The sequence below is a fragment of the Lygodium microphyllum genome, chromosome 28 (genome assembly GCF_053477565.2).
Source record: "Lygodium microphyllum isolate KBCC chromosome 28, Lygodium_microphyllum_v1.1.10, whole genome shotgun sequence".
NCBI classification, from domain to species: Eukaryota; Viridiplantae; Streptophyta; class Polypodiopsida; order Schizaeales; family Lygodiaceae; genus Lygodium; species Lygodium microphyllum.
In genome coordinates this window covers 83918622-83990710 of record NC_141162.1, presented here as the reverse complement: position 1 = coordinate 83990710, position 72089 = coordinate 83918622, and the positions used below count along the sequence as shown (strand labels likewise).

Here is a 72089-nt window from a genome sequence, read left to right as displayed (position 1 = left end):
TCTTTTCAGGTACAAACAAACATCTCAACCACCAACTCTAGAGACCCCATCATCCATGCAATGTACTCGTCTTATGCGACATGTCACCATGCCAGCACAACAAAGCAGACGCAACAACCCCAATCAAAAAGTGAATGAAGAAGCTCATTTAGAACAATGCCGGAGGAGGCAACCACGCAGAGGCAACCAACGGAACTGTCGAACTTTATCTTCAATTTCAAGTTCCATAAATCCCTCCAACACCAAGGCTCATTCCAACTCAACAGCCTTCCCATTCCATAAATCCCTCCCACACGCCGTCCAACATGGCTTGTATACAAACTCAAAAGGCCACTTAGCTTCCCCAGCAACACTGTCCAACTCGCCACCTAACAAGTGCCATGGGACTGGCACTCGGCTAGGAGGGGGGTAATGAACAAGGTGGAAATTTGAGAAAATCTAAAGCAGAAGACAAGGCCAAGGCAAAATTAAAATAGAAGACGAAAGGATGCCAATAAAAATATGAAAACACAAGAAGTGCAGAAAAGTCCTAAATCAAGGAGAAATGTGCACAAGAAAAAGTGCAAATCAATACTTTTGTAAAAGAGCACAAGGCACACCATGATTTATTTTAAGAGTGCCAGCTCTTACCTTGCAAATTGTAAAGGTAGATAGGCGGTAGGAAGGAAGCTAGAAAGACAGGAGGACAATGGAAAAAAGAGCCTAGGCTATGGTCGGGCATGTAAAAAGGGGATGATAGTCCAAATGGGATTTAGGGCTTTGTATATAAAGTTCAAAAGATGAATGAGATCTCATTCTTTGGTGTGTGGCAAAGTGGACTCTTTCCCTTCTCTTCTCTTTGCTTGCTTGTATGTGCTTGAGGGAGGGAGTGTAAGAGTATAAGGGAGTGAGTGTGTGAGGGTGAGGGATCAAGGAGGTGAAGCTCTCCACCATCTCCTCTTTTCTTCTTCTCTCCTCTTCTCCTATCTTCTTTTGTCTCGCGTGCGGCTATGGAGGATGGAGCTTGGAGGTGGGGGCTTGAAGATGATTGAGCTTGCATCAAGAATCGTGGAGCTACCAGAGTGCTTAAGAGAGGAAGCAACTCGTGGAGCTACCAGAGTGCTTGAGAGAGGAAGCAACTTGATCGGGCATCAAGATAACTTCACTACATCTGTAGAGAGGTATGGCACGTCGGCCATATGAGAGGTAGCCATTAGTACTCGCTTGAAATGCTTAAAGCAATAAGTGGTCCATGAGTCTTGGTGGTTTCATCTCTACAACCACTTTAAACCACTGCACATTGAATAGGATCATGGAGAAGCTCCAATAATCCACCATGAGAATACTTTGCAAGTTTCCAAAATACTCCATCTCTTGTATAACTGAGTTTGGATCCGTGGCTTGCCGTCGGCTCTCTTGCTCGAACTTTGCCATGATATCACAATCCGTTGTGAAGCGTATTTTGTCGATACGCTCCACATGGAAATGTCGTTCGTGCAACCACGCCACACTATATATTTTGTATTGTACATTGAAATGGTTAATTAGTTGTCACATATAAAATCATGATACGATAGCTTATAAAACATGTAGTCACATTTGGACTACATCCCCTCAAGAATTCCCACTCCTCAGTTGAGACCTCTACCCCTTTGTGAGAGGCTGCGATCAAAGCTCCATGCAACCATCGCATTGATATAAACCGTGGCATCTCCTCCATGCCCTCCGGATATCAAAGTGGTTGATGGCACGTAGTGTGTCGAAATCAGATCACGCTTCTTCCTGATCTTTCATGGCTTGCTCATACCTAGCGAGCCATATCTCCATGGAGGCATGGTGCAACATATAAAAACAATTCACTTTCTCTCCCATTGCAGCATCCATCCTTTTTTCTATCCCATTTCCAACCACCACATCTCCGGTCAGTCTATCATCGTCCTTCAGCAACCATAGCATACCGTTGGTAGCCACTGTGAGATATGCACTAACGCCTCGAACACCAACCAACATTCAACCATGCTACCTTTTGGCTGAGCTCATTGTCGCACAAAGTCGTTCAGGGTTTTCATGAAGTGCTCCAAGCAGAACATCCATTGTGTATGGGTAGATGCCGCAATCTCCACTTCATCTACAAGATGCACCATGAGGTGGGTTTGTATCGTGAGTATGTTGGTGAGCAAGTACTTCTCAAAGAGACAGACCATCTCCACTACTCCCGGCCTTGTGGATTCAATAGAGGATGTCTTGACCTCCTTTTGTGAGATCCATTGCACTAAATTTTGACAACCTATAAATCACCCCATATATTTATGGAGTAAGGCATTCTGCAATCGCGATCGGCAGTACAAACTGCCACAAATGAAAAAGCATTATGAACAATGACTAGACTCCAAATAACAAAACAAACATGGCACTTACAATCCATTCATAGTACAAACCTGACATATCTTATGCCAATCATGGGATTTTAGCCATGTTAATTGGTCGTCTTTAAAAAATGCAGATCTGAGAGAACGCATCATGCCTGTTAGAGTGTGGATAGACCCGATAATTTGCTTCACAAAGCGCTCTTCTTTAGTTGACAAAACCCAAGGAGTGCAAGGTAGTTGCAAGTGACCATCAGTACTCGATTACGGCCAAAGCGCCTCCATCTTGCCTACCTCCTTCAAATCCATTCGTGCCCCTACAGTGTCTCTCTTTCCTATGATATGGTTCCATAGTAGCTACCCGCGTTCTTGAAAATATGCATGGGATCCAACAAGTAGTTGATCTGTAAGTGGGTCCAATATGGCAACTCATAGAATATTGAGAACCGTCGCATTCCGTTTGGATGCGACTCCGTGTGGACCATTTTCAACTTGTACAAACTTTGGGCATTCATCCATGCTGGAGGTCGTCCAAGAAAACCTTTTCTCAGTTCATGACCCTCCGACAAGAAAGCGATGTGTCCTTAATATACCATCTTCTTCATGGTTCGTAACCTTCGGGAGTCTAACTGTGGCCCACACAATGGACATGCATGATAACCTAAGGTAACCAGACGTATCCCAAAACCTTTATCCCTGTGAATATAAACTTGAATGAGCTATGATAGATATTACCAATGAGAATAGAAGTCTACTTACATAAGCACTCCCCAAATCCCGAAAAGTCATGCATGGTCCACATGAGAATGACCAGTATATTGGCAAACCGTCGACTATCGTGCTTCCTCATGTCTTCCATAATGACCCCCTCCTTCCACAAAATATTAAGCTCATTGACTAATGGATAGAGATAGACATCCATATTCTTGACTTTGTAGCGGCCAGGAATGAGTAAGCTAAGGATCAAATATCCTTTCTTCATAGAAATCCATGGTGGGATGTTGTAGCTAACAAGGACTACATGCCACACACTATAAGAAGTTGAGCGGAGACCGAATGGGTTTACGCCATCCATAGCAAGATCGAGTCGAAGATTCCTTAGCTCTCATATATAATACTTTAGCAACCTGAAAAGAAATCATAAAACACCTTGAAAAAGCACAATTGTTTTTTATAATGGTGCCGAAAAGAAATCAACAAAGCGTATGTAAAAAGGTATCTAAACAACTCGGTCACACTCGCATCGCTCAACCCGTATTTTGCTTGCACACTTAGGAGTGCAAGTAGTATCTTCAAGCGAGATACTCAACACCCATCAAATAGTGGTATGGATACTTCCTCTCTAAGAAGATCGGATGTCTCAACATCCATGGGCATCAATGCATCGATCATTGCCTCCATCTCAGGCTCCAAGATTGTAGGAAAGTGTGAAAGGCTATATGTCTCCTCTGGTATTGATGGTATAGACTGGGTAGTGCCTTCCAAGTGGTGGATTGGCTCAGGCACTCCATCCATCACACGCCCACAAACTCTTCTAACTAGCCACAATAGGTGCACTCCTCCTTGGGATGAGATGTCATCTCCCTATAATAAAATTTACAGCCACATCCAATGTTTTTGTATATGATATTCAATTAGTTTGCAAGTACAATGCATGATTGATATACACTTTTCGTACCGTTTGCTCAAGGTTTGAGATCGTCTAATTAATGATCTCCAATTGAAACTTGTCGAAGTGTCGTACGTGTTCTATAGACAATCGATGTTTTCATCTAATTGCTAGCTTGCATTGAGAGCAAGGACAAGGGACGTGCTGATTAAGATACACCTCGCGATCTTAAACATCACGGCCTTCATCATTTTCCATTTGGTCTACATTACGACAAACAATTTGTTTTGTTATCATTCTCTTTTTCTTTCTTAAATTGTTTGAGAAGGGATTTATTCTCTTGTTTATGTTCTCTCCCCTTTGTCTTTCATGTTTATTCTCTCTTTCTCGTTCTCTCTTCCTCTTCCTTTATTCTTCTCCCTCTCTTATTTTCTATCTTTCTTTCTCTCTCTCTCTCTCTTTGTTGCCCCTCTCTTTGTTTCTCTCCACCCCCTATGAGCGGGTCTACAATAGGTAAAGTCTAGTATGCTATGCATGGGGGCAAGGGACTAGCTACCCTACATCACCCGTCCCGTGGTATTGCATCGGACCTCATCACATTTTTTCCTTTGTGTGTGACTCAATATTGGCATAGCGTTGGAGGAGGTAGCACAAAGCATGTCAAGAAAACCATCGATTTACCTCCAAGTCTAATCTCTCTTTCGCTTTACTGGGTCTGGAGACACAAGCCTTTCGCATCTTCCCAAAGCGTCGAACACACCTAAGGTGCAACTCTAATAAAACCTCTCTCTCTCTCTCTCTACTACTACTACTAGTACTACTGCTGCTGCTGCTGCTGCTACTACTGCTACTACAAAAAAAAAAAACAAGAAAATAAGAAATTAAAGAACAAGAACAAACTCTCTCTTTGTTTTTCTCTACCACCTCGTGTTTTTTCATTCATTCTCCTTTCTCTCTCCCTCTCTCTCTCTCTCTCTCTCTCTCTCTCTCTCTCTCTCTCTCTCTCTCTCTCTTTAATATGTTTCATGTTTATTTCATCTCTCTCTCATTCTTTCTTCACTTTTCTTTCTTCTTCATCATCTCTCATTTCCTCTCTTTCTCCATCAGTGCACCTATTATGAACAAAAACAAACAAAAGAAAAGGATAAAGAACAAGAACAAACCAAGAGGGAGCAATGCACTCATCGCAAAGGCCTAAGGATGGATTCTTCGCCTCTTTTTCACAATGGTTGCTCCTCTTTGCGATGGCGGCTCATATTCACCCTTCATGTACTTCTTCCTCTTCTTCCCAAATAGCGACAGCGGCGATGACGGTGAGAAGCTCTCCTTCTCTCTCTTTCTCTCCCTCTCCCTCTCCCAAATGTAGAATGTAGTTCTCTCTCTCTTTCACTTGACGCGAAATAATGCAGCGCCTGGGCTTCGACCCCTTTTTTTTTCGTCTAAGTACCGTTGCTATTGGCATCGCTATTTGCATCGCATTTCAATAGCAATGGAAAATGCGATGCAAATAGCAACGCCAATAGCGACGGTAATAGCGACTCCACTAATTTTAGTCGGAACTGTCCGTCGCTATTCACCTATATCCTTATAGTGAATTGGATCTAATCATGATGCAACTTCAAGAAGAGCGAAGAGCATGTCAAATTTTACAAGCACAATTGGCTACACTTCAACGATCCACTATCGATCAAGATAGAGTGTAACCTGAAGATGTTATTCAATGTACAATTGATGCGATACTCGATGCATAGGCTCTTAGAAAAGAAACTGAGATAAGTAAAATAAATTTCAAATTCCATATTTTTAATGGGCAACATGATGTCAAAATTGTTCTTGCTTTCATTAGTCAATTTGATGACTATTTTCATAATGAGCAATATGCTAAAAAAGATAAACTTAAATGTGTCACTAACCATCTAGCAGACAGAGCATCATTATGGTGGACTGTTGTTTGCAAGAGTGTTTATTGTCCCTCTACTTGGGAAGCCTTTAAAAAGAAAATTTTCCAGAATTTCCTTCCACATAAATTCCATGAAAAAGCTATCAAACTGTGGGATCTCCTACAACAAAGAGATCGTGAATCCATCCCGCAATACATTGAGCGTTTCTGGAGTGCCTTACTTCAACTTCAAATGCTTGAAGAAATTCTTGAGGCGATCCACAAGCGCAAGTATATAACCAGTTTACTTCGTCACTTCTATGCAAAAGTGAATATGTTCAAGCCAAAGACATCGAAGGATGCAATTTCTTTAGAGCATGATGCGGAGGATAAAATTTGTAGACAAGAAAAGCAACCGCAATAATTTTCAATTAATGATAACTTTGGTACAAAGCAATTCAATTCTAACTTCCGGTGATTCAATCAAAATCACTTTATTTCTTCTTCTTTCCATAAACCTTGGACTCGACCTCCTACTTTACCATCAATTGCTAATTCAAACCCTAAGCCTTCTCTCTAGTCAAATCCCAATATACCCAAACTTCCAGCCCTTACTAATAATGTCTCCAAAGCAAAACCTATGGTTTGCTACAAGTGTCATCAACTTGGACACTTAGCAGTGCTATCAATCCAAGAAGCGAGCTGTTCAAATCAATCACTTGGGAGCAATTGATGACGAGGACCATGAAGATATGCGAGACTTGACTAAAGATAATGATGATATCGACGATGCTTCACATACTTTACCAGGTATGCCAAATCCTCATTCATTATTAGCAATGAAATGTTTTGTGCATGGTCAAGAAATGATTGTTTTGCATGATGATGGAAGCATGCATGACTTTATTTTCGCAAAGTTAGTAAAGAAATTGAACTTACCTACTGTTCCAACTCATTATCGCATAAAGGGCTGCATTCTTAGGCATTAGATACAATGGAACACAAGAAGTTCATGATTTAGAGATTAAAATTGGTGATTATGTTGAGTGTAAAAATTTCTTGGTTGTGCCTTTGCAAGCTAGTGATATTATTTTAGGAATGCCTTTGCGGCACAAATATAATCCTGACATAGATTACTCCACATATTCCATGAAAATTTATTTTAAAGGGGACCAAATCACATTATATGGATTTTACACCTTTGATAATATTCCACTGCTTAGACACACACATGCTAAATGTGCATTGATAAAATGTAGTAAATCATATTTAATATAGGTGAAGAAATTGAAGCTAAGGAAAATCATATGCATCCTGGGCATGCACAATTTCTTTCACAATTTAAAGATTGTTTTGCTGCTGATTTACCACCCGGTTTACCACCTACACATCCTGAAGACTATAAAATAGATTTAATCCCAGGTTCTCAACCACCATGTAAAGCACCTTATAGACACAATCAGATTGAACAGAAAGAAATCCAAGCACAAGTTGAAGAACTGTTGAACCGAGGACTCATTAAGCCCAATAGTTATTCTTTTGGTGCACCTGTTCTATTAGTCAAGAAGAAAAATAATACCTATAGGATGTGCATTGACTATCGCATCCTAAACAAAATCACAGTTAAGAATAGATATACGATTCCTAGGGTAGACGATCTCATGGATAAACTACAAGGAGCCACTATTTTTAGCAAGATAGATCTCAACTCTAGATATCATCAAGAATGATTAGATACACCTGACATTTTCAAGATTGCATTTAGAACTCACTTTGGTCATCGTGAATTTCTTGTTATGCCTTTCATTTTGGCCAATGCACCAGCTACATTTAGTCGTATGATGAATCGTATATTTTTGAAATATCATAATTATGTGATTATTTTCTTTGATGATATATTGAATTTTAGTACGAGTAAGAATGAGCATTGTGAACATCTATCTTTAGTTTTCAAATTATTGAAAGAGAATCAATTATATGCTAACCCTGATAAGAGTGAATTTTTCCAAACCCAAATTGAATACTTAGGTCACATTATTTATTTTGATGGTATTCATACCGATCCTAAAAAGATAGAGGCAATTTTAAATTGGCCAATCCCTAAAAATTGTGCACGAGTTACGTTCTTTCTTAGGCCTTGCTAGCTTTTATAGAAAATTTGTGAGAAATTTTTCATTGCTTGCATTGCCTTTGACAAAATTGTTAAAGAAAGGTGTTGTGTATCATTGGTCTGACAGCCAGCAAAAGTCTTTTGATTTGTTGAAACATGCTTTAACACATGCACCTATCTTGCAATTACCTAATTGTAATCGACCATTCTTCCTAGTACTCACTGATGCTAGCTGACTAGGAATAGGAGCTATCCTAATGCAAGATTCACATCCCATATCCTATTCTAGTTGCAAATTTAAACCTTTTGAATTGAAGTATTCCACCTATGATAAAGAATTGTTAGTAGTAGTTCAAGCCTTATGTCAATGGAAACACTATCTAATGGGATCCAAATTTATGATTAAAACTGACCAACAAAGTATCAAACATCTCCTTAGTCAGCCACAAATTTCTGACCACCATATTAAATGGGCTACTTTCATTCAAAGTTTTCATCCACTTATCCAATATCAACTAAGTAGAGAGAATGTTGTTGCAGATGCATTGAGTAGAAGACCAAGTATCCATAATATTTCCATTCTATCTTTTAATTGCCTTGTTCCTATGAAGGATAACTCTGGCCATGACTCCAATTTTCAAGCTGATTAGAACAAATTAGTTGCTAGTAACTGGATTCCAATTGATTCTTTGTCTTATTCTGATGGTTTATGTTTTATGAGAAAAGATTGTGTGTCATTGTTCAATTTAAATCATTTGTGTTGCACAAAATTAATTGTCCTCCATATCAAGAACATAGAGGTATTATTTCTACTTTAAGAACATTGGTTGAAGATTTTTTTTGGCCATAAATGGAATTTGATGTTTCTAACTTTGTTTCTGAGCGTTTAATTTGCCAAAGAGTCAAGCAACACCATGTTAAGCAATATGATTTGTTAATGCCTTTACCAATTTTCGATCGTCCATGGGAACATATTTCAATGGATTTTTTAACTGGTTTGCCTAATACACAAGCTAATCATGATATGATTTGGACTATAGTAGATTGCCTTAGGAAACAAACATATTTTCTACCATGCAAAAAAACATTGACTACATCTAAAGCTGCACAATTAATTTTGAAGATTGTTTTCACTAATCATGGTTTGCCGAAAGTTATTATTTTTTAATCGTGGTTCTAGATTTTGTAATAATTTTTGGACTACTTTGTTTGCTCATTTGGGTACTAAGATTGATTTCTCATCTGAATTCCATCCTGAAACCAATGGGCAAATAGAAGCTACTAATAGTACAATTCTAGATCTTTTGCGTGTATACACAATTTTAAAACTACAAACATGGGATACACATTTGCATCTACTTCAATTTGCATACAATAATACACCACATACATCTACTTAAAAAGCACCTTTTGAAATCATATATGGACATAGATTGCCTACACCTGTTACATCATTGTCGAATAAAGTTAAAGCTACTGATGATATTGCCAATACTCATGCTACTATTTTTGCTCAAGTTAAAGATATGATTGTGAAAGCCCAGCAATCATACACTAAACAAGCTAATAAGAAAAGAAAAGCCATGAATTTCAATGTTGATGATTATGTATGGTTACACATTGAAAAGAGAAGATTGCAAAGTGTTGAGAATACCCAGTTGTTAAATTAGCACCTAGGTTCTATGGACATTTCAAAATTATTCACAAGATCAATTACAATGCATTTAAAGTAGAACTACCCCAACATTGAAAGATACATAATACTTTTCATATTAGTTTACTACGACCTTTTAGAGGCCAATTACCTATCCACCCTGTCTATGAGAACCCTCCTTTGTTAGAAGAAGAAATTGAAATCCTTGAACCTAAAACTATTCTAGACACGGACTTTATGACCACTAGAACTGGCCGTAGATATTCTAGATATTTGGTTAAGTTTAAAAATCATCATATTGAAGCAGCCGAATGGATGCACGTCCACAACCTAAGTGCTTACTCCTTAGTGCTCGCTCCACATTGAACTAATAGCAATTGAGGACAATTGCTATCCCACCCCAGGGGTATGATGCCAGGAGGCATATTCCACAATGGATTTCATGAGGTTTTTCGATGGATTCCGTAAAACTCTATTTATTTGTTGGGGCTCGTACACAAGGTGGATTCTTGTGCGAGAAGTTGACAAGGATGCAAGTCCTCTTCAGATGTCGAATGAATTTAATGTACATGTGGGTGATTCCACACTGGGTGATTCCACAAAATACATATCAAATTAATGGACGTTTACGAGTTTAGAGTGCGCACTTGAATTGAATTATGGTTAGGACAGAGTTCTAACCTATTTAATTATTTGTAGTTCAAGACTACTAGATATTCACTTTTGTTGGGTTTTATCTTATTATTTTCTAATAATTGTGAATGCTTCGATTGATGTGTAGAGCAGGTGGCGATGGCATTGGATAGTACTAAGGCAATGGCATGAATTCAAAATGCCTAGAAGATTTACTATTTTTGATGGACACACGTCTTATCATTAAATGCGTGCACCAATATTTATTTAGGCACACTTATTTATTAAAGCGCTTGACAAAATATTTATTATTTTATATACGCATAGGCACTCGGTTTAATGTTTCATTATTTGACATTGTATTTGGGCACAACCTGACTTGTGGATACCCAAACGCCTTACTCTTTATTTGGGCAAAAGCAAATACAAAAGCCAAAAGCATGCTATTTGTAAAGCGGGCTATTATTGAGCTCGAAGATAAATAAATCTATAAATACATGCCTTGTGAAGCACTCACACAAGGCATGGGGAGATTGCACCCAATTTGTCTTTTGTCTCATGTCATACAAACTCTCTTTTTACTTTTATGAAGGTTTTGTAGAGTTATTTGTTCTTGGGGACCTTCCAGCATTCACTACGTGCACATACAGCATCCGATTTGCGCACCATTTTCTTTTTTATTTTAAGTGCAGCTCCTTCAAATTAGTGTATTAGTGCATTGTACATCTTGGATAACGCAAAAGCAAACACAAAAGCCAAAAGCATGCTATTTGTAAAGTGGGCTATTATCAAGCTTGGAAATATATAAATCTATATATACATGCCTTGTGAAGCACTCACACAAGGCATGGGGAGAGATTGCACCCAAATTGTCTTTTGGTCTGATGTCGTGCAAACTCTCTTTTTACTTTTATGAAGGTTTTGTAGAGTTCTTTGTTCTTGAGGACCTTTTGGCATTCACTATGCGCGCATACACATCCGATTTACGCACCATTTTCTTTTTTATTTTAAGCGCAGCTCCTCCGAATTAGTGCATTAGTGCATTGTACATCTTGGACAAATGTGCAGTGACCATTGACACACACACACACACACACACATATATATATATATATCAGGGTCAAGTTTATGTTACTATTTATTTCACGTATTTTGTCTTGTCTTCGACGAGCTATTTATCTTGTAAGCATCACAAGCTAAACCACACATATTCTAATTAAAAACTATTTATTCTCAGTAGCAACAGGGATTGCAAATCTCAAGTAACAAACTTTTATTGTCATTTTGTTGGGGGTAAAGGCGCCTCCGCCGTGCCGCCCTGTGTATTACTACACTGATAGTACCCGCCACTGCACACTGCAGGTGGCGGGCGCCCGTCACGTCACTTTATTATTTATTCATTTAGTGACAGTTTGAATAAAGGAAGGCCCGGTCACACATTGTGACTGTTGGAGTTCCCATTTCTTGTCTCTCTCTTTCTTGCTCTTGCTCTCCCGCCATAGCTCGCGTGCAAGCTTCGATCCTTCTCACCTTTCAACTGGTGTCAGAGCTTGGCATTCTCTTGCTTGAGCTCGACTCGGTGCTTCCCGACCTTCGCATTGACTCGCTTCACGCATTGGGTCTCCATCCCGGCAGCCATAGCCGACCTCTTGAGCTCCCGACTCTCCCCGGCTTCTCGAGCTCCATCCCAGCCTTCTTGAGCTTCATCAGGGCCTTGCCCTTGAGGTATTGCTTCAGCATTTGCAGGCATTTGAGTGTATTCTCAGTTTGAAATAGGGCAGGAACAAAGGGCAGCCACTCTTCTTGAGCTCCATAGCTCATATCTTCCCTCCCCTTTGCATTGGGCCTTCATGGCTTGGTATGTGCCTACCTTGGGCCATCATTGAGCCCCCCCACACTCAACATTTAGCCACGTGATTAAAGTAGCACTCCAGGCCTCAACACACTGAATATGGCGCCCATTTTCAGACTTTGACCTCCACGTTTTACAGCTGAATGCTTTGTTGCTCATGGAGCACTCATCATTGGCCTATTTGGAGGGCATTTGAGCCATTTTTGGATGTCATTTTGATGCTTTGGCTTGACATTGAGGTTGGGAGCTGATCATTCTCAGTTTTGAAACTGTCATTCACTGCATAACAGTGGTGGAAACATGGCAGCACCCCTGGCACTGACATTTGTTGCTTATGCCTCATTCCATTGGAGCTATTTGATGCCGTATGCGGTCTACTTCCTACCCGGATGTATTGGGGATGTATGCATTTGGTTTGACCATGATTTTGGCTTGAATTTGGGGCTGAAATCTACTGTTTAGAACAGTAAATACATGCTGGAATAACAGTGGGCTGAAGGTACTTTACATGCCTTGGCACTTACCTACCGATACCGGATGTATGCTTTGAGCTTTGGCATGATGTCTCTGACATTTGGGGACGACTTGGAGCGATTTTGGCTTGAATATGGGGCTGAAATCTACTGTTTAGAACAGTAAATACATGCTGGAATAACAGTGGGCTGAAGATACTTTACATGCTTTGGCACTTACCTACCGATACCAGATGTATGCTTTGAGCTTTGGCATAATGTCTCTAACATTTGGGGACGACTTGGAGCATATGTATGAGATTATGGGATGCTTTTGAGCTTCGCATTAGCTCCATCTTCACTGGTATTTGGACCGACTTGGCATGCTCGTGGACCGCCTATGCCTCATGTCTCTACTTGACAGTTAGGCTTTTGCATTACATGCTTTGGTTCGTGACATATGCTATTTGGTTCGTATATGCCATACCGACATTTGGAGCTTGGATTTGGATGTATTTGAGCATTCCCGGCTTACTTGATCACTGATCTTGGTTGCTATTTGGATGTCATTGAGTTGACCGAGAGCTTATTTGGGCTTATGTATTGCTTCATGGTTAATACGACCGGTGCTTCATGTATGTCATGCTCTCTTGGATGCACTTGATGCATTGACAGGGTCACTTATCACTGGTGCTTTCTCTTGGGTTGTTTGAGCTTCTGAGCTCGCTTTGTACGCCTTTTGTGACAGTGGGAGCATTTTACATTCTTGCTTGACCTTTGACAGTTGCATGCTATTGGAGCACTTACATGTATTTGGAGCAGTTTATGTCTTGAGCAGCTACATATGCATTGAGACTTTGGAATCATACTCTGATCTTTATGGATATGCATTGATGTACTCTTGGTTCACAGGATGCTTATGAGCTGAGTCTCATATTTGGATCTTTCTCTTTGAGCAGACACCTATTTGTGTCAGGTTTTGGCAGTTACAGGAACACTTTGCCTAGAGTGTATGGGGGTGTGCCTTTCACTGGCAGATGTTATTTTGACATGCTTCGGTGTTGAGCTCATGTTCTTTTCACTGTCATTGGCCTTGCTTATGTCTGTTTCATGCCAGCTTTGGACCTAGCATTGTTTGCTTGACATTGGATTCTATTTTGGGACAGTTTGCTCTCTAGACTACATACCTGCAATTTATTACAGCAAGCAGTTATTGGTGGACTGAGGTGTACTTTTCATGCTGAAATATCGTGATTTGGTGTACCGCACCTAGTACTAAGTGGGCAGCAACTTTTGGCACACTTTGCTCGCCCTTTGGACCTCGTTTTGGTCATTTTTGGGCAGTTTCTGCAGTAAAACAACAAGCAGTTTTGGACTGTTTGGGCATTTCTAGCCTGCATAATGGCGTCATCTTCGCATGATAGTGTCATCTTTAACATTACAAATTTGGATGGTACCAACTACTCTTATTGGAAGAGTCAAATTTAGCAGGTCTTGGTGCATAAATCTCAGATTAAGCCACTTCGATTGAGTGGGGAGCAGCCTGAAACTATGGACAATGATGACTGGCTTGAACTTGATGAGCTATGCAAGTCCACGATTGTATTGTCTCTCACTGAACAGGTACATTATAATGTATTTGAGGAAGCACAGAGTGCATGGGATCTATGGAATAAGATCAAGAATCTTTATGATAAGAAAAGTTCGGCGAGTCAGATGTACTAGTTGAAGCAGCTTATGGATCTGCGCATGAAGGATAATGCGACTATGTCTGCTCACTTGAGCCAGTTCCATGCTATACTGAAGAACCTGACTTCGCAGGATATCACCTTTGGAGAGGAAGTAACTCCTCTTTTCTTGCTTGGGACTCTGAATGAGTCATGGGATGTATTCCGCACTGCTCTTTGTGCCTCTAGTGCTACTCTAAAATTGGCAGATGTCGAGAGTGCTCTTCTTCAGGAAGAGGTGAATCGCAAAAACTTGGATGCCTCTCGTGGTAGTCATGCTTTGACAGTTAGAGGCAGGAATGACAGGAATGATCGTGGTAATAATCGTGGCCGTGACTCGCAAAAGGGTCGGTCTAAATCTCGTGGCAAGTCGCGTAGTAAGTCGCGTGGGCGCAATGCAAATGTCACTTGTCATCATTGTGGGAAAAAGGGCCATATTAGACCACAGTGTCATGAGTTGCGCAATGAGAAGTGCAAGGATAAGAGGAAAGATAAAGTGCAGGAGAAGTCCTCTGATCGCAGCATAGTACCTGCGAAGTCCAGCGTCAAGATTGAGGAAATTAATGTCACGCAGACTGAGGAGTCCGATGGTGGTGATGAGTTTATACTTGCAGCTAGTTCTTCTGATGCTTCACACTTGACTGAGACATCTAGTATGTATGCACAGTGCTGGTTATTGGATTCAGGAGCATCCTTCAATGTGACGCCTTACCGTGAGTGGTTCCACTCTTACCGCACTATATCTGGTTCAGTCAAACTTGGAGACGACAGGTCTCTTGACATTGTGGGCATGGGTGATATTCAGTTGCAGTTTTTCACTGGCAGTTCATTTTTGCTTAGGGATGTACGTCATGTACCTGTGCTTATGCGCAGTCTTATGTCTGCAGGACAGCTGGATGATGCAGGATTTCATGTATGTTTTGGGGATTCTGCCTGGAAGATTACTCGTGGCTGACTTGTGCTTGCTAGAGGCGCCAAGGCTGGCAGCCTCTATCCTCTTGTTGTATCTGGGTCCTCAGTTGACCATGTTTTGGCAGTGGGTTCTATCCCACATGAATCACTTTGGCATGCTCGTTTAGGGCACATGTCTTTGAAGGGCATGAAAATGTTATCTGGTTTGCAGTATCTTCCGCCTTTGGATTATGCATGTTTTGACTCGTGTGATCATTGTCTTTATGGTAAGCAGAATAGGTCTACGCATAAGAAATCGGGTAGGCCACGCATGAGTGAGCCCTTGTCATTGGTGCATTCCGATGTTTGTGGGCCTATGCCTTGCATGTCTATGGGTGGCGCGAAGTACTTTGTTACCTTCATTGATGATTTTTCTAGGAAAGTGTGGGCTTATCCCATAAAGCAAAAGTCCGATGTCTTGGCAGTCTTTCAGCATTGGCTTGCTCTTGTTGAGAACCAGACTGGGTATAGGCTAAAATGCCTTAGGACTGACAATGGGGGAGAATATGTCTCACATGCCTTTGAGCAGTTTTGTGATGACAGGGGTATTAAGCGTCAGTTGACCGCCCCTTACACCCCACCCCAGAATGGTTTGGCTGAGCGCATGAACATGACTATTCAGGAGCGTGTGCGCTCTATGCTTAGCCATGTAGGCCTACCCCGGAGTTTTTGGGCTGAGGCAGTTAGTACGGCAGTGCATGTCATAAATCGATCGCCTTCCAGTGGATTGGATTTCTAGGTTGAAGAGGAAGTTTGGGCTGGTAAGCCACCCTCTTATGCGCATCTCCGTGTCTTTGGATGTGAGGCATTCTGCCATGTGCCCAAGGACAAGAGGAGTAAATTAGATCCAAAGAGCATTAAATGCATATTCCTTGGCTATGGTGAATCAAGAGAGATGGGCTATCGCCTATGGGATCCGCAGGCGCGGAAAATAGTACGCAGCCATGATGTTGTCTTCCATGAAGACAAGATGCACAGGCAGCCTGAGAAGGTGGTTGAGATCTGCAGAGTGATCTTTCAGGAGGAGCCTAGAGCTCCAGCACAGCCAGTAGTACAGCCTGCAGTAGTTCCTCCACAGGGCCAAGGTGTTGGACAGGTAGTTAGACAGGCAGCAGAGCCTGTGGTGAGACGGTCTGCTAGAGACAGATGTCCACCTGACAGATTTCAACCCTCTATGCATTATGTTTTGGTTACAGATGCAGGAGAGCCTTTCACTTATGATGAGGCTATGCGCAGGGGTGGCAGTCACTCCTGGGAGAGGGCTATGTAGTCTGAGATAGACTCCCTGCATAAGAATGAGACTTGGGATTTGATTGCCTTGCCTAAGGGCAAGAAGGCTTTGCCATGCAAGTGGGTGTACAAGCTGAAAAGTACCCATGGACACCCCAAGCCGGCATACAAGGCTAGATTGGTAGCAAAGGGTTTTAAGCAGGAACATGGTGTGGACTTTGATGAGGTCTTCTCTCCTGTGGTTAAGATGACCACCCTGCGCTTAGTCTTAGCTTTGGTTGCACAGCTTGACTTAGATCTATATCAGATGGATGTCAAGACGGCTTTTCTACATGGGGACTTGCATGATGAGATCTATATGGATCAGCCTAAGGGCTTTGCAGAACCTGGCAGGGAGCACCTAATGTGCAAGTTGAAGAAGAGCTTGTATGGCTTGAAGCAGGCACCTAGGAAATGGTATCATAAGTTTGATGCCTTTATGCAGTCACAGGGCTACAGCAGGAGTGCTATGGATCCGTGTCTTTACACGAAGAAAGCCCGTGATGGCAGTTTGCTTATCTTGGTACTCTATGTTGATGATATGCTGATAGCAAGCTAGATGCTCTTAAATCTCAGCTGAAGAAGAGCTTTGAGATGAAGGATTTGGGACAGGCCTCACATATACTTGGGATGCGCATTAAGTGCGATAGGCATCAGGGGCTTTTGTATCTCTCACAGCGGGAGTACATTCATAAAGTCCTTGAGCGCTTCCGCATGCAGGAGGTAAAGCCTATTGGCTGTCCATTACCTTCTTATGTGAAGGTATCACAGGCCGATTGTCCGTAGACAGATGAGCAGAGGGCCGAGATGGCCAAGATCCCTTATGCTTCAACCGTGGGCAGTTTGATGTATGCCATGATAGCCACTCGTCCAGATATTGCGCATGCAGTTGGTGTTGTGGCACGCTATATGGCTACACTTGGCAGCAGACATTGGGATGCCGTGAAGGGTATCATGAGGTACCTGAAGGGCACAGCAGATATATGTATTTGCTATGGCAGCCAGGATACAGGGGTCGTGGGGTACACTGACTCCGATTATGCAGGATATGCAGATAGTAGGAAGTCCACTTCTGGCTATGTATTCACCTATGCTGGAGGGGCTGTCTCTTGGATGTCCAGGGTTCAGAAGTGTACGGCTTTGTCTACCACTGAGACCGAGTATGTTGCAGCCACTGAGGCTTGCAAGGAGGCCATATGGTTAGGCCGTCTAGTTGCTGACCTTGGGATTGATGCTACACCTACACTGCATTCGGATTCTATGAGTGCCATTCAGTTGGTTAAGAATCCGGTCTTCCATGCGAAGACGAAACACATTGAGGTGAGGTATCACTTCATACGTGGTGTCGTGGAGGACAGGTCTATTGACCTTGTCAAGATCTCCATTGATGAGAATCCTGCAGATCTGCTCACAAAGAGCCTCACTACTGAGCGCTTTGCCTTCCTCAGGAGGTTGATGGGCGTTGGATGAGATGTCGCCTTTCCTCATCCCTTGTACCTATGTACATTTGTACTGTCTTTTCTTTTTCTTTTCTCTCTCACTAGGGCAGATTCGCCTTTAAGTGGGAGGTTGTTGGGGGTAAAGGCGCCTCCGCCGTGCCGCCCCGTGTATTACTACACTGACAGTACCCGCCACTGCACACTGCAGGTGGCGGGCGCCCGTCACGTCACTTTATTCTTTATTCTTTTAGTGACAATTTGAATAAAGGAAGGCCCGGTCACACATTGTGACTGTTGGAGTTCCCATTTCTTGTCTCTCTCTTTCTTGCTCTTGCTCTCCCGCCATAGCTCGCGTGCAAGCTTTGATCATTCTCACCTTTCACATTTTTTCTCTATAATCTTGAATTTCGAGGCATTGAAGATGATCAAATGATTCACAAACGTATGAAATGCCATTTGACCATTTGCAAATTGTTTTGAAAGTTTATTGTCGTGTTTCATGAGTTTCCAATGTCAAATAAAAAATGAATGGTAAAACGCAAAACTTAGAAATTAGTTTTACGTACTTTTGAAAGTTTGCTATTGCATTTCATGATACATCAGGAAGTTCCCCACTTAAGACCTTTGGGATCCCCAAGGTTCTTCCCACAATGAGTTTTAGATAAATTCCCACATTATGAATTATGACAATTTCATAAGTGTGAGCTTTTGCGACAAGAGAGGGACTGAATACCTAGATAGGTCAGTAGGCTACTAGTACAATTGCCCCAAGCTAGGTTTGCAGTATTTCCCTTAGAGAAGTTCATGATTTTGAATAGTGTAGGGAAAAACAAGGATATTCCCACATAGGAAAATGTCAAAAACTTATTGTGTTCCCTTTCACATGATTGATCTTAGGTTCCACACCTGTCATTGCCATTCTCTCTCATCAACAACCATCAGTGCTTTCACTGTTGGCATTGCACATTAGTGGAGACATTAGTTGTATCTCCACACACACATAACTAGCTTCCATTGCACTATCTGAGTAGAATACTGCATTCACTTGAGCAACACTAAGATATATGAGGGTTATCACCTACAATATACAAATTGAAATTATCAAGAGCTCACCTTGAGGGACAACATAATAGGCATTGGAAGGATCAAGTTGAGTGGGCAACATGACGTTTAAGGGAGTGACATCCATTAAATGGTTGGGTTTTGATGTTCTAGATGCGTTGTTTTGGACAAATTTTTTGGATGTTTTAAATGTAAATTCGTTAATTTTTTTGTGTTAAAGTGACGTGTGAAACACGATTTTATGAACTATGAAGCAGTTTGGATCATTGTTTTCGCATTTCATGAGTCATGAATGTATAACAAAATTTGATCAAGGAGACGCAGAATTTCATGGTTTCTTTGTTGCATAAAGGGTGAATTCACTTCATTCATCTTGCATTTCTAAATCTCTAACATAACAAGCATGTTAAATTTGTCAAAATTCAAAAGCAAAGCCTTGTAAGTTTTGACTTAATTTTTTTAGCATTCTTTCTTTAGTCTTCTGGATATGAGCAAATGTGGATTGGTATATTATGCCCCTAATTTTAATTTTTTGTTTTTTGGATTTGTTTTTATGAGTGATTAGGATGACTAAAAGGAAGTTTTCTTTAGAGGGAATGGAGGAGGAGGATCTGGAGGATACTTGTGATGAAAAGCTCTTTGATTTTCTTCATGCAATTGGAAATTCATCTAGTTTTGTTTACATAAGAGATATGCTCAATGTTCCCTTTGATTTGAAAGAGCTCTTGAAGGATCTTGAATATAAACTGAAGGATTTTAGGGAGTTTTATGATAAAGACTTATTTTTGAGTTATCAATATTATAAGTCCATGTTTATATTAGCCTCATAGCCCTTTGCACTCAAGTACCATAATTTAGTACTACCCTTTACACTTAAGCACCATCATTTAGCATTGCCCTTTATACTCACTTACTGCCATTATTTGTAATTGAAAGCTTTTTTATTTTAGAAACGTAATGTTTAAGTCTATTATAATGATGGATCTTTTCTTCCTCTTTTCAATGAAGGAGTTTCTCTACTTCATGCATACATTTTACTTATATATTGACTTTACACCAAATTTTGATGAATGTGAATTAATTTTATTTGAATTGTGATTGTGAATATGTAATCTTCTTGAGCATTATACACCTTCGCTTTTTTTTTTTCCATAATCAAATGGCTACCATAGCAGCAAGCCACTTATTTTACGAACCCATTAACATGGGTTCAAGTCTCCTTTTCTTTATAATTGTGCTAAATGATCGTGTGGAATATAGGAATTGAACTAAACATTATGCATTCAACTTGACTAATTGAGCTACACCTGTTTGGTTAGCTTTGTGCGCTCTCTCTCTCTCTCATGCATGTGTGTGCTTGCACATGAACACTCCTCTGGATGCACACACACACACACACACTCTGTGTGTGTGTGTGTGTGTGTGCGTGTGTGTGTGTGTGTGTGTGTGTGTGTGCACAGGCACACTCTCCCTTTGCACATGTGCACACACGCATGCACGTATGCACGTGCATGTGTACACACGTGTTCCTCATCATATGGATCAAATGGTTATTTTTACACATAAGCACCGATTTTGCATGGCAATAATTACCATGATTTGATCACATGTATGCATGAACTTCTATTTATCAGTATACACACACGTGTGCACACATAGACACACGTGTCTACACACACACACATTCTCTCATTATAGGATTAGATGATGGCTAATACTGCACTTAAGTATTTTTCTAACAATACAAAGCCTACAATGTTCTCACTATACACACATGTTTATACATTTACTCACATATATACAAACCCCACACATCTTTATACATTCACTCACGTATATACAAACCCCACACATATCTATGTGTTGCTGTGCAAATGTACATGCACATGCATACATGCTCATGCTCTCCTTACTTCTAGTTTCTCTCAACTCGATTTGTGCTTGAGCCATTGACGCGAGAACTACTACAACTCCCTATACACATGCTTGTTTGTAGACTCCCATACATATACAAACTTGCAATTTTAAATGCCACATAACATAGTTGTTGCTTTTTTACCTTTATGACGTAGTTCCTACACCAATATTTTGCGCTCAATCTCTCTCTCTCTCTCTCTCTCTCTCTCTCTCTCTCTCTCTCTCTCTCTCTCTCTCTCTCTCTCTCTCTAGGCATATGAGGAAGGATCCAAATAATTTTTGGTTGATTCTTGCTAACATGGTAGCACAACCCTACAAAATTGTGCTGGAATGCAAATGAAACTAGAAACTAAGGCCTGGCAAAACATAACAAATTGTACCAATAAGTAAGCTCCAACAACCCATCTTGCTCCATCTCATCATCATCATCATCTTCTTTGCTTGATGGAAATATACCTATTGTGTAGCCATAGCTTACATCACTTGAGGTTTGATAGATTCCAGCTTGGGATATGCCCTTGATTCTGTTAAGCAAGGTCCGACAGCTTTTTAGTTAGAAATGATTGGAATTGTGCATGTGCCTACTCTCTCTCTCTCTCTCTCTCCCCCCCCCCCCCCAATTAAACCACTTCATTAAGTATTCATCTCTATTACCTTATCAAATGAAAGTTTGTATGCACAAATTAGGTGATTTGTAAAGACTACTAGCTAAGCAGTTTGCCTTCAACACAAGTGCATCAATACAATAATATAATAGGCATTTCAGACATGTATTAGCAATAAAGTGAAAAACACAACCCGAACACAAATGTATAAATGCCATTTGCCTCTATTTCTAGACAACTTTTAACACAATCTCATGTTAAGACATGGGATATATATTTTGCAAGATATTTGAAACATTTCACAAATTGATGTGCATAGATGTGAGAGGATAACCAAGTGAATGCTTTTCTAGGCTATTGTTTATCTTTGACTAACAATACAAAACTTGGCCCTTTTAAAATCCAAGTAAATTATGAGACATTGGCCATGTAAGGTTCATAAACTCTTAGGTTCCTTTGCCAAGTTAGAAAAAATTCACGGTTATTGCTGTCCCTTCATAGTTCAAATTTAAGTGTTACTATGAGAGGATTAGTTACGTGTTGGTTTATCTTTTAAATCATGATAACAAGGGCATGGCATGAGAGCACCCTCAATCCACATATTTGTGGAGATGGGCCCTAAAGTTGCATGGGGCCTTGTGGTTTCTAGATATGCCCCTTCATTATGCAACTCTTGAAAGTGTCCATAAGTGACTGGGGAAGGATAGTCATGTTGGTTGATCCAAACCTCAAATATGGCACATGCAAAACCACCCTCATTTGTGCTAAAAATACAACCAACTCTAAGTGGGAGTTTGGGCTAAAACATCATTGCAATTGTAAGAAATTCCTATGTTAGTCCCATACATTTGTATTAGTACCTAGCTTGTTGCAAATTAACTTGTGTCAACATTAGGAGCTATGAAAGGGAGTTATGCCAAAATTGGCCTAATCACTCCAACTGCCCATCAAGACTTTCCCAATCCTTTGACACTTTCCATTTAGATCCTCCCATCCACCTCCCATGCTTATGATCTACATTTCCCATAAGAGGCTAGCTCTCTTTCTTTAGGAGGGCTTTCACATTTAAAGCATGATTAGTTCCCTGTGCAATTAATGCCTATCATTCTTGATTTTCACACACAAAACAAACCTCATTTCTCTAACTATTCCTCTTTTGGGTACAACTACAATACAAGTGCACACTTTCTAAAATCTCACTAAAGCTAATAAGAATGCCTTCCAAAATGCACAATAGGGTTTGGGGGCAAAAGATAGACCATCTCGAGCTTCTTTTGTGCATTTTGCAATAGTTCTAAATCTTTGATGATTGTTTTCTAGAATTATTGCATACGACCAATCAAAATGCATAACAGTCTATTGTATCCACTTGCATGCAAGAGTCTCATGTGGGTTTACCTTTGACAACGATTTTCTTTGCAACGTGAGAAGGATTGTTGCGAAATTGTGTTGTAGTCTTGACTTGCAACGTGAAACTCACACTCGGAAGCTGCTCTAAACTGCAGCCTATGTGAAACTCGTCTAAGGTATTCCTTGGAGAGCTCAGAGGTACTTGTTTGGCACTCCCCATGAGAGAGGTTGTATGGGACTAGGCCCTTTATTAGCATCTTTGTTTCCTTTTTTGAGGGGTTTTTTTTTTTGGGGTGTGGGGGTTTGGTTGTGTCTAGCCATGTTCCTCTTTGTTTTCTCGTTCTCCCCTCTTATCGTATGTCCCTTTTACTCTCACTTCGAATAGCCTTTTCCTCTCTCTCTCCCTCTCTCTCTCTCTCCCCTTCTTCTCCTCCTCTCTCGCATCGGCAGACATTCGGCCATTCCTTTTCTGCAGCTCCCCCTCCTTATTCCCTCAGTCCATCGATCGCCATAGCCTGCCTCTCACCTCCACCTTCCGCGGCTTTGCTCTCTCTGTCTAGCCGGGATTCTACCCCTGCCGCACTCGGGGGTCAGTTTTTAGGGTTTCACGAACCCCTTCTCGTTGGATCACAGGGCCTTCTAATCCCTGCACCTGCTGTTGTCGCCGTATCGTCTGCTGCCGTACCTATTCTGGCTGATCGATTCGCTTGTGCTTGTTAAGAATTGAGACAAGCCTGTGCGTTATTACGAGCTCCGATAACAGTTTCCGCTCCCATCGTCTGTTCAGCTTGGCACAAGTCTGGAGGCTGAGGAGATCTGTCTAGCATTGTTGCAGCGTTTGCACCACGGGAGCAATTTTGAGTTCCAGTGGACTGGTTTTTCCTGGCGTGCAGTTCTGTGAATCAGCAAGATGTTCTGGCGCATGACTGGCTTGTCCACGACCTCCCCTGTAAGCGTTGGACCAGCCTCTGATCTTGTGTAATTTCAACAGAGAGTGTAATTTTGTGGACTAAATTTGCTGAATCGAGCCGAGTAGTTAGAATTGTAGCGGCAACAGAAAGTGGGGGCCTTCCAAACCCGTTCTAAAATCTTCACAGATTGCGTGGATCTAGTTGGAGCTGAAGTCGAGGAAACTTATTTTGCCGTGGGACCTGAAGATGCTTAACTACCTACAGTTCTGATCTTTTAAAGCTCTTTAGAGAAACTTCTTCTGTATTCTCGGAGTGGTTTAGGCAGTAGGAATATACAGGGCAAGGATTACAAGGTTTCTGTGTACGCTTGAGTGGGACAAGGCAGGTCATTTAGGCTGTGACGAGCTTTTATTTATGCACAGTAGAGCTGTCTAAGGAGGTCAATACTGGTGCAAGACTTGTTACTTTGACAATTGATCATTCTCATTGAAGGCATGGAAACTAGTCAATATTAGCATTGTGATGGTGAGAGCACAACTAAGATGGATTCCATCAATTCATGCTGTGACAGATTTGTTTGCTGTTATGTCTGATTTGATTGAAATGCCTTTAGCAATGACAATGGGGACCAATATTATTAGTAGTAGATACACCTGATGAACAAGCCCTAAAATGTCAAGTTTCTACCACTTCAAGTTGTGGAGACATCATGTGTGCAAACTGTGCACTTCCGAATTTGAGTTGTGATGCTTGGAAGAATGAGGGTTGAGTTACCTACAATGAGTTTGGATGTAGGTGTGCCCCCTTTAGCACATGCACACAAATTTGAATAAAGGGATGTATGTTAAATTACATGGGACCTTGGAAATGGTCAAAGTAGCATGACCATCAAGCAAGAGTATCAATGTAAAGCTTCTAACCGGACTTGATATGTGTCTACTAAGACTTGCTTGACTCATATGTGAAAGGAATGAAGATGACACGTATGATCTAAGTACACCTTATTGCTCCTAGCTTAGGTGAATGATGCTCTTATGGAAACATTGAACTATAAGTTTGAAGAGTCATCCCACTTACGTGGTCTTGGCACGATAACGTGGGGTTGAACAGTTTTCTAAAAGCCTGAGTATTTATTGTTTAATAGTACCAATCCATTTTATATTTGGCCATGTATACATTTTATATATAAGCTCACATATAGGAGGCATTATTGAAAGATACATGCTTTTTTGATGGATGGAGTGATGTGTGCCATTATCGCCTTTGGTTTGTAGTTCAAGTTCTTTATACATTGTTGATACATGGTGGCCTAGTCATAGGATAGAAATAGAGAGGCCCATCATATGTGTTTGTGAAAACTGTCTTAAAGATTTTACTCTTACATGAAGGTTGTTTAGAGCATAACTACGCTAACTTCCTAGATGATGTTAGTTCTAGAAATAAGACTATAAAGTAGAACCTCTAGAAAGCACCAACAAGCTTGATAACTCCATCAAAATGGTCTCTTGTTGAAAACATGCAAGTTGAAGACACCCCAAATAAAAAGTTGGGCGATTTTAACTTATGCACGAAAGTTGTAAGTAGTTCCCTTTAGATTGGGGCCATTGTAAGTCTCAATATACTTGTGCTATTGCAAAACGACTCCATGGTGCTTTTTGCAAGAATTTGTAATTAGTCTTTTGTGAGATACATAAGGTAAAGATGTGGGTGATTAGAAAATATCAACCTACAAAAGCAACAAATCAAGTTCATGCAAAATCCTCTAGTCACCATGTGGGGGTAGGTGAGCTTCGCAAAACTCTAGCGGAAGGTAGTAGTCCACGAGTAGTCCTTCAAGTCAAATAGGATGTTCCTTCCTTAGCAAGTTGAAACACGGTTTGAGTTCCTACATAAGTTTGCTGTAAGCTAGAAGAGCATAAGAAAGACCAAGTAAATTTCCCATGAGTTTGTACATCATCATTGACACAACTCTTGAAAGGGCTTTCAATGCATCCTGAATTCCTAAAATCAAGTAAGTCTTTAGTTCCTCATTTGGCTTCTTTTGACCAATGGTGTTCCTCCTAGTCATGTGTAGGTTGAATAATGTTATATCAATTGCTTTCATAGGCAATGGATGGCTAGCTTCTCCCACTCTAGCATGGGATAAGAGTGTTTCAATGCAATGAGGAATAGTGGCTAAAATTTATGTACCTTCGTGGTAAACAAAAGGTGAAATCATACATATTTCACTTTGAGGTTGCTTGAATGCAAATGCTGAATCTCTTTTGCAACTCTTGTTGTTGCTTCATTGTAAGAGGGATTGTCATTCTATTCTTTGTACAAGCCATTGTGACTCACACCACTTGTTTGTCCTACAAGGTAGTTGTAACTCTGACTTTGTCATCGCTTGTTGGCTAGCATTGTGTAAGTCCTCTATATCTAGCGCCTCTTAGATGTGGCATGGATGGTAAGGAGTAGAGGTTGAAATAACTCCATGTACCTCTATGATAAAAATAAAGATGTTCCATCAAAGTTCTACTTCAAGGCTACTTGAATGCAAATGTTTAATGTCCCACTTGTATCTCAAACCACTGGTTCCTTCTTTGTAATTGTTTGCCAATTGAGCTGCATGAAGAGCGCCCTAGCACAAAGGGGATTTAATTTGCTTTTCAACACTTAACGCTTTGCATAGATTGATTGTGGTGAACGTATCATGTGGCCATTGCAATAGAGGATGACCCAAAGAAATAGGGATTCTATTTGAGATAGATTTGTTGAAGGGGATCATAACTTCTCCTTGTGTCACACATACACATGAAAAATCAGCATACTTGTATGGTGTCGTACCGGATCAACCAACATCACATTGTTTTTTATAGTAGAAAGCATACGTATGCATGCATACACATGTTCTATGATATTACCTACATCCCACCCTCTACATCACATGCATGCGTTTGTAACAATGCAACTTAAAAGTACTATTTATGTATGCCAGCCTAACCCTTATCCCACCCTTGTTCCCTTCCGCCCCTTGCTTTTGGCCATCCTTGAATTTGTCCCCATCTCTGTTCCCCATCCCATGTTACTATGTATGCAGCTTGCGTCACCTATATTATTCGATTCTTCATCCTTGGCGAGCAATTTGCAGTGGCTTTGTGTTGTGTTTTGGGAGCTGTCCATGGAAGATATGGGTGGTTGTATTTTGAGTTGTGTAAAAAGCAACATCATGGCTAAACACGATTTAGTGACCCTCATTATGAGTAACAATGAGCATGAGAGGGAGAGGGAGGGAGGGGGCTAGAGTGTGTGCGTATTTTAAAATGAATTGTAATTTCAATCGTTAAGCATTTTGTGTCCAACCTCGAAATAGTTTCCCTTGAAGAATAGTGTTTCGGGTTGAAACATTTTTGAAATGAAATGTCTTGTTATTCCCAAAATTGCCTGTTATTTGAAGGCAGAGCATTCATCATCTTTCTTCTAGATTGTCCATGAGAATTTTGAATAATAGTAGGAACCATGTTGAGGAAATATCGTTACTCATGAGATGCAATGCTCCAAAGTTTGCATAAAGCTTTCCCCTTACCAATTGAAACAGTTGAATCATATGTGGCCCTAGTTTATTAAATGTATATTACAAATTTATGAGAAAACACAAAAGTGTGACATTGTACAATATTGAAGTTTAGATCAACATTAAAGTAACTAATATCATGCCAACAAGAGAAACTAGAGGTGCAAGGTCTAGACTCAAGAGCCAAGCTTACTAAGACCATAAAACTGAAAGCAAACATCTGAAAGTAATATGGCTGAATTCTGTAGGAATTAGTGATGACTAGTCTACTTATTGTCCTCACCATTCTTGAAAGGAGAATCTTCCTCTCCTCTTACTCCTCCTCCTCCTCCTCCTCATCCATGGCATGCTCATCAGGGGAATTTGAGCAAAGCTTCAATGTCCTCTTCCTCCTCTTGGACCACCAAACACAAAACTATGGGCCAAAATGTCACTTTATTCTACTCATTTGTTATGTCTGAATCTATATATCATACTCCAATTTTGCAAATGTTTGCATAACATATCATACATGTTTGAAAACAACTTAGTTACATGTAATTGGATGATCTTAGCTATGCTAAGAGTGAGGATATGACTGGTGACACCTAAGTTTTTTGGCCAACAACAATGATACTTTTGAGCTAATTGCTATTCCAGCTAGTGGGATGCCAAATTGCAATCCTTACTTCTATTGTTGGACAATGCTTGACTATTGCTGTTCCAGTTGTGGTGGGATGCAAAATTGCAATCCTTACTTCTATTGTTGGACAATGCTTGACTATGTGGTAGGTAGGTGAAGTGCTCCCTCAATTAGACTCAACCTTGGGTACTTGGTTTCGTGTGCATAGATGGTATCCACTCACTTTGATTGCACATTTGTTGGGCCATTCGTAACGTGTAGCAAAAGGTGGGAGTTCCATGCCAGAGGAGGGGCTAGGCTCTTTCAAGTTTCATCTTAAGAGTTGGTGGCACTCCTTCCCATGGTGAGGGTTTTAGAGAGGTTCAAGACGGAAGAGTGGTTTTGATCTGGTTGTCGTGTACCAATGCAGATTAGAAGCTTGCAAATGTTCTTCCTAGGCAAGTATTCCTTTTTGTGACAGTTGTCACACGTATAAGTGTACATTGCAAGTGGTGTGGGGGAAATAATAATTTCTAGTGAGTAGAGTCTTGCTTAGGGTCGTCTCACTTTGGATTTAGAGGGATGAGACTCTAGAAGAGTTGAGTGCAGTTTGTGCACCCTCAAGGGTTACGTGCAACTCATCATCTACAACATGGTGGGGTGGGTGTGCATGTATGAGACAGGGCTTGCCCCATTAAAGTCCACCTTTTTAAGTCAGAGGGTGTCTCCTACTCCCATTTTTCCTCTCGTTTCAAGGAAGGTCTGCATCTTCCTTTGCACAATGTAATACTTCCTTTCCTCTCAAGTAAGACTTTCATCTGAATGTGCTGCTGCACTTAAAAATGCAAATCTGCAGGTTTAAATGGAGCTCTTCCCGGCTGATACACAGGTGTAAGAGAAATAAGCTTGCACTCATCTTGGGTGGAAATCCTGTTGCAAAAGTATACACTCTTTCTAAGTTTCGTCGGGAGGAGAGCTTCTAGATGCTACACAATTGCGAAGTTTTGACTCGATTTATAGACGGCATTTGTGTTTAAATTTGCAATGTCTTCTTTATGAGGGATCAAGAGAAGAGGGTGAGGAAGACTAAGCGAGCTAACAACCTTGAGGGAAATCTTTGAGGAGATCATGAAATCTGTGTGACAGCAGACAATAGATAAATGAATTATGTATTTAGAAGAGCTTCCTGAGTGTAGAACTTCAAGGTACCAAGGATGGATTCTTTAGGCCTGCAGTCATATGTGAGTGGTGGCTTTTCCTGTTCGCTGTTTTTGGCACACTTATGATTGGACAAAACCTTGTTTTGGGAAAATTGTCTGGCCTTAAAAGTGTGCACAGTTTTGAGGTTTCAACTGCATTTGGGTAATCAGGATCTTGAAGCTCTACTTTCTATATTGTTCTTCTCAATTATGTATGTTGTTCTAAATGCGTCCTGTTTGGTAAACTCTGTTGAGTGTGTCTTTATTATCCTGCTATCTTTGTTACATGCCACTTAATGATAGGTTTGTGGAAGCATAGTCTAGGCAATCTCATCTAGACGTGATTGTAAACCTCCCCCTTCCTTTATAAATATGAACCACCTGTTTTGCTCCTGTTAGCAGAATTGTTTATAGTTTCAGACAAAAGGATGTTGCAAAACCTTGAGTGGAGATTAAGCCTGCATTTTAATGTTAAAATGATTGCTTTTATTCAAAGAAGCCATCATTTTTGCCCCTCTCAACATGTCTGATTTTGTATTCATTCTGAATATGTTCAGGTGGAGTCGTTGCTTGATAGAGACAATTTTACCCTTGAAGAGCTTTTGGATGAAGAGGAGCTTATTCAAGAGTGCAAATCTCTCAACACACGTTTAATCAATTTGTAAGTTTTCAAATAAGATCATCTTACTGATTATCATCTTCAATAGTTTCAGATGTACATGTCAATCTAAGGGTGCTCAGCATATCAAACTTTGTGCTCAAGTGCAGAAGTTAATACACTATAATCACAAATTTTGTATGATACAAATTTAGTTATTTGTGCAAGATGTAACAGTCATACTAGCATTGCTCATTTTTGCATGCCGAGAGAAGTTTTATTACGAGTGTATCTATAATCTAAGTGTGCTGTACATCATTGCTGCATGTGGAAGTCAATAATACAAGTTTACAGTGAGCTCATTGGGTTATGTCTGACTTTGCAATGTGTCATCTGCTTCATGTCTAAAGTCTAATCCATGATGATGGTATTAGAACTATTATGTATCACTATCCCAGTCTCAAAAGTCTAGTAACTTGCATAGACAAACAGTGGTGATGCTTGTAAGTTCTCATCTAACCAATTTTGGGGATACTGACGTAGCTCACTATATTCAAAGTTGCTAGTCAAAGTTCATTTGGCCCAAATAAGTTGCTTGGTTTTCGGGTACCTTCTGGAGTTCGGAGTTTCAAGAGATTAGACGTGTTGTGTAACTTCAATAACCACTAATGGTTTATGAAAATTTACTCGAATATTGTTGTTATAGATTATTATTTGTTACCTTAGTTAGTTTTACCAGTCAAGTGTATTTCTTTCTTTTTCAGCCTACGAGGGAAACAACAAATTGAGCAGCTTGTGCGTTATGTGATCGAAGAGCCACCGGAGGGTTCAGATAACAAGCGTGCTTTCAAGTTAGTGAACTTTGGCCACTGTTCAGTGCATGTTTTGTTTTGAGTGTTTATTTCTACAACTTTAATTCTAATTGTTGGATGTATGCAGGTTCCCTTTCATAGCCTCTGAAGTTTTCACCTGTGAGATTGAGGTCATCATCAAAACTTTAGTGGAGGATGAAGAGGTTAGTTATTTTAGCTGGCCCCATGCTACACCTTCTCTTGAATGATCAGCATACGTGTGGTGGAAGTCTCTCTGTACAATATGCCATATGGGTGGTGTCTTCTAAATCTTCTGCCTATTCATTTGTTGTAGTTGAAAGATATACTGTTCTACTTTGGTTCGTCCTTGTAGGAAGTTCTTGTGTCTTGGCACATCACACGCATGGCCTTATTGTACCTGATCAAGCAGTATGTCAAACCAGTTTTTGCAAGTAGACTAGACAAACTGACCAAAATGAGCACCATTTCTCTATAGTACTGCATTTGGAGTTTTCAGACTACAATAGCTGGTGCGCTAAGACACTTGTTTAGGAGGGACATCTGTAGTTAATAGCTCTTTACAGTGAAAAGGAGTTCCCTATCACTACTACCCCTGTAAAGGTGTTGTAGAAGCAATACAGAGCAGTACATATACAGCAATGAACCTTGCGTCTAGCACAGTTGAGCATCCAATGGAAGTCCAAACAAGTTGAGATCTTTGCTTAGTTTGTTCCACCATAATAGAACACTCAAGTATCTTTGCATTTATCAAGTCTTAGCATGCAATATTTTTTAAATTGAGTGCATTAGTTTGGTATCCAAAACAGGATTTTACTGTGTACTTTTTAAGGGTATACACTAGCAGCTAAATGAATTGTACACCTTTGTTTCAGTTTGCACGAGATCACCTTTGGTTCAGTTTGCATGAAATTCTCTACATGTCATGGTGTAGTGAATAACTTGGAAATCTATTTAAGACTTAGAAACATGACATGATCTTCAAATGGTGCAAAATATTGTCATTTCTTTGGGGGGGAAATGATAGTGATGGGAAAATTCTTTGACCTTTCAGTATCTACATTGTTGATATTTCATGGGGTAGTCTTTGATCTGGTAATAGAATTCATAAATGACAGTTACACAAGCCCTTGTAGATTTAATGAGCAAAAACTGCATATTATTAACCCTGAAAACCAGAAAGTGCAATATGGCTTGGACAGTTTCATCAAATTTTGAAACACTTAATTAATTGAGTTCAAACATAGGGTTGTGAAAACTACATTAAGATAGATAAATTATAAGCAGACATTGTAGTTCTGTCACTGCCATAGTCAATGCCAGGTTAAAGGGCATATAACTTATCTTGCTTTGCTTTGTGAAAATCAAATGAAAAGGAATCCAAATTAAACTCGTGATTACCTTAATTACAATATTGCCCAGGCCTCCATTGCCACTCTGTGGTGAGTTTTTATGTCCAATGGGTGTACAGCCACTCGCCTTTCCCTTGCCCGTGCCTCTTCTTGTATGCCAGCTTTGAATGCACGACTTTTGGCCATGCTGCCTTTGGTGCCTCAACTGGGCCTATGCCTTCATTGCTTCTTGCCTTCTGCACCCCTGCCTCGTCTTCTTCCCACTTATTACCTCCTTATCCCTCTCATTTTACTTGATTTATCCATGATGGACGGAGCTTCGTTTGTTGCTCCCCTTGCCTTGCAGCAATCACCTTCTTGTCTTATGTAAGATTCGTTCTGGTAGTTGAGTCCATACCAAATGTACAATGGCCACCTCTGGTGATGTGTCAACCTTGTGTGTGATCCTAAGTGAGGACTAGATTTGTTTCCTAGCTTTGCTCTTTTCTTTTTCAAGAGCTTTCCCTTTTCTAGTTCTAATTTGAAATTTTGGGCATTATGTAGTTGTGCTTGGATGGTTTGAACATCAGGATTGTTTTGGATGGCCCATAAAACTGGGATGTTTCTTCTTAGACAGGAGCATCTGATGCAAATTCATAGAGAGAGCCATTAGGTTGACAAAACTGATGTCCTCTAGATTAGATGCAAGAAACTTACAAAACACATTACAATGTACATTTGTGAACCAAGGATTACTCAGAGGGGCCAAATGGGGATTGCTCGAGGGTCACGAATTTGAAGATGAGGAGCATTTGTCAACATGTGTATCTGATGCTACTCAATCTGTCTTGTAATGTAGGCATTGGTTGGAGATGCCTTTGTGGTGTATGCAGCTTGATAGCTCATCAGTTTTTGGTATTTCTTGTAGTCCCAAGGGTGCTCGAATTCCTTTGCTAGCAAATTAAAGATTTGTCCCGAGTAAAGATGCTGCTGAATGTTATTCCTGCACCAAGCTTGCTTGTGAAACTCTTTGTAAGATGTGTGAAAATGGAATCTAAACTCATTGATTCTGCCATTGGATCCAAGTTTCAGATTATGCCATACCAAGATTCTTATGGAAGTTTAATAAAGCTGACAATACACCAAGAATACATGGAATTTGATAGCTCACTAAGGTGTCCTTGCTCCTTCTAATGTCATGCAGTTACTCATTTTGAAGCATGCCCATTGGTGTCCATGTGGCTAAATACATTTTCTACACGGAGTTTGTACAGCAAAAAACTTTCTAACAAGCAACTGTAATAATTCTTGATAGCTGAACATAACATGCTTGGTGGTTGAACAAAAGCGATTCTATGAATCTACCGTTCAAAATTAGTTTCCAGAAAGCAGCTGTAATACTCATGCTTGATAGTTGATCATGGATTGCAATGACATTCTTGATTGTTGAATATAAGCTGTATACAATGCCATTGGATGGCTTTTGTAAATCCTAGTCTAAATCTGTAAATATTAGTGGAAATCAATATAATGTTGCAAAGGTAGTTCAGCAGTGGTTTTGTTGAAGGCATTGTGATGACATTGGTGTAGACCAGGTGATCTGTTTACTGACTCTGAGTGTATTTTTCTTAGTTGATGGGGCTACTCTTTTCCTTTTTGGATCCTGATCGACCACATGGGACTCTACTTGCAGGATATTTCAGCAAGGTGGGTCATCAAATCAGGAACTATACTATTGCAACTCAGAGAATTGTTTAAATAGATCTCTAGCATGGTATCTTAGCATTTATTGTTATTTTACAGGTGGTTATCTGCCTTCTAATGAGAAAGACGGCTGCAGTGATGCGCTACTTGCAGGTATATAAGATTCATCTGCAAAGTGCATTATGGAATTGGAGACCTGTTCTGATCTTGGGGTGTTGATATATGCCTCCTGGATGGGGCTTATTGTTGATAATTTTGACATGTAGGACCTTCAAAGGAGTGTGGTAAATGATTTGGTAGGATCTATAGGTTAAAGCTTTTTTCTCTATCTGCTGTGTGTGTATGTATGTGCACCTCCCCATTCTTTTCAGTGAAGCATGTTTTACATTTTTATATTTTACTCATAATGCTTGGCCCCTGAAATTAGCAGGGTTTTCCAAATACTTAGTTTTGTTGCACTTCATAATGGTTTTTCACCCCATTTGGGGAAACCCACAGAGTAATGTAAAGTAAAAGTGTGTTTACCTGCCCGGTACCATATTTTGTGGATTTTGGATATTTGAAGGTGCACTTCCCTTCTCACTTGTTTGGCAAACATTTTGCATTGTTCGGAATTATCATTGCTCCTTTTAGGGGATTCTCTTAGTTCTTTGTTTGGATCAGGTTTTGGGCACCACAGACCATTTTGGAAATCTTGGAAATGTGGTATCTTTGTGTTGCCGTTGTTGACTCTTATACTTTCTTCAGTAGCATACCAAACTTGGCCATCTTTGTACATTATATACTTCAATGTTATGGTTGCACCAAAAAAAGGAGTTACTTGGACACTCTTTTAAGTGAAACAGGTGTTATGTCTTTTGTCTTTTGCTCCTATTCTTGGCCTCTGAATTGAGCAAGGTCTTGTGATCTTCTTATTTTTATCTTGGGACGTGTGTGTGCGTGCATTTCTTTAGACCTGGTTTCAGTTTCAGGTTTTGTGGTTGGTCTTATCTTAAAGCGTTAGACTATTTGTTTACACTTTGGTTTGCTCAGATTGCTTTGAGTTTGGCTTGATTAGTTCTTGAAGCTCTGTGTATATTTTGATAGGTCTGATCATAAACTAATGTTAAGGCATGGCAATGTGATTTTGTGGTAGAGAAAACTTATCTTTAAGGGGATCATTGTTGTGAAGTTAGCCTTCACACACACTGTCTCTCATTTCAAATGCATGAAGCATGCCTTTTTTAACACAGAATGGTACACTCCAGAATGGTACACTCCAGAATGGTTGGAGTTTGGTTGGTTCTTGAAGTTGTCATGTCTTCATATGCTTGTATGCCAACGTCTAGGCATGGAAAAAAGTGCTGCACATCTCACATTTCAAATGCAGCTTTGAAATGAAAACAATACATCTAAGTGCTGACTGGTCAATAAAGACTTCAAAAACAGTTATCCTACAGAAGCAACACATACTTGAGTAATTTTTAGCAGGAACATTGCTTGCTTTCATTTGTTACTCTCAAAATGAGTATATTTAGGACCTTGTTTTGTCCAGATTGTGACCTTTGACCTTTAGGCATCACAAATGTCTTTTTACATGGTATGCATGGTTTCTAGAATAGTACTAAATTGTCAATGTCTCTTATTGTGTCATCAGCTGATGATATAAGAGTTGGTGGTAGATCTAATAATTCTAGAGCATGGATAACCTGCATAATCTTTAATCATGTGTCAACCGTGAACTCTAATGTCTATAATCAACACAGGCACATCGAGAGATCCTGAAGAGACTGGTTGATTTGATTGCAATTACATCAATTATGGAGGTGAAGTCTGTGGACACATGATAGCTTTGTTTGCAAGTGATGAACATACATCTCTTTTTTGCATTTAGATTTATATCACTTTCTATGTTGTATACTGATTAAAAGTTTACTTTGATCAGGTTTTAATACGTCTTGTAGGAGCAGATGATACCATAAATGCTTTCCATGAAGATTCACTTCATTGGTTAGCTGATACAGACTTGCTAGAATTGCTATTAGACAAGCTTAGCCCTGCAGTAAGTTATAGTGCTGGCAGGCTTTATACATGTCCTAGTTTTGTTTTTGCACATGCTTTTTGTGTCTGCTAAATTAATATTGTTTTGCTTGATATGCTGTCTATTGATGTGATCAGAATCCTTCTGAAGCCCATGCCAATGCAGCAGAAGCACTTTCAGCTGTTGCTGGCTTGTCTCAGTCAGCAGCATTGGCCACAAAACTTTCCAGTCCCAGGTTATACTTTTAGTCATTTGGAACGAGAAGTTTTTCATGTTATGGGTAACTTGGGGGGACATCAAATGCCAATAATATTCTTCCTACTTTTGCAGCTTTATTGCAAGACTCTTCCACCAGGCTTTAGAAGATCCAGAGTCTAAGTCAACACTTGTTCACTCTTTAAGTGTGTGCATTGCGTTGCTTGACCCAAAGAAGTATGTTCTCGTTGGTATGGGCAGAGGACAGTATATGCCAGATTCATCATCCACAGCCAATCCTGAGACTATTGAAGGCATGCTGCAGAGGCTAGGTAAGTGGCCATAGTTAAATAATTTTTGTCTCTAGTGTTCATCTTGGAATTGAAGCATGGATGTTGCAAATGGTGCAGTATTGGTGGTAGTAGGTCTTACATCTTTGTTATAAAAAAACCATGTTTGCTTTATACTTGTTCAAGGCTGACCTTGTGGGAGAGGGAAAAAGGGAAGAGTGGCTAAGGGACAGAGGCAGCTAAGCTATTTTGTTAACAGCAAATGCAATATGGTTTTCCATGTTCTTAGGGATTTTTGTTTGTGATTCAAAGTAGGAGTAGAGGGTGCATTATAAAGGGCTTTTTGTAGATGGAGAATAGGATTAGAGGTGTTTATGCATGGCTTATGCTGGAAGAGCACACAACGCTGGTCACGTCTCATAACCACAAAGCATGATAAGTTTCTAAAAAACGGTCACGTCTCATAACCACAAAGCATGATAAGTTTCTAAAAAACATAGTCCAACAGTTATGGTTTTGGACCAATGATTGCCTTAGTTATTCCTGCTAGTTCTTCCATGTTTAGTATAATTTGCTACACATGGGTGGACATCTGGCTTGACTTGACTTTCGGTAAATGCTTTAATTCGAGGCACTCTCAAAGCTTAAACTTCAACTTGGTTGGACACATTTGTATTCTGTTGGCTATTGGCAGGTGATCTTTTGAGGTTGCTTGATGTTTCGGCTGATGAGAAAGTTTTGCCTACAACATATGGAGAGCTTCGCCCTCCTCTTGGCACTCATCGCCTGAAGGTATGTTTGATTCAATGGCGTGTTTTGCCTACTGACAGGGCTTAAAAATGCATCGTATATGCCTTTTGCTATCCAAATGTTTTCCATATAAAACAGTAGGCTTTGCATATGTTTGATTCAATGGCCTGTTTGTGTGTTTTGCCTACTGACAGGTTTTAAAAATGCATTGTATATGCCTTATGCTATCCAACAGATTTCTATATAAAACAGTAGCCTTTGCAAGGCAGTGTTAAGGCAGTTCATGTTTTTCATATCTCTTCACAGTTTATTTTAAGCCATGGCTCAAGCATCCACTTCACATTGAGGATTTAGATTGGTTCCTTTTCTATAATTAATTGATTACTACTTCCTTGAAATGCATTTCACTCATTCCAACTTAGTATTTATATTGAGAAGTTTTACCAAAAGGGAAAATTGAATTGAGGCATTGTTCCCCGCAGCATTAGTTAGTTGACAGGTCCCTCGAGTCAGTTAATGTTTACTTGGCTATTCCTGCTGTTACACATGCAGACTTGCTCTGCATGCTTAATCTTTCTCTAGTTGTTTTGCCTTTGAGTTTCTCAGACAGAAAAGATTGATATTCCTCGTTTTAAGTTATTTTGGTGTATGAATGTATCAACTAAGTTAATAACATATTTTATTTGTTAATTTTGTTTAGCAGGTTAGTCTTATTATGAACAAGTTTTTGACTGTACAGTGAATGATAAAATGTACACACATATGTGTGTAAATTTACACCAGCTTTATGAAACTTTTGCTAGTGTGTTTAGGCATACAATCATTGAAGCTGCAATCTGTGAAGATGACAATCGAACATATTCCAAGCCGATTTTCTGTGATCACTGCCTTGATGAATGATTTTTTAAAATTGTACAACATGATTCTAGGCCTCTGACATTAATGTATTGTTATGGTTTGTGACTGCTTCTTTTTGATGGGACTGCCTTGCAGTTTATGAGTTTTGAGTTCTTAATGATTCTATCACCAAATGAGGTCTCAGGTTTTTTTCCCCCCCTTTTTTTTGGCAGATTGCAGAGTTTCTGGCCGTCTTACTTCGTACGAACAGTGAAGGAGCTAGGAAAGAGTTGATTCAGCTTGGTGCATTTTCGACAGTTCTGAACCTGTTTTTTGAGTAAGCAGATAGAACTGGGCAATCAGCAGAGGTTTTCCTAGTTTGGGAGCTTTAACTTAGTTTTCTGGCTATGTTTCAGGTATCCTTTCAATAATTTGCTGCACCATCACGTGGAGAACATTTTGATTTCATGCATTGAAAGCAATTGTAAATCCCTTGTAGACCATATCCTAGTAGACTGTAATCTGGCTGCAAGGATTCTGGAAGCAGACAAGAATCCTTTCTCTCTTAGCTCAGAAAGCAAGGTTGGTTTCTGTACACTAAGAATCCATACTGTACGCTTACAGAGATGAGATAATGGATACTAGCCATCTGACTGCATCTATACTTAATTGTATGCGTTTATTTACTCCTGATGTTGTAGAGCACATTAGTTTCACTTATGCAATTGCTTATTTGTTGTGCTAGCCTATTCTAGAGTCATAATATATGCCAGATGTAAATGAGGTCTCGATTTTCCATTATGTGACAATCTTGTTGAGAGGACGGTGATCAGAAATTCATGATTGGTTTATTTTCTCTTTTCATCTGTTGCTTGCAACTGCTCGCTATGACTAGTTTGTGAAGATTGTTTACCTATTAGTATATTTCTCCTTTCATGTGTGTGTATTGCTAAGAAAGAAGCTCACAAAAACCTGCAGGAGACCACTTCTTTCATGACCGATATGGTTATTTTTTCCAGCCTAGGCTTCAACTTGGGAAGTTCACTTGACAAGTTAGAAGAAACACTGAAATTTAAACACAAGTCGGGTAGTTCCTGGGTGCTGTTTGAATGTCTATGGAGATGCAATCTTGATGTTCCCCCAAGTTCTGATTGTCAATCTGGGGGCAAGTCCATACACGGTGTTCATGCTGATTGATTTTGTGCTGAAGTTTGAGAATGATGCATAAAATGGAGGAGTTCTGGGACTTAATTTTTTTCAAAAAGATATGATTACAAAGACTAGTTTGTTATGCTGTACTCTGTTACTTTGCGATATCTGTTGCACATTCTAAACTTCTGTTGATAACCATGTGGTAGACTTGAAACCTGGGTTGTTAGATTTATTCATAGATTATTCAGCATTGGCAAATGGTTTAAATATTCTAGACCTTATTATGTCTGTAGTTTTAGACCTTATTATGTCTGTAGTTTTGTCTATCCTTTATGCTGCTACTCAGAGGGGATGATGCTACACTGTGAATTTAAATGCTGATTTGTCATGAACAGCGGACAGTACCTGCACCTGGTAGAGACCCTCCCAAGGTAGGCAATATTGGCCATCTCACAAGGATAGCAAATCGGCTTGTTCAAGCTGGAAACAACAACTTAGACATACAAGCTCACTTGCAGGTGTGTGTGATTATCTTGATTGCTTTCTTGTCCTCATTTTACAACTATTGGTATGGCTTTCCTTAAATGATGGTGCAGCATTTTTTCTCATCTTGTTTTTCATCAAATACTCGTATGTTTCAGAGTAATCCAGAGTGGGTCCAATGGCAATCAAATGTTCTGCAAAGTCGCAATGTTACTGAGAACGTTTATCAATGGGCGTGCGGGTGAGTGTGCTAAACATGTAACTTTGTGAATGATTTGCTGTTTGTCTGTGAGATGGTTGTCCTAGAATCTGAAGATCTCGTGTCCAAATTGAGTGAGAAATGGACAGAGAAAGAGAGGGAAAGGTGGGTGGTACAGGGGAGGGGAGGGTGGGTTGTAAGGGAAGGGGGAGGCAGATGAATGAATATACTATATTTTTTCTGAAGCAGTTTTAAGGCTGAGGCTTTACTCTTGGAGCAACTCATAAAACCAAAATCTGGCCTAGGCCAACAATGGAGTCAGATTGCTAAGCAAACTGTACTGTTATTCTTGCTTTGTGCTTGGCTAGTTTACATCCAATGATACGGTCATTTTTACCAATGAACCTGCTGAGTACAGGTCATCAGGTGCACCTGTTAGGCTAACTCAGCTTTAGCTCGAAGTTAATCCAATTTCTTCTTTTGGCTCTTGTGCTGCCCAAAACAAATTCTTGATAAGTTTTATTGAAAAGGTGGAACTCAAGAGTTTCAATAGGACAAGTAGCTCAGAAAGCTCCATGAAAGGGAATCATGAGCATGACCATTCTTTCATCCATCTTCTCCACACCTTCACTAATTGCCATCAGCCCTTGCTATCATGGTTGTGTCTTTTGTGCAGCCTTATCAGCACCAGCCTTGCCATACCATTGTCATCAATTGCTACCTGGCGACTTGCTGCTGTGCTGATGTCATCATTCCAGCATGGTGGCATCAGTCAGCCTGATTGTGACAGCCCTGGTGCTTGTCTTTTCAGCTGCTGCCTTGGTGTGCAGCCTTTCTGCCTCCTGGGCAGCCACTTGATTAATGCATTTTGTGGTCCCTGCACTCCTCTAGTGGTGATTTGCATCTTGGTGGCTGTATTCCTGCTCCAGCCTGCTCTATTGTCAGAGAGCTGCCATGTTTTGCTGCATCTAACATGTTTCCTCAGCCTTGGCAACATCCTCACATCACAGGACTGCTATGTTTGTCTCTACTTCCATTGTTGCTATCTGGGCCATCTACATTAGGTTCAACATCAAGTTTTGATGGTTTGGCGCGTCCGGTGTTATGTCAAAGTATGACATACTCCATCAGTAGCCTGTGATTTTTCCACAAGAGAGAGGCCATTGGACAGCCCTTCACTCCTTGAGCTTCACTATTTTGCATACTCAGTTTTTCGTTGGATTCATTCTTGCATTGATTTATTTATTCTTCATTTGCATTTTCTGGGTTAATTTGTTAGTTGTGTTTGTATCCTTTGGGTTTCCTCATAGCATTTTCTGGGTTCATTTGTTAGTTGTGTTTGTACCCTTTGTGTTTCCTCTCTGCAAACCCTAGTGTATCCTTGTAGCACCTTGTAGGGGGCATGTACAAGTGAATCCATATCAGCACCTTGGGCATCTTCTCATAACAATCCATGATGAACTAGGGTAAGGCTCAATTCCACACAATGTGGAAGTATCGAAGGCTAAACATGTTACACCTGCATCTCAAGTATTCAAGACCAACCATTCCTCAAGATTATCCTTGTGAAACCCCCTAAATGTGCAATCACATCCTTCGCATGACTCCAACACTATTTCCAAGTCTGACTAACTATAATCTCCATTGGAACGCAGCTCAATGATAGACACGAATCATTGTGATATATAGAGACCACTATGCTCGGGGCCTCTCATCAAACACACGCAAGCTCTATGGAACAGGAGCACTATAGTGTCATTTGATAGGGGTTGTAGAATAGTTCAATACTCAGTGAGACTTGAATCAACGCTTTAGAGAGATGGAAGGAAATGATTGGACAATCTAGACAAATATATTGAGAGAAACATGGCATTAAGAGGGGGAAATGGCCCAACCTCTCACAATCAGAGTCTCTCTCTGTAAAGAAATACCCTAACACAGAAACACAAACAAATCGTATAACAAAGCACAAATTGATAAAAGAACACAGCTAGGGTTAGGGTAACTCAGAGACACTGAACAAAGAAAATAAATGAAGTGATATGATTGCTGAATATACAATGCTCATGCAGCAAACACACTATGTAATGAATGAATATTGTACCTCGAACTCCTGTATCTCAAGGATCAAGGCATGGGTAATGAGCCAGAGAATGTGCCGTACTTTGAATGGATCCCGAATTGCAGTAAGGCAACCTCCGGATGTCGAACACCAGCAAACATAGCCAAGAAGGCTGAATTTGATGCTAATGGCAGTGTAGGAGAGAGAAAGACTAAAATCGTAGGTGAGGAGAGAAAGACTAAAAATTCAGGCTGCAAGAGAGAGAAAACAGCAAACACAAGCAGTGGAGAGAAAATTTGCTGCGACAGGTAGAGGAGAGAAAATGATGGCGATAGTAGATAGGAGAGAGAAAACTGTAGCAACATTAGTCAGGAGAGAGAAAATTGTGTTGGTGGTAGCTGGGGCCTGCAAATGCAGCAATATGCTGATGTGGCAGGCTATACAACAGCTGTACAAGTGGTCAGCAGCAGTCGCTTGGCTGGAAACAACAGCAAACGGGAGGTGGAGGGCTGGAAATAGGTGACAGATTATAGATGACAGCAAGGGACAGCTGAGACTGCAATGTCCTTTGCGAGAGGGGTGTGGGTAGCAAGCTGAAAACACTTGAAACCTGCAAAAACGAGATTGAGGGCTGAGTGGAGGGCAACATATTTATAGAAAGTTTGGGCCCTCCCAAGTGGGTTTGTGCTTATGGGACACAAACACTCTCTAGGAACGCATTTCTTTTAAATAAACAAGGTTTCTTCATTAATTAAGCATGTTTTGGGACTGTTTTGGTATAGCTAATGCTTTTTTAGCTCAACACTCTCTTCTTAAGGTTTCTCAATCAAAATGCCGGGGCAATTCTCTACCAAAATAAGGAAGAATGAATATCAAACAATGCATGAAAGTCTGATGAAGAGCTCCTCTGATCAGCTCTCGGCTCAAATCCTCCTTAAATGACATGTCAAGACCTAGTGTATAAGGTGCTAGTGCAAACAACTCCTAGGCAAACATTGGAGTGGATTTGTGCAGTGAAGATTTGACTCAGAATTGCTGAAACAAGCCTTGAATGGTAGAAGTGCACGGATGGAAGTCTGATAGGAACAGGATCCAAGGTAGCCTAGATAAGAGAGAATCTCATTTGCTAAATTTGCTGATGCTGGAGATTTGTTGGGAGTAGCTCCTGCTTGCCCTGCAGAAAACAAGTGCACAGTTCTCCTTGAGGATCGATGAGGGCAGGAGATGAATTGTTTGGTGCAGAACCGTTGCTTAAGAAAGTCAAAGCATTGAGCAGCTCTAGCCGGCAATAATGCTGACAGTTCTGGACCCTGGTTCTTTAATGGCTTGTCACAGCATCTTTCTGCCCTCTAGCGAAAGTGCTGGGATAAATGCTCTGTTGTCCAGTGGGTGTGGCAGCTGCCATGAATGGCTCCCATGGGTGGGGGAGTCAGCTGTCACAGAAAACACATCCCTTCTTGGCAGGAAGATGTTGAAATGCAGGAGCTGTGCTCCACTTCCCTATAGGAAAAGATGCTGTGCCTTGCTCGGAATACGAATGGACTCTTTTGGTGGATAGGCAGGAGATGACACAATATATTGCTAAGAGGAGCTCAATTCGAGCAACTTTGGCTAATTTCTGCTGAGTATGGATCCACAAAACCTGTTTATTCAAGATCATTGTTCTAGGATTAAGGAGTACAATCTTCAGAAGGCAAGCTGTCTAGGTGCATCCCATTTGGTTCATTTTGGCTGCTCAGCACTGGTTTCCTTTTAGGCAAAAGATCTTCTGGAGAAACTAATGCTAAAACTTAAATAATGAGATCGACTACAAACACCCAGACATATTTAGATTCACTTGAGGTATCCCAGATTATGAGCCCCTTGATATCTTGAGTTTGTAGAACAACTTAAGAGGCCTTGTTGTATATTTCAATGTTGTGTAAACATCTGATAATGCCATTTGGTATTGTTGTTTCTGTATAACTTAGGATCCCAAAATATTTAGGGAATTTGGAAGGGCTCCAGTAGAAGTTATTATTTCCAAGACCAACAAGTAATAGTGGAAGGTAACGCATTGGTTCTGTAAATGATTATCTCATTCAGCTACAAAAGTGGTCCTAGCCAAAGTAAAGCAGGCCAGCCATAGGATTCAAAGATAATTTTTGATTTAGCAAAATTAATGTGCTGTCCTACCAGACAATTGCAATCCATGTGACAATGGCACATCAGTGAGCCTGTCTGTATATGACAACAAAGGGTTTGGTGGATTAATCTATCATTTTAATGTGGCTAGCCAAACTTCTCAGCTGATTGTATTGTGCTTTAATACGACAGCTATACCAAGTTGAGGTACAGTTGTATGGACAGATGTTAGTGCTGTCAACTGCTGCTTTCAAGGCCATTGGTTCTATGACACAGGCTGTAAAAGATTTTACTGGAATGTTTTCTAGGTGTTAAGTTTTAGCGAATCAAGATTTGGATGTTCCTTCTTAGTTGCATCACAAACAATGCATACCAAAGTGCATGACTCATTTGTTTGTTGAATTAGAAATTGCCCATTGTTCAAAGTTACACAGTTAATGACTCCAAATTTCAGTCAGCTCTTCAATGCCTGATGTAATTTGTGCATTTTCTGAGGGTGCATGTTTATAATCAGCTCTTTTTGATTGTGCAGTCGGCCGACCAGTATGCGGATTCGACCTGCTGATAGTGATGATGATGATTATCGCGAAGGTGCTAATGTAATGGCCTCAAACTTAGCAAATGAAGTTTTCAGATATGGCATGTTCCACAATGAAGATGCAGATGCAGATGAGGTTTGTAGTATCTCCTAACAGGTTTATGTTGGCTAGGCCTACTCCTAATATGGATTAGGAAATTTTGTTCTGCTGTTTTACCTGAAGAAATGTCTCATGCAATAAGTTGGTATGTTTGTTTCAGAATTGAAACTGAGGCCGTGAAGTAATGGCATTGTTGGCTTAATGGTCCAAGTTTGTATGGCAATTTGTTACAGAAGCTGAGCTTGCATCTGTTAGGAATATGTGTGTTTTTTTAGTGGGGCCTCGCGCCTCGCCCGGGGGAAGGTGTTGGGGGGGTCGGTAGTTTCTCATATGTCCTTTTTGATATAGCACTCTGTGCATTATTATTATTATTTTTGGTTCTTAAAATGTGCCATTAACTTACCAAGGCTTTTTCCTACTACTCTTATGAGTTTTGATCTCACTTTTTTCCAGGGACTTGGAATCATTGAACGAGATGATGATGTAAGAGCACTTTCATGATTTGAAGCTGTTTTTAGTGATGAATGGAGTTGTCTAGTAACTGTTTTACTTCTGCTGGAGTTATTCACACTGATAACATGTTATTTGCAAATCACGTCTCAATGTTGGCTGACTTGTTGCTGTGTGTTGTGCTCTTGATTCTGCAAATAGAAATACCTTTATGTGGCTCTTAGAAGCCATTGTGACTTGCAGTTTTGTTTCTAGAACTACATGTAAATGCCTTAGCTAGGGTGGCATGTCACGTGTGATTGAACATTGAAGTTGAGCCAATTTATTTTAATGATCAGCAGCAGATTGAGCTAGCTTAGATTTGCCGATTTATATTTAAGTTTTCATTGTTGGAATCTGTGTATAGCTCTATATGTGCATGACTATGTGATTAACTGTGCATGCAGGAGGTGTTCTTTGATGATGAGTCTGCAGAAGTGGTGATTTCATCCTTGAGACTTGGGGAAGAACACGAGAGGTTGCCCCCACATGCCTTTTCCTTGATTCTCATTATGTTACTGGTTGGCATTGATGTTTCGATCTATAGGGTTTTGTTTGATGTACTGTTTAGAAACAAAGTGGCTGCAATATGATCCCCAGTCCTCTCTTCTAGGAGTTATTCTTGTAGCAAGGTAATTCTGAAGAAATTTTGTCATATAACAGATGTAGTAATACCTGTAGGCCAAGGACATCTAATCCCAGTCGATAATGGCTATTGGGCTATACTTTTTTCCCACAAAACGAAACCATATATATTTTGGTAACTTGTAGTCCTGATTCTTTGGAGGCCTTACCACACAGGAACTAAATTCTGCCTCCTAGTGAGTAGTTTGCTAAGATGCTTAGTTCAAAACCCAGGTTTATACTAGTGTTTCCTACAGCATTTGATCATGTAACTAGATCTCTCTGGATGCTCACCAGTTGACTCATCTCTTTGGAGGGACATGGCAGATTATAGTGCTCTCTGGAAGGATTTATCCTGAGATCCTTGCAGGCACTCATTCATCTCCTCGGAGGGACATGGCAAAATGATGGGTGTTTAAGCTTCAGGGTGTGCCTGATGGCATATGGGTTTGTAATGTTGTAGGTCTCATCCTTAGGATTGTGTTTGTTGGTACTGCTCAGCTTCAAGTAACATCTGAATCTTGATACTTCTCTCTCTATTGCAGTGGACGGACACAGGATGGCTTTCTTTCTGGGGCAAACTGGTTTGCATTTTCAGATGACAGGTCAAATCACTCTATTGGAAACTTTCTGGTTTCAACTGCATCTCTGCGGAATGAGGACAGTCAAGGGAACAATATTTCTTCTCCTAATAGTAGCAGCAGTGATGATGAGGTGGTCGTAGGTGAGGATGATGAGTTGGTTGATACAGCTACGTCATCTGATAATGTGAATTTCTCTTCTGGTCATCGAGGTGGTTTTGGGAATGGCCTTGGTGAGAATGGTTCAGGCGAAGTGGCAGAGAGCAAGATCGGTTCAGTAGATGGTTTATCTTTGGGTGTGGAAAAGATGGGAATATCCGAATCATTATCTTTTCTTCAGGATGAGAAGTTTGATGCTGATTTGTTTTCTGCAAGGCCGCCGGATTGGGCTAGCTGGAACGATTCCTCAAGCTTGGAAGGTACATCTGGGAGGATGACATTTAGCAGCAATAATCCCTTCAAAGAGGATACAGAGGAGGGATATGAAGCAGTGGATTCTGATTTGAGGTCTATGCATGAGTCAGGGGAGGACACTGAACTGGCAGGGGATCCTCCAACATCTATTGCAGCATCTGCAGAATCTTCACACCAAAAAGCAGTAGAGAAAGCGAGTACGCCATTGTTTGATGAGTCTGTTCAGCTTATTGGAGTGGAGTCTGAAGGGACTGCTAAGGCAATGGAACATGCACTACGGGAAGGTGTTGTTGGAGAAGCTGTTCCAATTCATCCTGCTAAGCATGCCACACAAAATCCTATTGAGCCTCAGGGAAATGACGTGGCCACTGGGGATTGTGACTTCAATGATGTCAATTATTGGAGGAGCGATTATAGTCAGTCAGTAACTGAGGTGGAGTCGGTTTGAATGGAGTAGGCCCATTGCCTCTCCTCTGAGTATTTTCAACTGTCATGTGTCCACTGACTTTACATGAAGCATGTGGTATAGTTGGAAGGGGATGTTGAAGTTCCTCTCACTTCAGATGGGAGAATGGCAAAGTTCCTCCAGAGTTAGACAAGGGGATGTTAGTGTTTCTCCAGCTACATGTCTGCATGCTTGTATTTTGTTTATGCTTAGGCTTGCTTAAGGTCACTCGGAAGCTCATTTATTATGGGGCACTGTGCAGCTCACAGGGAATGAAAAGGCCCCTGATGTATATTAGTTTTATAAAAATTTCATTCATTGCTGAGGGTACACTCCATGTGAGCTGATCACTTCAAAGCAAGCTGGTGTATTTAATTCACAGTCAGTTCCACTTGCAAAAACACATTTTTTGAAAGGGTCCAGCTTTCTGCCATGTGTAGCTTTTCTGCGGTGCTCTAGAGTGAGCTATTCATTTTTCCTGACAGGGCATGTCATTATGTTTGTGGAGTTGACTGAGGAATATCCGGTAGCTGTGGCCTCAATTTCACATTATGGTGATAGCCAAGTAAAATTTCATTGTAATATTTGGAGAGGAATTGGGAGAACTGTTGTACCATTTAGAACAGGGCTCTGTAGTTCTGCGATGAATCGAAGATAATGGTGGAAATAAGATGGAAAGGACATTTGTGAGACTAGGCCCAAAGCATGGGGGGCAACATTTTTGTGTAAGCTGAATTTTGGTTTGATTGAGTTCCTGTTATGCTTGTTTCTGGCTAGTGTCTTGCAGATTCATTGCATATTGAGTACGGGACAGGGCAGCAGCAGCAGGTGTATTGGGTAGATCACAGGCAGGCAGCAGGCAGCAGGGCAGGTTGGAGTCTGGACTGCCACGTGGCAGCCTGGTTGACCTGCTGATCTGCCCCACTTTGAGGCCCCACCCCTGCCTAATTATAGACGCCTTGCCTGTTGTCATCAGTCAGTCAATTGTGCAGTGTGTGTGAGGTTCCTGCTGTCCGCATATGGACACATCCTTTTGTACATATTCTGCCCTGATTTATTCACCTTCAGTGTTCAGCATTCTCAGCATTCTTCTCCCTCTTCTAGGTCTAGCAGCAATAGTACGGACAGGAGGAAGTCTTTTGCTGCTGCTGTCAGCAACTAGTCGCCCTCTAGCCCCCCTCCCTCTAACAATGGATGTATCCAATCAGTCCTGTAGGCCGAATTTGTCCTCCCAAAGACGTTAATAGGATCTTGATCTACCCTTGCAGTTATTAAGATCTTGGACTATGGTCCAATAGTTAGGGTTGCTTCCGCCTCCAGCAACAGATCAAGTAGGGTGGATCTATCAAGTTGACTTTGATGTTAAAAGATCCCAATAGGTCTGGATGTTGTGTATGAGTAATAATATGATACTGGGTAGTTATGTTATGTCAGGGAATTATGATATGTTATACTGGGTAGTTATGGCAAGGCTATTTTGGTACTAGGTAGTTATGTTATGTCAGGGAATTATGATATTTTAAAAGCTCCTTGCTATTACGCTTATTGTCTATTGGGCAAGTTGGCATCAAAGAATTACATGCATATGTAGTACCATTCTTACTGATATTCTTTGGTAGCTCATCTGTTTTCATATAATCTCTGCTAGACTAGCATGCAATTTTTTTCTTTTTGGAAACATTATGGAGCATTGTTAGATGAGCATTATTAGTGTGGAGATGAAATCAACCACTTGAGCTTATTGGGATGATGATGAATTGCTGAATTGGCTCTCCCCTAGGTGAATGATACAATTAGTTGGTTTGGATGTGCGACTCTGCAATTCTGTTTTGGATGAAGACTTCCTTCAAATGAAAAAGTAGCTAACAGATTATGCTTGTGATTATGTGAACATACTTTTGAAAAGTGACAGGTTGAGTGTATTAGGTGGTGTGGATGTGTAGTGTGCAGATCTGTTGGAGATGCATACATAGTTCTTGTTTTGGCATATAGGGTCTAAAAAGCAGCTAAGACATTATGTTGGCAATTATGGACATATTTGAAAAGTTACTAGGTAGAGCCAATGTAATATTTGTCTCATCATGCAAATGCATGTTTATGTGTTTGCTAAGGTTTGTGTAGTTTGGACTCCATTGAATCAATGGGAACCCAAGAAAATGGGACTTCATTTTGTGGGTGGTCTTAAGACCATAAATTTTCTCTATCAGTAGAACTTGCTAGTGCACTGGTGGGATAATAATCAGGCACTAAACATGTACAATGACGTGATCATCCAAGAGGCTAGAAAAAGTTACATGAGTGCGTTTTTGAATTAGGTCTATCTTGGATTGTGCCTGTAAGATGGATAAATGATGTAAATGGTTGTTTGATATGTTAACAGAAAAGATAATGAATAGTGGCTTGAAGTAGGTATTTTTGTGGATTGTGGCCCAAAGCTGGATGAATGATGCAAATGGCTGTTTGATATGTAAACCTTGGATAATTGAATGTGTGACTTAGAAAATGCAAAATGTCGTTTTTATCCAATTTCTCACTATAAGGATAGTTGTACAATTTTGGGCATGTAGCTAATGCAAGTGAACAAGTAAGTTGACCAAAGTATGTCACATGATTGGGAGTTTTGACACTTTTCACACCCTTTTATGGCATAGTTCTTACACAATTATTATAATTCAATGGGAGACACCTGACATGATTCAAAACCACTTGTGTTGTAGGCCTTTTAGTTTTAGGGATGTTCCCAAGCCTCTATTGTGTTAAAAGTATGGTGCTAGAGGAAGTGCTAAAGGCACAACACTGTAAAGTTCAAGTGACAAGTGCTATAGGTACAAAGTTTTGAACCAATAAATAAGCGAAGAGGGGGAAGAATGTCAACCCCCTCCCACCCCCGAAAACACACAATAATTTACTCTTCTTTTCTTACTCAAACCATGTTTTGTAACATGGTATGAAAGCCTCTTTTCTCAAGGTGTGAGATAGGGAGAGGTCCGTTGTTGCATACAAGTTTAAGAAGCTTAACTCAATACATGGAGGTGCTACTTAAGAAGTTCAAGGCTTAGGATTGTAGCTTACAAAGGGGTGGATTTAAGGAAGGTATTGAGATATATCTTCACTTATTCATTGTCGTTATGATGGGTTTGGAAGGTTTTTATTGTCAAGGAGAAGGTTGTAGTCATTTGGGGGTTGGTTTTGAGCCCAAATTAGTTGGCATTTCTTGCTATCTATTGTCAAGCGAGGGGGTTGCTTGAAGCTATTGCTTGAGGGCACTCGAGGGGTCTGCTTCAAGCAAGCTAAAGGCTTGCTTAACAAATAAGTTGGGGGGTAACTTGTCCCACAAGCTTAGGGTCTACTTCCTTTGTTGGAGACAAACACAAATAAGAGAGAGATTAGAAGTGTTTTGGCTAAGTCGAAGCTCACAAATCTACTTCATTGCTATTGAGGATGCACTTGGATTGGCTTGGCGTCGTGAATGATGTATCGAAGGCACAGTGAGATCCATGCCATTTCATGATGATGCCTTGTCCATGAATAGCCTACTTATTGATCTTTCGTTATCTTCTTTTATAAGGTTTTAAACCTTAATAATTTAAGGCAGTTTCACACTCCCCAAATTGGTTTGTATTCTCATTTTCATAAAATGTGAAACAAGTTTCAAAAGCACAAAAAAAAAAGCACTTATATGAAAACCTTGAGATGTTTTTATATGAGATTTGGTCTATTAAAATTTGGTGATACGATAAGTTTCTTATAATCAAGCCATTGAGCAGAAATACCAAGCGGTAAGGCCTCATCTCACAAAAACAATGTTCTATTTCCATCATATATAGGTGCCCAAATTTATTGTTCGAAGTTGAATGTAAAAAGCCATTGTAATGCTAAAAAAAAACCATGTATGCCATGAAGCTATCAAGCGAAAGCAATTTATCTTTGTGTATCCATATTATTGATAAAAAAGAGACTATCATTAAACTTGAAGACAAAGAGCAATTGATTTAAAAAATGTCCCAAACAAAGATGGTCATGAAGACAACGAAGCTCAAAACAATAAAAAATAACAAGGACACCATGAAGATTGTCAAAGAATGTCAAAGGCCAAGAAAGGAAGGTAGAATGTTAAAAGTGGAGCCAAAGCCATGAAGAAGAAGATAAGAGACAACCAAGACCAAGAAGTCAAAAACCACAAGAACAAAATATGAAAAACAAAATAATAATGTCTACCATTGGCATCAATGATGTAGGAGTGGTGTAGTTCAAGGGCTATAAAATAATGTACCATAAGTCAAAAGTGCTCCCTTTCAAAGAAGCAAATCTACATCATATTCTATGGTTGGTTGAACCATGCATTTACAAGATGGCTCATCTTTTGGAATACCCAAATATGTTAGAATGTATCGTCTTATCATGCACATAATACATGCTTTTGTAAGTTAGATGTATTTGTTCCTATTGTGCCAATATGTGTGTGAAGATGTAGTGTGCAATATATTGCTATAGCATTGATGTGGTTTGAGAAACTTCCAAACTTTAATCTTATCTTCCCTATGGAGTGTTTGTTTGGCCTTTAAATCGTAATAGGCATGTTCATCAAAAGAGGAAAGACGATTGGACACACTTGATATTCATTAGGACATTCTATCACAAAGAGCTACATTGCTCTTATCTTGATGGTTGTTGGGCAAAGAAAGCTACTACATGTAAAGTAAGATTCTTGAAGTTATTTGGTTAGTCACAAGGTGAAATCGGATCTTTGAAACATATTTTCAGTCATTGATTGGAAGGTTCTTTGAACATGTCCATTAGGTTAGAAAATCACCAAAGAGAAGATCACAAAGCATACATTAATGTCTTGGTTGCCCCTTGTGTGCCTTCCTTACTATTTAGCATCTAAATTTCCAATTTTCTCTTTGTTAGATGGAATGGGCGTGGGAAGCAATATAAACAGCTTTGATATCACAGATCCAGATGTAATAGTTTTAAATGTAACATCTAGATTTGCAAGATGATTGACTTCAAGTCGGAGGGAAAATTTAGTCTCATTTTGGAGAATTTTTGAAACATCCTAGTGTGTACATCCTATATAACCCATCTTTGAAATGTTTCAATTTGATTCATTTTAAGATATGCTAAATAAAATGGAATAGAGTTGATGCCAGGAGGCATATTCCACGATGGATTTCGTGAGGTTTTTTGGTGGATTTCGTAAAACTATTTATTGTTGGGGCTGGTACACAAGGTGGATTTCTTGTGCGAGAAGTTGACGGAGACGCCTGTTCTTTTTGGGCGTCAGATTAATTTAATGTGTACGTGGGTGATTCCATAGCGGGTGATTTCGTAAAATACATATTAAATTAATGGACGTTTACGAGTTTAGAGGGCGTCTTCGATAGCGTATCTAGTTATTTTGTAGTTGAAGATTGCTAGGTATTCATTTTTGTTGTGTTTTATTTAATTATTTTCTAACAATTGTGAATGCTTCAGTTGATGTGTAGAGCAGGCGACGGTGGTGTTAGGTAGCACCGGGCGATGGCGAGAATCCAAATGCCTAGAAGAGTTACTATTTTTGATGGGTGTGCATCTTATCACTAAAGGCGTGGTGCCAATATTTATTTAAGAGCTGCTTGCATGAAGGCGAAGCTCCTGGAACAAACGGGCTCTACAGGCTGTCTCGCGACAAACTGACAAGATAGGCGTGTTCTTGGAAGTGAAGAACCCCTTGTTGTACCCTCTGATCGTAAAAGACCTCTCACAACAGGCGGAGGACCACTCGAGAAGTCTCTTCTACAAGGCGTTTTTTTAAATAGAGAGCAATTTATGTTAATGCAATGCTAAGCTTATTGTGTGAGCTTAGAGAGAGCTTAAACTCTACTTTCTCAAATTAGTACTTTGGCATGTACTCACTGACGATGATTCCAACAAACGCGTAATGTCAACCTATGCTGATTTTGTCAAATTACTTAAGCTTTTAAAAAGCTTAAGCTATTAAGCTTAACTCAAGATTAAAGTTTAATCATCAACACTTTACATAGAAAGTGTTCATATTGCGGTACTCTTAAACTGGTTCTACAGTTTCAGTAAGCTTCTGTTCCCACCTGCAACTTGACTGAATGAATTTATAGCAAGTTGGTTGTCATGCAGTCTATGCGGAAGACTATTTTGCTTGGAAGAAGACTGTTTTCAATTGTCGTACCTATAATGCAACAATATTGTTCTCTATTTCATCATGTCTTTCTCTCCATAATGTGCTATAGCCATCTTATATACTTTCTTCGTAAAAAAAGGGATAACCACTACAACATCTTCCCCTACTCAACACTTGCAATGCAAGATAGATACCATAGTTATTACTAACAATCTACATGTTTGGTTTAAATGTACCAGACGGCCCACCTCTCTTCCAAGTATTTAATTAGCTTGCTTCGAAATTAATCTATGAATGACACACCTATTTGGTGTTAATGTTGTAACCCTTTCTTTTTAATGTATATCCAAGTATTATGTGTGTTTTGTGTGCATATACATACATATCCATAATATCCTCTCTCTCTCTCTCTCTCTATATATATATATATATATATATATATATATATATATATATATATATATATCATTATTGAATTTTTTTAGTAACTAATTTATCTAAATTGTTCAAGATGTGCCATGTTAGGATTTGCACGATTTTGGTGCTTTGGGCATTACCTTATTTCTTTCTCTTGTAAAAAAGGATGCTCCCAATGTTTCTAAAAGATCAAGTAACTTACATTTAATCTTGTAGTGCTTTGTTGTAAATCTCACACACACACACACACACACACACACACACACACACACACACACACACACACACACACACACACAATTCTTGGATAGTACTAAAACTAGTTGCATATAAACACACACATCTATGTGTGCATAGACACACATAAATGGATATTAGTAACTTATTAACGCGTGCATGTGCGCGTACACTCCTTCCACAATAATTGGTGTGTGCAAACACCTTCCATAACAACTGGTGCGCCCACATCTATGTGTGCATAGACACACATAAATAGATATTAGTAACATATAGATGCATGCATGTGCGTGCACACTCCTTCCACAAGGTCATTGAGTTGTTATGATCGCTTAATTTTATGTGAAGTCATACTCCTTTTCTTCCTAATTTCTATGCAAGTTTTGCTTTTAGTCAAATTATCATGGTGAGACACCATACCATCGGCAGTTATGGTTACCGCTTGCAACCTATTTGGTATTATGGTAGTTGCAACATGTAATCCACAATTCCCCATTGACTCAAAGGGCACTTGGCCACTTAGTAGGAATCGGCTTTCCTCATTTGTCCTTGACCGGGTGTCCTCTGCTGTGCTGAAAATGAAAGAGACACTTTGGCATGATTCCAAAATACTAATTGGCGCCTCATTAATTGCAGGTTGTTATGTGCTTGGCCCATGAACTCCATGCAGGCCTGCACATAAATTAACTTTGAACTTCCCTCCATTTTCCTTCTTTCTTCATTTACTACCTCGCCAAAATCTGATGGAGCTAACATGACAACTATTGTTGGATTCGGCCTAATATATAGGTATCCTCTTCTTACTGAAATGTGTAGCTGGTAGCCTGGTTATTGCTACTTACTGGCGGCTCAACAAGCTTGTGATAGTCATAAAAACGACGTCCTTCACACCCTGCTACTTTGATACTTGAAGCATTACATTCTAATTGCCACCCCAGGATGGGCTATTGAAAATGTGGCCCTTCTAGAGGCTTTGTGGTAGTTATTTGGGTATAGCAGACAACCATGATCTACTATATGCCCTATCTTCATTCATATATATGAAGCTCCCTTTGCACATGAATCTAAGCATGCATGATACTACACTAGTGCTATAGCTACTACAGTTCATGGTGGAGTTCCATATCACACATCCTTTGATATAGCAACCTATCCTAATGTACCATGTAATCTGTTGCAGATGCTTTAAGGGTACAGTCCTAATATGGATTTTCTTAGGATACTAATGTACTCTTCCTTAAGATTGGCATTGGAAACCATGGATATTGAAGGTGTTGGCTTCTCCTATCTTCAATGTTGGAACGATTCTATACTATGATGACTCACTACCTAGGGTATACCTTGTATTATAGTCCTTAAACTAGAAACCCCACTTGCTGAATGCTCCATGCCCTCTACAACTACTTTGTTGGTTGATAATATTTAAACCTTGGTGGGATTGCATCTCGTAATTCTTATTGTATGACATTCAAGTCATAATGAACCCAAAAGTCCAATTGTTATATGAATTTGATGGCAACACTCTCTATGCCTCTCGAGGTTTGTAGATAAGAGTCTATTACTTTAAAAAAAAGATCAATTGATGGTATAATTAGGTGCAAGGTACTTAGGTTGGTACCGTGAAGGGGTTAACAACTAGGTTGTGGTGCCAACACCTACAATACATATCAAGACGAATGTTCTAACCTTCCTCTTTCGTGTGGATGCAAATAATATGCACAACCTCTTCGCCTCACTTTTTGTACCATTTTCCTTAAGAACCAAGGCTTGCAGTTGGGGTCATTGGGTTGTTATGGTTCCCTAATCTTTGCCTGTTGGTACACACCATGTATTGCTATACACTAATCAATAAAAGACATTTCTCTGGTATTAAACACAGTGCTGTATAAGGTGTTAAATAACACCTTTTGTATTGATATGTGATGCTATAGATTTGTTGTGATACACACAGACACATGCATTCACATTTATAGTTATACACACATACACCCTGATACTTCAAAGATGAATTTGACTAACTAAATATACACATACATGTGCAAGCGCACACACATACACCCTCACAACTCCTATACTCACATACAGACATACACCTTGCTACTTCAAAGATGAATTTGACTAACTATATATACACATACATGTGCAAGCGCACACACATACACCCTCACAACTCCTATACTCCTAGATATGCAGCTTCTACTAATTTGGGAAAGAGGATATTGCTACTACCAAAAGGAGATATATTTATGACCTCCTCAAACTCATGCAAATTTCATATCTATGATACTATGTTTTCCTTAGGAAACTTTTTGCATGTTTTATTTTTCTTTTGGTATTTTTCACATTTAACTTTACCTATTTGTGCTTTTGCTACTCGAATTGAACATACACACATTTTAGCTCAACAATCCTCCTAAAGAAACTCAATCTAGAGTGTTATACTAGCCATTTTGCTATCATCAAGATATATCTTACATGGCTCAACATAAACTACTATCTTGACAAACAATTTAGTTAATATTCGCAAAAATATTCCTTGTTATTTGAAGGGTAAAACACTTCAAATAAGACATCCTCTAATAAAATTCGAATTAATGAACTCATACTAGAAACTTACTTAGACATGAATCAATGAAGATTCTCCTTCAATTATCACTTTCTATTGTGTAACAATCTCCATAGTGTTGCAAATGAACATAACTAATTAAATCCTTAGTTATTTATAGCCAAAATGAAAACATAAGAGAACAAAAACAAATCAAGGTTAGAAAACACATGGTACCATCATGTTGTTCTTCAAAGATTTGTGCAAATGCCATCTAGAGGAGAAACTATACTGAAAGCTAAGCCTAACAATGTGTGCACTTAGCTACATAAGTAAGTGGATCTAGTTAAAGCTAATACATCATATATTTTGAAATAGGCATTACATTATAGAGTGGAGTTGCAACTACCTCAAAAATGGTATTGGCACTACCCACAAATTTCCAAGAGTATGAGTGGAGTTACAACTACCTCAAAAATGGTATTTGGCACCATCCACAAATTTCCAAGCGTATGAAATTTTGTCTCTTCTAATAAATGTGAATATAAGACCAATACATTAGATTACTATCAAAATTGGATATCCAAAGATAATGGAGTAAGTCTCTAAATAGCCACCAGTATCTTGTAGAGTAATTGAACTACTCTACATCTATCCTATCCTAACCAACACCATAGTATGAGGAAAAAACTCTATCACAATCATGGTGCTGATAGGTATACCTTATAGCCAATTGCATGGCTTATGTACCATATCATCCGAAGTAGGCTCTACATTGCCAACACAAAATTTGAGTATATATGTATGATTGTTACTCACATAGTCTACAACTAAAAGATAGATGTGATTGCAAAGAAAGGATAATCACAAAGAATGATCCACAACACACCTCATCCATTGAAGCACACAATAAATAATCATGCAGATGGAATCATGAAATACTATGAGGACTCGGATGAGTCAGATCTAAACTATTATCATCTAGCTTAGGCGTACGCACATCCATCCACAAGATCTCCATTTCTACAACCCATCATAACCCCACACAAACAGATATAGGCATTATCAACAAATAGAAATGCAAAAAATAGAAATGCAACAAATAGAAAACTAAATAACTATCTACATGTTCAAGCTTGTACTCTTTGCTAGTAGTTTGATTATTTGTTATATTGTTGGTGGACAAATAAGATATTTGTGTTATAAACAATGTTTAATGCTACAAGTGTCGTGGGAGTGTTGAGGAGAAGAATATTATAATATTGAGGAGAGAGAAGTGAAGTGCGTATATGTATGTGTGAGTGTGGGGGAGAGAGAGAGAGAGAGAGAGAGAGAGAGAGAGAGAGAGAGAGAGAGAGAGAGAGAGAGAGAGAGAGAGAGAGAGAGAGAGAGAGAGAGAGAGAGAGAGAGAGAGAGAGAGTGTGTGTGTGTGTGTGTGTGTGTGTGTCATGAGGAGGAAGAGGTTTTGCACAAATGGAATGAGTAGCAGATGGAGTGGATGCTTGGATAGGGAGGGCCCCTAGGTAGACAAAGCTAGTGCTCGGTGGGTGTGTAGGTGTTGGATAGAAGAAGGCCGCACACACACACACACACACACACGCATGCATGCACGCGCGTGCGCACACACACACACACACACACACGCACACACACACACACACACACACACACACACACACACACACACACACACACCCCATGACGTTATTTGTGAGCATAGGCACCTATACTATATTTACTGCATGATTCTCTCCTTCATACTGCTCAATGGGGGTTGGATTCATTGATAATCTATTTTCATGGCATTGTTCGGTGCATGAATATGTAGGGGAATGCCTCACTATAAATACCTTGCAGACTCACACGCTCATTCTTCACTTAGACTTCCTCCCTCTCTATGTGCTCTAATTTTTTTCTTCATCAAGGTTGTAGACAACTACTTTCACAACATGGTAGTGGTACCTTCTTCATCAAGCTCTCAGGTATGGTTTAATATTGATACATATTTTCTTTCAACTATGATTGAATCTTAAGTGTATAATCTTGAATCAAATGGTTAATTTGATAGAAATAAATTGTAGTAATATGGGGTGTGATATCTTGTATGCATAGCTCAATACTTATCTCCACTAACGCATTGATATCTAATGGGTGCTTGATAAGGATACTTGCATTAAACAAGTTTGCTTTAATCACATTATATGAAATTTTTTAAAATAGGTCCCCTGCATGAACATATGATGCAATTTTGGGAAAACACTAAATATCGTCTTGATGTACTATGCATCAGTTTCAAAGGATATAGATGCATGTGACATATTCCTCAGGTCTTCGCAGTTTAAGAAATGGCCTTGGATCGCATATCTGAATGCATGGCTACATGAAATAGATTGGATTGAAGATTTGACTTGAAAAGTATACACATGCTTTTGGGGTGACAATAAGTTTAGACCTACTATTGTAAACCTAAATATTGATGGAACAACAACTTGTGTGGCTATTAAAATCAATTGTGTACTCGGATCTAATTAGGGAAGCATTATTTTGGATTATACACTTACTTTGTGTTGGAATTTAGACATGAGTAAGGTGCATATATAACTTCGTATCTATCTATGTCTCTACTATAGCTATTGCTGGTAATCTAATTTGAAAAACTTACAATGCACATGTTGCATTTGAAATGATTCTTTTTTTTTTTGGTAACAATTGATACATTTTGGGGGCTGTGCAATAATATTATCTTGGGAATTTAGTTTTAGTTTCCACCACAGGATGATAGGTAAGGAAAAACCACGAACATCACCTTTTCCTCTAGTGTAGGTATTATTGAGTGACTCATGAATGAATGCATAACTTAATGCAATGAGTGAAGTTACAGATCTATCTTGAATAATGCATATTGGGGCCATGATAGTGATTATAAGTGTTGATAACTTGCAATTGAAATGGATTTATGCTAAGCACGTGTGGTCGATTTAGTCCAAGCTTATCATGTAATTACAAACATTTAGGTTATTTTGAGTGCTGGCTAGATAAGATCACAAACAAATTATGGATGCATTGGTTTTTATCTCTATATATTGACATGGGAATGTAAGAAGTATTTAAGAATGCAATTTCTTTTGATCATGCTTATACAACAAATTATATTGTTTGTCTGATTAGATGTCTGATGCACAATTGAGATAAATAAGGACCATACAAACTAAATGTAGCAAAAATTGCTCAAGGCAATTGGAGCAATTGTAGGACACTTCCTATGAATTACACACAATGATGATCTAGATATTAAGCAACAATGAATACTATTAATACATATGTCTTGCATAATAGGAATAAACCGAGTACATGGGAATTTCATGACAATTCCTTCGCTTGGCTTCTTATGTTTTAAACCTTAATAATTTAAGGCATTTTCACACTCCCCAAATTGGTTTGTATTCTCATTTTCATAAAATGTGAAACAAGTTTCAAAAGCACAAAAAAAAAGCACTTATATGAAAACCTTGAGATGTTTTTATATGAGATTTGGTCTATTAAAATTTAGTCATACCATAAGTTTCTTATAATCAAGCCATTGAGCAGAAATGCCAAGCGGTAAGGCCTCGTATCCCATGTCAAGAATCGCATGGTGGGGGGACTTGCTCAAGATGTTGCACTGAACACACATAGAATGCACAAGGAGAAGCTCACTCAAGAGACAAGAAGAGAGATGGAGGCCAAAATGTTTTCTTGCTGATTTCTTCTTCTTCTTCCACACACTTTACAATGTACACAAAGTATAGATAAGATACAACATAAAGGAAAGTGGCCTACTAAGTCAAACAATGCATAATCGATTACACTAGTCGATTGGCGCTATAACTATGCCAGTTGTAAATAGGTATAACAACCTGAATATAATAAGTAATGAGTCAGTGGCCATATGAGAGTCATAATGACCACCGACGTGCTAAGTGTAGATGTGTGGACCCATCTAACCAGGGGGTCTATCAATAATATCCGCATGTGTTGAGCTTGTCATCTCAACACTCCCCCTCAAGCTCAACTGCATCTCTGCAACTCCAAGTAAGCTTCGAAACTTTTGAAGCTTCTCTGTACCTAATGCCTTCGTGAAGATGTCAGCTATCCGATCCTGTGTGCTGACATACACCAAGTCAATCTCACCTGCTAGTACCTTCTCTCTCACAAAGTGGTAGTGTACCTCAATATGTTTTGTCCTGGCATGGAACACAAGGTTCCTAGCCAACTGTATACTGCTCATGTTGTCACAATAAATGACAACTCGACCTTCCACCTGCACATCTAAATTAGCCAATAACTTTTGTAGCCATACTACCTCACATGTTGCAGTAACAACACCTCTATACTCAACCTCTGTACTCGACAAAGCAACTGTAGATTGCTTTTTGCTGCTCCAAGCAACTGTTGCACTACCAAGAGAGAACATGTATCCGCTAGTAAATTTTCTATCAGACATACTACCAGCCCAATCTGCATCTGTGTATCCAAACACTTGTACATTTGTACCTGCCTCATAGAGAAGTCCATAATGTAATGTGGACTTCACATATCTCAATATGCGTCTGACTGCATCCAAATGTGGCTTTCTAGGTACTTACATAAAGTGACTCACAAGACCAACAACGTAGCTCAAGTCTGGCCTTGTAATGGTCATGTAGATCAAACTCCCCACTATCCTCCTAAACATAGTAGGGTCTTCTATCTCATTCCCAACATCAGCACTCAACTTTACATTCTGCTCTAATGGGACTGAAAGTGGTTTGCATGCTATCATACCATACTTCGACAACATATCCAAGCCATAGTGTCTTTGGGACATCCATATACCATCATCACATCTGATCACCTCAATGCCAAGGAAGTACCTTAGCTTACCTAAATCCTTAATCTCAAACTTCTTCTTCAAAAAGTCATTGACTTCAGCAATCCCACTATCACTATCACATGTAATAATCAAGTCATCCACATAGATGACTATAATGACCAAACCTGCATCTCCCATTCTCACATAAAGTGAGTGATCATCATCAGAAACATAAAAACCAATATTGACAAGATACTCTCTGATCTTGTCAGACCATGCTCTAGGTGCTTGCTTGAGCCCATAGAGCGCCTTCTTCAACCTGCATACATACGTGGGATGCTCTAAATCTTCATAACCTGTTGACTGATCCATATACACTTTTTCCTACAAATCACCATGCAAAAATGCATTCTTCACATCCAGTTGCTGCAACCTCCAACCTTTGGCTGCTGCCAAAGCAATCACACATCTGACAGTTCTTATCCTAGCAAGTGGACTGAAGGTTTCATTACATCTACATTGTGCTTAATCTTATAAACCCACTTACATCCAATAGCTTTCTTGCCCTTCGGCAATGATACTAGATTCCAAGTCTTATTGGCCTCTAATGTGTCCATCTCCTCATCCATTGCTACATCCCAATGAGTATGACCAACAACATCCTCAAAACAAGTGGACTCAACATCCTCAAATAGTTTCACCATATAAGCATAATGGTGAGCTACATAACCTTCAAAACCAAATCTTTTAATAGGGTATCTGACCCCGCTAGATCTGTGTACCACCGGATCACTTAATGGAGCCTTTACATTACTATGAGCTTTCTGCAACCCCATTTTGCTGTGGGGTATCCTTGCATGTGAACTGTCTCTTTATCCCATGAGACCTCAAAAAATCACTAAACTCATTCGAGAGGTACTCTCCCCCTCCATTTGACCTCAAGCACTTTACTTTCAAGCCTGTTTCTCTTTCAACTGCAGCCTTGAAAGTTCTAAAGTGCTCAAACGCTTCACTCTTTTCCTTCATAAAATATACCCACAACTTTCTAGAACAATCATCAATGAATGTGACAAAGTATGAACTGCCTCCAAGAGATACATTTTGTGTAGGCCCCCAAATGTCTATATGCACAACATCAAGGATATTTCTGCTTACATCTTTGTCATGTGAAAAGGGTTGTCTTGCCTGCTTACCAAATTGACATGCTTCGCATACCTTATGAAATTCTGCAACTCTAAATGTAGGCAAACCTGTAACCAACCCTTTGGACTGCATTAATTTTAGCCTTTGTATATTTTCATGTCCAATGGGTTTGTGCCAAATTTCAATATCTGCAACAACACCTTTTCCTTTAGCATACATAGCACCATTCATAGTAGGAATTCCAGTATCCAGAGTAAACATACGTCTAACTCTACTTCCCTTTGCAACTAACCTGCACTTGTCATTGAAATCTTCTACAAAGCAGCCCTTTGCATTAAATCTGACTTGTAGCCCTTGCTCTACCATCTGAACGTCGACTGACACCAAGTTCTTTGTAATAGATGGCACATGTAATACATATGAAAGACTCTTTGTCTTACCATCATACAAGGACAAGGGAACTTTTCCAATGTGTGAAATTGGGTGGCATGAATCATTACCCATTTGCACATAACCTGCATTTTACAAATCCTGCATCTCTCCAAACCATTCTGCATGGCTAGTCATATGATTGGATGCACCTGAATCAACATACCAAACATCATCATGTGTTCCCTTTCCTGTAATAGCATTCAGTATATGCTGCATAACAAACATACGTTCATTTTTGTCTTCATTCTATTGTAAAGACGATGCATAGTTTCCTTACTGCAACTTACCAGTGCGAATATCATCTTTCTTAGCATAATATTGGGCTGCAATATGACCTGTTTTGCCACAGTAGTGACACACAATACTAGAGTTGCTAGAACCTCTGTTCTGCCATTCACCTCTTCCTCTAAAGCTTCCTCTGCCTCTAAAGTTACCACAACCTCTTGAAACCTGCATATCACCAAATTGCTGATTCAGTCTGTTTTGCTGGTTGTTACTACCATGTCTTGTACCATGGCCTCTTGAAGAGAACCTGCCACGTCCCCTTCCTGAACTAGAGTAGAAATCTTGGACCTATTCACCACTTCTTTTAGATGTCTCACTCTGCATATTGATCTCTTCAATGATCATAAGGGAGACCAACTCATCAAAATTTGGAAATGGCTTTCTTACATATACGGAAGCTACAAAAGACTTCCAAGCCTTTTCATTGTTAAGTGCCCCCAAGGTAGACGACACCAAATCATCATCATCGGGAATTGCATCAATCACTGCCAAGGCATCTGCAATGCTTCTTACCTTCAGTGTATACTCATTGATAGACATCTTCCCTTTCTTCAATGTATTCAACTCTTGCTTGAGTTGAATCTTTTGTGCATTTGTACTTATGGAAAACATACTTTCAAGTATGGTCCAAGCTGCATATGAATTCTCTGCATTTCTGATATGTCCCAGCATATTATTGTTAATTACTGCAAACAGCCAATACATGACCTTTTTGTCTTTTGCATTCCATTCCTTCCGTGCCTTTATCTCTTTTGCTGTTGGAGGATCACTCACCTCCGGCTCCTTTTCTTCATCTGACATAAACTCGTAGAGGCCTTTTCCAATAAGGAAGTTCGTGACAGACACGGAACTTCCATGAAGGGTAGTTGTTCTTGTCGAGCTTCTCAATAATGGGGTTTCCACTGTTCTCTGCCATTATCACAAAAGTAATACCAAACAACAAGCAAATCTTCTGCAACCCTCGACTTGTAGTGCAAAACAATACACTAGACAGTCGTTTTCACTGTCTACTCAACAATACATGCAATCTGCAACCAGTTTGCAGATAAACCTTGTGTTTATTTGTTGGCAAACACCTTTGACCTTACAGATTTGAAATTTGTAACCTGTGCACCTGTATGGCAGACACATCTAAAATTGCAAGGTATCTCGAACTGCTGTCCGCAACCTTGCGGCTCTAAAACCGGTCCTGAAATGACATCGGATGGTCTCAAAATAGCAGCGCTCTTTGCGCACACAAAATCTCACTGTAATCTGAGATTTTTGCTCAGCCCTGCTTCTGGTGCCTCCATAGGCAAGAGAAAGAGTGGAAGAATGGGAGAGCTTCTTACCCGTGGCTTGCTTGCTCGAACCTTGCTTCTTCTCCTTCACTTGAGCCTTTAAAATCAACCTCTCTCAGTGGTGCGGCTTTGATACCATGTCAAGAATCGCGTGGTGGGGGGACTTGCTCAAGATGCTGTGCCGAACACACACAGAATGCACAAGGAGAAGCTCACTCAAGAGACAAGAAGAGAGATGGAGGCCAAAACGTTTTCTTGCAGATTTCTTCTTCTTCTTCCACACACTTTACAATGTACACAAAGTATATATAAGATATAACATAAAGGAAAGTGGCCTACTAAGTCAAACAATGCATAACTGACTACACTTGTCGACTGGCGCTATAACTGTGCCAGCTGTAAATAGGTGTAACAACCTGAATATAATAAGTAATGAGTTAGTGGCCATGTGAGAGTCATAATGACCACCGACGTGCTAAGTGTAAACGTGTGGACCCATCTAACCAGGGGGTCCATCATTAATGTCTGCATGTGTTGAGCTTCTCATCTCAACATCCCACAAAAACAATGTTCTATTTCCATCATATATAGGTGCCCAAGTTTATTGTTCGAAGTTGAATGTAAAAAGCCATTGTAATGCTCAAACAAAACCATGTATGCCATGAAGCTATCAAGCCAAAGCAATTTATCTTTGTGTATCCATATTATTGATAAAAACGAGACTATCATTAAACTTGAAGACAAAGAGCAATTGATTTAAAAAATGTCCCAAATAAAGATGGTCATGAAGATAAAGAAGTTTAAAACGATAAAAAATAACAAGGACACCATGAAGATTGTCAAAGAACGTCAAAGGCCAAGAAAGTAAGCTAGAATAGTAAAAGTGGAGCCAAAGACATGAAGAAGAAGATAAGAGGAGACAACCAAGACCAAGAAGTCAAAAACCACAAGAAAAAAATATGAAAAACAAAATAATAATGTCTACCATTGGCATCAATGATGTATGAGTGGCGTAGTTGAAGGGCTATAAAACAATGTACTCATTGCACTATCAAATCAACCAAATCTATTTCATGTCAACATGATTCCCTACTTGTTTTTGTTCTTTCCTCCATAATCTACTCTTCTATTCTTGCCCAAACCATGTTTTGCAACATACTTGAGCTACCATAAGTCAAAAGTGCTCCCTTTCAAAGAAGCAAATCTACATAATATTCTATGGTTGGTTGAACTATGCATTTACAAGATGGCTCATCTTTTGGAATACCCAAATATGTTAGAATGTATCGTCTTATCATGCACATAATACATGCTTTTGTAGGTTAGATGTAATTATTTCTATTGTGCCAGTATGCGTGTGAAGATGTAGTGTGCAATATATTGCCATAGCATTGATGTGGTTTGATAAGCTTCCAAACTTCAATCTTATCTTCCCTATGGAGCGTTTGTTTGGCCTTTAAATAGTAATAGGCATGTTCATCAAAAGAGGAAAGAAGATTGGACACACTTGATATTCATTAGGATATTCTACCACAAAGAGCTACATTGCTCTTATCTTGATGGTTGTTGGGCAAAGAAAGCTACTACATGTAAAGTAAAATTCTTGAAGTTATTTGGTTAGTCACAAGGTGAAATCGGATCTTTGAAACATATTTTCAGTCATTGATTGGAAGGTTCTTTGAACATGTCCATTAGGTTAGAAAATCACCAAAGAGAAGATCGCAAAGCATACATTAATGTCTTGGTTGCCCCTTGTGTGCCTTCCTTACTATTTAGCATCTAAATTTCCAATTTTCTCTTTGTTAGATGGAATGGGCATGGGAAGCAATATAAACTGTTTTGATATCACAGATCCAGATGTAATAGTTTTAAATGTAATATCTAGATTTGCAAGATGATTGACTTCAAGTCGGAGGGAAAATTTGGTCTCATTTTGGAGAATTTTTGAAACATCCTAGTGTGTACATCCTATATAACCCATCTTTGAAATATTTCAATTTGATTCATTTTAAGATATGCTAAATAAAATGGAATAGAGTTAATGCCAGGAGGCATATTCCACGGTGGATTCTATGAGGTTTTTCGGTGGGAGGATTCCTTGTGTGAGAAGTTGACATGGAGGCATGTTCTTTTTGGGGTGTCATGTTAATTTAATGTGTATATGGGTGATTCCATAGCGGGTGATTTCGTAAAATACATGTTAAATTAATGGATGTTTATGGGTTTAGAGGGCACATTCGACAATTTATTTAGTTATTTTGTAGTTGAAGATTGCTAGGTATTCACTTTTTTGGGGTTTTATTTAATTATTTTCTAACAATTGTGAATGCTTCAGTTGATGTGTAGAGCAAGCGGTGGTGGCGTTGGGTAGCACCGGGCGATGGCGTGAATCCAAATGCCTAGAAGAGTTACTATTTTTGATGGGTGTGCGTCTTATCACTAAAGGCATGGTGCCAATATTTATTTAAGCGCTTCTTGTATGAAAGCGAAGCTCCTGGAACGAACGAGCTCTACAGGCTGTCTCGCGACAAATGGACAAGATAGGCGTGTTCTTGGCAGTGAAGAACCCTTATTGTATCCTCTGATCATGAAGGACCTCTCACAGCAGGTGGAGAACCACTCAAGAAGTCTCTTCTACAAGTCATTTTTTTAAATAGAGAAAGCAATTTATATTAATGCAATGATAACCTTATTGTGTAAGCTTAGAGAGAGCTTAAACTCTAATTTCTCAAATTAGTACTTTGGCATGTACCCATTGACGATGATTCCAACAAACGTATATTCTCAACCTATGTTGATTTCGTCAAATTACTTAAGCTTTTAAAAAGCTTAAGCTATTAAGCTTAACTCAAGATTAAAGCTTAATCATCAGCACTTTACATAGAAGGTGTTCATATTGCGGTACTCTTGAACAGGTTCTACAGTTTCAGTAAGCTTCTATTCCCACCTGCAACCTAACTAAACGAATCTATAGCAAGTTGGTTGTCATGCACAGTCTATGCGGAAGACTATTTTGCTTGGAAGAAGACCATTTTCAATTGTCGTACCCGAGAAAAGCAAGATCATAAAAGCAAAAGCATACTGCTAAACAAAGCAAGTGTTGAGATATCGAGCTCCACTCGTGATATGCCAGGGTGACCGTTGTGCATTTATGTCACTGACTTGTCAGTTGCAGATGCGGTTGGTACACCGCCCATGAATAATAGCTAGATGACAGCTATCCTTATCTACTCTAGTTCGTGACTCAATTAGTATGCGACCTTAGTTAGTTGAGTTTGGTTTGAGACCCATATATAGGGTTCTTCTATTTCTATGTACTAGAGTTCTTTTGGCTTACACAACTAAGAAGAGGAAAACTGTTTACAGCCTCCACCTTTGTGTGTATTCCCCCATTGTGCAAGCAAGAAAGCTACAAGTGAGACTCCTTCCTTCTCTCCCACAATCTTGACATGGTATCAGAGCCTTGTTCGTGGTAAGGAGCTCAAGAAAGCAAACCAAGTTTGCGGTGTTCTGATAAGAGGACCAGTGTTGCTTTCATTTTTCTATTTTGGGAGCAAGTCTCTGCAGGTAGCACAGTCGAAAAGTGCAAGAATGCATTGTCTCAAATTGAGACGCCCTTCGCGGTGTAGCAAGAGGGCAGTATATGCTGCGGGATGGGATTTAGCCCTCAGTTGCTCTGTTTTTTTGATTTGAGGCCATTTCGGGGCCTGTTTTGGAGGCAGAAGTTTTTCGCACACACTCAGGAAAAGGCTCTATTTTATGCTGTGCGACCATTGTTCTACAGGTCGGTGAAAAGTTAATGTAGAAATTGCATCGTATGCCTGTGCGCAGAGACATTGGGAGTTACAGAATCATCCTTGTTGCCTGTTGATGCAAAATCGTCACTAGGAAGTGACTGTGTGGTCAAATACCACTTTCATCAGTTTTGCAGATTCTCCCTTGTGAGGCTGAAGCTGTGTTCTTTGCAGTGACATAATTTTTTGCAGTGTTCTGTCATGGCATCTGATTCTCTTTCACAGATTGTTACTGAAAAGCTTGACAAGAACAACTTCCAAGCATGGAAGTTTAGAATGACGAATTTCCTTATGGGAAAAGGATATTGGGAATTTGTTGCAGGAAATGAAGAAGAACCAGTTCTTCCTGATGTTCCCAATCAACAGCAAATGCAAGCATTTAAAGCATAGCATGAGAGAGCCAGGAAAGTTATGTACTGGCTGTCTATCAGCATTTCAGACTCTATGATTGTGCATATTCAAGATGCAAGTACGCCAAAGGAGGCATGGGATACTTTGTCAAAAATGTATAGCACAAATACGCAAGCCAGGAAAATGCAGCTCAAGCAAGAGTTGCACAATGTGCAAAGAGAAAGTATGAGCATCAATGACTACCACATGAAGGTGAAGAAGATTGCAGATGCACTTGCTTCCATTGGGTCGCCAGTGGAAGATGATGATTTAGTTTCTGTGACCTTGAATGGTCTAGGAAAGGATTATGCACAGTTCCGAACATCCATTTCTGTCCGTGAAAGATTTCCTGATTTTGAGGAGTTGATTGCTCTTCTAATTTCTGAGGAGTAGAGAAATGGTGGTGCATCTTCTTCAGGAGGAACTTCAAAAGAAGTTGTCTTCTACTCAAATGCTGGAAGAGGTAGAGGTAGAGGAGGCCGATCTGGAGGCCATGGTAGAAATCAGAATATGCAGCAAACTCAAGAAAACCAGTCCTTTGGAGGAGGACGTGGTAACTCTAGAGACAGAGAGAGCCAAAGAGGTCGTGGTGGATGGCAAAGAGGCCAAAATGCAAACAACAATGTTGAATGCTACTACTATGGTAAAATGGGTCATATGGCTAAAGACTGCTATAAAAAGCAGAATGACATCATGAATGGAAAATTGCAACAAGGGAATTATGCATCTTCTAGTAGACAGGGTGATGACAGAAATGAGCATTTGTTTATGGTGGAGCACATGACCAATTCTGTGACAAGCGCAGAAGAAAGCAACGATGTGTGGTATGTTGACTCAGGTGCATCAAACCACATGATAGGTCATGCAGAATGGATGCAGGATGCAAGGAAAATGGAAAAACTAGGATTTGTGGAGACTGGTGATGATACTGCACATCCTATTGTGCAGATTGAAAAAATTCATTTGTCTATGCAGGATGGGAAAAAGAAACACCTATCGGATGTATTTCATGTCCCGAATATCACCAAGAACTTGGTTTCTGTTGGTCAAATGATTGAGCAGGGCTTGTAGGTCAGATTTAATTCTCATGGATGCTTTGTTGAGGGTATGAAAAATAAAGGTCGCTTGATAGCAAAAGGAAAGAAGAAGGGCAGAATGTTTACATTGGATGTAGACATGCCTGAATTGAGTGCAGCAATGTTTGCACATGGGACTGGTGTAGTTGCAGATATTGATATCTGGCATAAATGCATTGGTCATGTTAATGTACAGTGACTTAAATCAATGCAAGCCCAAAATATTGTTGCAGGATTGCCTAAATTTAAGGTTGCAAAAATGCATAAGGTATGTGAAGCCTGTCTATTTGGAAAACAGGCAAGGAAACCATTTCCTAGATATGTTCAAGAGAGTAAGAAGCCATTGGAATTAATCCACTCTGATGAGTGGACTACTAAAGCTGCATCTATTGGAGGCTGTCATTATTTTGTCACTTTTATTGATGACTATAGTAGAAAATTTTGGGTGTATTTTATGAAAAAGAAAAGTGAAGTTTTTGGGCATTTCAAAACTCTTAAAGCTATGGTTGAAAGAGAAACAGGCCTGCAAATAAAATGCCTAAGGTCAGATGGAGGGGGAGAGTACCTCTCAAATGAGTTTGCAAGGTTCCTTCAGGAGCATGGCATAAAGTAGCAATATTCATGCAGTCATATCCCACAACAAAATGGAATTGCAGAAAGGAAAAACATGCATATTGGAGAGGTATCTCATGCCATGCTCAACGAAAAAGACTTGCCAGATTTTTATTGGGCTAAGGTAGTTGCTACAGCAGTCTACATAATGAACATGACTCCCACTGCAGCAATATATAGGATGACTCCAGAGGAGAGGTATACTGGTAGGAAACCATATATTTCTCATTTGAAAATTTTTGGTTGCATTGCCTATGTTCATGTGCCAGATGAGTTGAGATCCAAGTTGGATCCAAAAGGTGAGAAGTGCATCTTTATTGGTTACTCTCTGTAGCAAAAAGGGTATAGATGCTATAACCTTTCTACTCGTAAGTTTACAGTGAGCAGAGATGTTGTTTTTGATGAGATGAGTAGCTTGTATAAACCAGTAAATGTGATTGATAATGTAGATGCACAAAATGGTAATGCTGCACAGAATTCACAGCAGCAGTCACAAGATATTAGTGGACCTGGAGCGTCCTCTAGCAGTGGTTCACATTCTTTGCCATGGACAGGCAGATTGAGATCAGGAGAATCTTCTCAAAGCAATGTAGATAGTGGTATGCAGGTATCACGAAAAGGAAAAGAGAAGGTAGATCAACCCATGTTTGATGTGAATGCAGGTCACTCTTATGTGGATGGTGAATCCAGTAGCTCAGAATAGAGCATTGATGATGAGTTGTGTATTCCTTCTATTGTTACACCTGGAGTAAGGAAGACGAGGGATGTTTTGAGAGCAGCTGGGAGTGAACCTACTTTGTGCAGGTCTACCGGAGCTAGGTATCCTGTGGATAGGCTGAAATATGATGGATTTACATCCATTCACTATGCATATATGGTCAAAGTGATACAGGAACTAGAACCCACTTCTTTTGAGCAAGCCATGGGAAAAGAAAAATGGGAAAAAGTGATGGATGAAGAAATGGATGCCTTGGAAGCAAATGCTACATGGGAATTAATACCTTTGCCTAAAGATAAGAATGCAATTGGTTGTAAGTGGGTTTATAAGGTGAAGCACAATGCAGATGGTTCTGTGAATAGATACAAGGCAAGATTAGTAGTTAAGGGGTATATACAAACATATGGCATTGATTATGAAGAAACATTTAGTCCGGTTGCAAGGATGGCAACCGTAAGAGCAGTCATTGCTATGGCTGCATCAAAGGAATGGTCTTTACATTAGATGGATGTAAAGAATGCCTTCTTGCATGGTGATTTGCAAGAAGAGGTATATATGGAGTAGCCACCAGGTTATGTGCATGCTGTTCATCCTGAGTTTGTTTGCAGGTTGAAGAAAGCCTTGTATGGCTTGAAGCAAGCACCTAGAGCATGGTCTGACAGGATAGGACAATATCTTGTCACTATTGGCTTTCAGATTTTCAAGGCAGATTTCTCACTTTATGTGAGAAAAACAGAGAAAGGTATTATGCTACTTGTCATTTATGTTGATGATTTGATTATGACAGGTGACAGTGATGAAGATATCCTTCATGTGAAAATGCTATTGAAGCAGAAGTTTGAGATGAAGGATTTGGGAGAGCTACGTTATTTCTTGGGCATTGAGGTGATTAGATCACCAAGTGGGATATGGCTCTTACAGAAGTAGTATGGATTGGACATGTTGTCCAAATATGGGATGATAGGGTGTAAGCCTATTTCAATTCCTTTGGAGCAGAATGTGAAGCTAAGCACAGATGCATGTGAGCTTCTCGAAGACCCTACTATGTACAGACGCATACTAGGAAGTTTGATTTATATGACTATTACTAGGCCAGATTTGAGCTATGTTGTTGGATTGGTAAGTCAGTTTATGTAGGCTCCAAGGAAACCGCATTTGGATGTAGCTAGACACATACTCAGGTATGTGACGTCCACATTGCAGTATGGGCTACTTTATGAGACGGGTTCAGATACAGTTACATGGATACACTGATGCTGATTGGGTTGGTAGTATTTTTGATAGACGATCTACTAGTGGATATGTG

General features: G+C 39.7%; 1 protein-coding gene across 1 annotated transcript; it reads left to right on the top strand.

Annotated features, from left to right (window-relative positions):
• Window positions 1–23177: 23177 nt before the first annotated feature.
• LOC148011694 (uncharacterized) lies at window positions 23178–47245 on the top strand. The gene is made up of 19 exons (XM_087670647.1): window positions 23178–23803; window positions 29676–29779; window positions 30481–30567; window positions 30656–30731; window positions 33510–33584; window positions 33681–33734; window positions 35327–35386; window positions 35506–35622; window positions 35739–35836; window positions 35932–36128; window positions 36781–36878; window positions 37907–38010; window positions 38090–38255; window positions 39221–39343; window positions 39467–39549; window positions 44226–44367; window positions 44785–44814; window positions 45228–45298; window positions 45990–47245. The coding sequence occupies exons 1-19, from the start codon at window positions 23765–23767 to the stop codon at window positions 46885–46887; spliced, it is 2622 nt and encodes an 873-aa protein (XP_087526773.1). The 5' UTR covers window positions 23178–23764; the 3' UTR covers window positions 46888–47245.
• Window positions 47246–72089: the final 24844 nt, after the last annotated feature.

Excerpts from the sequence above, each read along its gene's own strand:
- LOC148011694 (XM_087670647.1), top strand. The coding sequence starts at position 23,765 with ATGTTCTGGCGCATGACTGGCTTGTCCACGACCTCCCCT. Across the intron at positions 39,344-39,466 it reads ACATACAAGCTCACTTGCAG|AGTAATCCAGAGTGGGTCCA; the intron begins GTGTGTGTGATT and ends CGTATGTTTCAG. Across the intron at positions 45,299-45,989 it reads CTTGGGGAAGAACACGAGAG|TGGACGGACACAGGATGGCT; the intron begins GTTGCCCCCACA and ends TCTCTATTGCAG.